This window comes from Rutidosis leptorrhynchoides, chromosome 8 (assembly GCF_046630445.1).
Source record: "Rutidosis leptorrhynchoides isolate AG116_Rl617_1_P2 chromosome 8, CSIRO_AGI_Rlap_v1, whole genome shotgun sequence".
NCBI classification, from domain to species: Eukaryota; Viridiplantae; Streptophyta; class Magnoliopsida; order Asterales; family Asteraceae; genus Rutidosis; species Rutidosis leptorrhynchoides.
In genome coordinates this window covers 99,218,833-99,279,464 of record NC_092340.1, presented here as the reverse complement: position 1 = coordinate 99,279,464, position 60,632 = coordinate 99,218,833, and the positions used below count along the sequence as shown (strand labels likewise).

The following is a 60,632-nucleotide window of genomic DNA, read 5'->3' as shown; positions in this document are numbered from 1 at the left end:
CTCCGTTCGTACAATTACTGATTTTAAAAACGGACTCCATCTTTTCAAACCATCGGGTTAGACCGACTGGTCCCTCGGTTCCACTAAACGTCTGTGGTTTGCATCCTTAAAAAGTTTTGTATGAGCATCCGTTTCGTGAGTTTGTGTTTACGGCTGCTGCTTTGGCTGCTGCTTCGGTTGTTGCTTTTGCTGCCTCAGCTGCAGCAATTCTTTCATTCACACGTTTCTCGACTAGTTCCTCAAACTAAGCATCCGACATTTGAGACATATTTCTTCAATAAATACAACAGAGATAATTTAATCATATAGAATATTATAGGTAAAATGAGTTGTCAATAGTTAATCGTAGCATATTAATAATATGAAACAATTATTATAAAAGCCTTTTCTTCTTATTAGCATTTTATAATTATTTCTAGGGTATTACCTACCCGTTAAGTTCATACATAATAGCTAGTACAAGGAATTAACTACTAAAATCCTAATAATATTCCACTATGAAAAAATATAACGAGTTACTACGTTATTATGTAATAATAATAATAAGAAGTAGTAATAATACAAATAATCATTCCATGCATTTATTATTAATAAACCAAAATAATACAATACTATACAATACCGATATTTTACATATGCTTATTTTACATAACAAGATAGAGTAGCACACATAAACAATAGAATAGCGCATGGAAGATTTATGGTTGCGAGGTCGTTTATTCAGAACTATCAGAAACTTCTTTCCATTTGGTTCTCTCTGCCAATTGTTTGTGTGCACATGGTCCGACAGACATTCTAGCAGTGTATTTTATTTTTGGTTGGGGTTTTGAGGTGCCCGATGCCTCAGTGGGTTTACTATGGTAAGGGTGCTGACGAACCGAATGGTCCTGTTCCTTTTTAATAATTAAGGACTTTTTATTTTTGTGGCTGTTTTTATTATCTATAGCAAGTTGGAATTTCTCCTTAGTGACTTCTTTTATTTCATTAGCGAAATCCTCCTCCTCAATGATCTCGTCTGATGACGAGCTATCTGAGTCATGTGTAGGAGAATATGATGACGAACTGTCTGCATCATGTGTATGAGAATATGTACCGGTGGTCATGAACCGAAATCTGCCAGGCAATATATTCACAACCCGCCCGTCGGCGGTATATCTGGCCCAATGTCCATGTTCGTTTAGAAATGGACGATCCTCTTTTACTCCAGGGATCATGGATCCATGCCAACGATACTGTGGCTCCGGAAAACTAGAGCTGGCTGGAGCTGGAACCTCCTCTGGGTTTACCGGGAGTTGAGATTCTCCGGCTAACACAATTTCTTCTTTAATAGGTATTGGAACGCTGATGTTAAAGCTAAGGGGTATAAAGTACTATTAAATTTTACAAGGAAATACTATTAAATATGCTACAATTTTACACAAGTTTTAATTATTTATTTACAAATGGGATATACCTAAACCTTGCTACAACACTATAGGCAGTGTACCTAATCGTAGAGTAGTATAGTTTTTAGGAAGTCCGGTTCATTCTACAGGGAGCGGGCTTATTGCACACTATATTTTTAAACAACTATATTTGTACAAAATATATATAATTATATATAATAATATATAAAAGGGAGTTTACCGTTTAATGACCGGTTTGTCGATTTATATTTTAAGCGAAGCGTATAGTAAATGACGATATTTAAATAACAATATAAAATAAATAACAATAATTAAAATGACAATAAATAAAAGTACGAGGAAATATGAAATAAAATATATTATGCTTATTTAAACTTTCGTAACCATGATGGTTGACGTGTTGATTTTAGTTTTATGCCCATGGGTTAATTGTCATTTGTCCTGGATGTATTTGAAACCTATCTGGTTTTTGTCCATAATAGTTCATCGGTCATAATTATAAACTGCTCGGCAAATTTAACCTTATACCCGAAGTCAAATATTCCAACTAACCGGGGATTCGAACTGTAACAAGGTCTTAATACTTTGCTTAATGAATACACCAGGTTATCGACTGTGTGTAAACCAAGGTTTTAATACTTTGTTAACAATTACACCAATTACCCTTGAATGTAATCCACCCCTGTTTTAATGAGTCCATTGACTATTAATCCATCCCCGTGTCCGGTCAAATGAACAATAATTCGTACTTATAAATATCCCGCCCATCGTGTCCGATTAAGCGTATGTGGTTATATATAGATACATCAAATCATAACCTTTATATTAAATTAACGAGGTATCGTTAATTTAATATAAAGCCCATTAATAGCCCATAGTCTAATTTCCACAAGTGTCGTTCTTTTGTCCAAACCCCAATTATGGTACAAAACTCAATTACCCCGTCTTTAATATTTAGCTCAACATCATGATTACTTCGGCTCAAATAAGCATAATAATAACTTAAGTACGAGACATTAATTTAAAAAGGAGAACATAGCTTACATTGATTATTTATCGCGTAGTAGTACACGGACAGAGCTCCGACTTTAAAACCCGTAAAAATAACTTTTACATAACCCAAACTAATCTAATATAACACTAATCTATATATATATATATATATATATATTATACTACGGAGTATTATTATTATTATGTATATATATATTTTTTTTAAACTGCAGAAGCTCGTGGCCTTTTATAGTCATTTTGGAATCTGGCTGCTCCGCGAGTCGTGGAGTTTTTGGCCTTCAAACTCCGCGAGTCGTGGAGTTTAATTTTTCAGCTCACAATTTTTTGGATCTTAGCTTGTCGACGTAATTAAATAATAATATAATATATAAATAATTTTAAGAATTATTTAAATATTATATTATATTTATGTGCATAGTTGACTTGTAATTTTTGCACCGTTGCGTCGCGCGTTGAGAGTTGACTCATGTCCCGGTTCCGGATTTTCGAACGTCCTTTCGTATAATTTAATATCTTGTACTTTGCGTTCCGAAACTTGTACTTTTGTCATTTTTAGACGTTTCTTATCAATAAATTGAACCACTTGGATTGTATCTTGTACATTTGAGCTTTTTGGTCATTTGCGTCTTCAAATCGTCGTTTTCGCCTTTTGTCTTCGCACTTATTTAATATAAACGATTACAACTTAAAATAGGACAATTACAACTAAATAATTTACATATTGGGAGGATATTGCTACTAAATATATGTTCATTTGGAGCACTATCAAACGCCCTTTTCAGTTGTGGATATAATATATTCAGTGTCCGATTCCGAGTCGTACAAAATGATAGGATTAGAAGAAGTCATCTATCACATAATTGAAACAACAATTACGTTAGCATATAAATATATCACATATAATGTTTTTGACCAAATGATAAGCAAAAATCAGTAAAAACAGATATGGTCATAGTCTAGACTCACTAATGCATCCTAACAATTACCAGTTAAGCACACTAATGTAATTTCTGGTTCCCTATGACCTCAAGCTCTGATACCAACTGTAACGACCCGTCAAAATCGCTATTGATGCGGCACATTAATCATTGATTCCACAGTGAGGTTTTGACCTCTATATGATACGTTTTGATAAAATATTGCATTCATTAAAATAAGTGACTTTCTAAACATAGAAAGTTATAAACATGTGGGCGAGTGCTTAGGTATAAGCAAAACCCCAAAATACATAAGTCTATAATTTACAGGTTGACATCACAGTCCAATTATTTATTACACAACGCAGTTTTATTTTGAATGCAATAAACTTTGTACAAAGCATGAGAGACTCCATGCAGGCAACAAGCACATCACAGCGGAAGCAGTCTAAGGACCTGAGAATAAAACATGCTAAAAAGTCAACACGAATGTTGGTGAGTTATAGGTTTAATTGCTCGAGTCATAAACATATATAAAGATAGACCACAAGATTTCATCAAAAGTTTATCAATAGATTCTACGTAACAGAGCACCCTGGTAACTAAACTTAACGCTATAGTGATAATTACCCCATTCGTTTTAATACACGCAAACCAATGTGTCTTAAACTCAAATAACATACGTCCGTTAAAAGGCTAGCGCTCTAGCTCAGACGGGGATGTCAAGCCCTATGGATCCATATACAATTATTCGCGCCCACCAGTCCATATCCTATGTACTGGCAGCTACTAGTTACCAAAGCTAAGGGATTTTCGGTTTAACTCAGTGTAGAATTTAGCATGTACTTGTGTCTTATTGTGTTTAAAATAAATTGCATGTATTCTCAGCCCAAAAATATTTAAAGTATTTAAAAAGGGATCTATAAACTCACAGTTCAATATTGAGACTCAATATTGTAGGCAAATTGCGTAGACGTAATGATGGTAGATGACTGTATGGTTGGCCTTGGATTCAAGAACAATACCCCGAACAATACCCAATACTTCCTTAGCTTAAAGCGGTTTGAAACCCGAATTAAAAACACCCTTGTATATACCTTATTATTATTAAACTTAAATTTAAAATTATAATTATAATATAAATATAAATATTGATTAAAGAAAAAAAATGTAAATAATACGTCGAGTAAACTGGCCTTTTATAGGCATGTTTCCTGATTTTGGTCCCCATGCGATCGCATGGGTTTTCAGTGCTTTTGCCATGCGATCGCATGGCGTTTTGTTTGCTAGTTCGTGGACATAATATTTACTGTAGCAAATAGTGTTTTTGGTCCCCATGCAATCGCATGGGTTTTCAGTGCTTTTGCCATGCGATCGCATGGCTAGGCTGGACAGCTCATTTCTGCTTGTTTTCTAGTTCGTCGACATCAAACAGTGCTACCGTAGCAAATAGTGTTTACTGTAGCAAATAGTGTTACTGTAGCAAATAGTGTTTACTGTAGCAAAGTCATTTTTACTGTAGCAAATAGTGTTTTACTGTAGGAAAGTCGTTTTTTTACTTGTACACACACACACACACACACACACACACATATATATATATATATATATACACACATACATACATACATACATATAATTGTTCATGAATCGTCGAGAGTAATCAAAGGTAATTGTATATATGAAACAGTTCTAAAATTTTGAGACTCAATCTAACAGACTTTGTTTAACGTGCTAAAATAATAAATCGTATAGAGAATTGGTTTAAATAAGTCGAAATTTTCCGGGTCATCACAGTACCTCCCCGTTAAAGAAAATTTCGTCCCAAAATTTTGAGTAGTACCTGTTTCATGAGCGATATCAGTGAACAAATGTGGATACTTTTGCTTCATTTGATCTTCTCGTTCCCAAGTAAACTCGGGTCCTCGTCTAGCGTTCCAACGAACCCTAACTATCGGTATTTTGCTTTGCTTTAATTGTTTGACCTCACGGTCCATGATTTCATCAGGTTCTTCGACAAAATGGAGTTTATCATTGATTCGTATTTAATCCAGAGGAATTACGACATCCTCTTCAGCTAAACATTTCTTCAAATTTGACACGTGAAATGTGTCGTGAACACTACTAAGTTCTTGCGGTAGCTTTAATCGATAAGCAACTGCTCCAATTCTTTCGGTGATTTCAAAGGGTCCTACGTACCTAGGACTTAGCTTTCCTCGTTTATCGAATCGTACAACACCTTTTCAGGGTGACACTTTCAACATGACTTTGTCGCCCACTTGAAATTCTAGCGGTTTTCTTCTTACATCAGCATAACTCTTTTGGCGACTCATGGCCGTTTTCAATCGCTGTTGTATTTGAATGATCTTTTCGGTGGTTTCATGAATAATTTCTGGTCCAGTAAGTTGTCTTTCTCCTACTTCACTCCAACAGATAGGAGATCTGCACTTTCTACCGTAAAGTGCTTCAAATGGCGCTGCGTTGATGCTCGTATGATAGCTGTTATTGTATGAAAATTCTGCCAACGGTAAGTGTCGATCCCAACTGGTTCCAAAGTCAATCACGCATGCCCGTAACATGTCTTCCAATGTTTGTATTGTTCTTTCACTTTGACCATCTGTCTGTGGGTGATAAGCGGTGCTCATATCTAATCGAGTTCCCAATACTTTTTGTAATGACTGCCAGAAACGTGATGTGAATCGGGTGTCGCGATCAGACCATTGTTCTTTCACTTTCACTTTTCACTGTAGCGCTGTAGCAAAATACGATTTCACTGTAGCAAATAGTGTTTTACTGTAGCAAATAGTGTTTTAATGTAGCAAAGTCATTTTTACTGTAGCAAATAGTGTTTTACTGTAGCAAAGTCATTTTTACTGTAGCAAATAGTGTTTTACTGTAGGAAAGTCGTTTTTTTACTTATATATATATATATATATATATATATATATATATATATATATATATATATATATATATATATATATATACATATAATTGTTCATGAATCGTCGAGAGTAATCAAAGGTAATTGTATATATGAAACAGTTCTAAAATTTTGAGACTCAATCTAACAGACTTTGTTTAACGTGTCAAAATAATAAATCGTATAGAGAATTGGTTTAAATAAGTTGAAATTTTCTGGGTCATCACAGTACACCGTAATTTGCGGTGGGCTGCTTTTTTCAAACAGAACCAGATGGGCCGCCTTTTTGCGGTGGTTTTTTGCGGCTAAACTAAAGGAGACCGCAATTTGCGGCCCCACAACCGCCAATTGCGGTGTTGTCGGGATGATGTAGCTACGAATGACAGACCATTTATCTCAGTTTTTAGAGCCCTAAACACTCTAAAAAACATCACTAATCATCATCAATCAAGGATTCAAGTCAAGATAAAGGAGGTGTTCTTCATGCAATTTCAAGAATTCATCATGTTCATCATCTTCAACATGAGTGGCTAGTCTCCTTTACTTTATTCCTTTCATGAACGATTAGTATATGTACATTTCATTCAAGTTTTGTGTAATTTGCAATATTGTGATACTTACGTCTTTGTATTATGAGAATTGTGAATTGATCAACTTTTATTTAATGCAATATCCATGGATAAGAAATTTTCATCCATACTCGATCTACTACTTTTTTACATCATTGACGGAGCTAGGAAATTTTTCACCGGGGGCGAGATTTTTTTAAAAAAGTAGGGAATTTTCTTGGCAAAATATGGAGGTTTTAGGGTAAAATATATAGTTTTTGAGCAAAATTTGAAGGTTTTTGGGTAAAATACGAAGACTTTGGAGCAAAATATGAAGATTTTGGGGCAAAATGTGAAGGGTTTGGTCAAAAAAATTCCACCGGGGGTTAAATCGAAATACTGAAAAAATTTGCACTCATAATTGCAAATCCACTGAAGATGGGCACCCCACCCTGCCCCTTCATAGGTCCGCCCATATTTTACACTATATCCATATCCACTTATCATCCATTTAGATCATCTATATCCGATGGATTGGTCATACATTAACATCTCTAATAGAGTTGAAATTACTTTTAACTTAAACATTATCATTTTGCTTCGTTTAATACCCTACTTATTATATCAAGATTAAGAAGAATAATTATTAAACAATTATATTTATTTATTTATTAATATATAAAGTTAATTCAATAATTTTACAAAATGATTATAAGTATAATAATAATAATAACTAGTCCGGATTCGGCCCGCGCGATGCGGCGGGGGCTTTCGGCCTGCATATTCATATTTAGCGTAGCTTTATGTATTTACAGAAGGGAAAACGGCCCATGTGTTAAGCGCCGTGTAGTGTTTTTTAAAAACTGTCTGGTTCAAACGTAGTTAGTTTCTTTTTGTTGATAAAATTATTTCGAGTCTAACGGTGTTGTCGAAAAAATTTAACTCGCGGCGAGCAGGAAGATATGGGCTGTCAATGTGTTTAGCGTTTTTTTAAAAAGTGTCCGTTTCGAATGTACCTATTTTCGTTTTGTTCATAAAATTATTTCGAGTATGACGCTGCTGTCGAAATAATTTAACTCGTGGCGAACGGGAAGATACGGGCTGTCGTTGTCTTTAGCGTTTTTTAAAAAGTGTCCGTTTCGAATGTAGTTAGTTTCGTTTTGTTCATAAATTTTTTCCGAGTTTAACGGTGTTGTCGGTGAAATTTAACTAGGGGTGAGGATGAAGATACAGGCCGTCGAAGTGTTTTGGGTGGAGTTTTTATTTTAATTGAGAGAATTTATGTTTTACTCCCTTGGAGTTCGGGTAGTATTTGTAAGTTAATTATAATTGAGGGGGTATTTTGTATTTTTTTGGGTTGAGTTTTGGGTTATTGTCGTTTTGACCCGCTTTTTAGGTGTGGTGAGTGTCAAACGACACCCTTCCCCACCACAATTAGTAATATAGGGATTAACTAGTTGTGGAGCCCTCGCTTCGCGCCGGGGGCTTCGTTTTGAATGCGAGTTAAAAAAAAGTCATGATCTATTTTGTAAAAAAGAATTTTTTTCGACATCTTTTGGTAACATTGAAGGGTTGGTTCTTTTATGAGAGTTGCTTCTTTTATCGTTGGAGACAAAAAAAAGAAAAAAAAAAGTGAAATGACGAAAATACTCCTGGTTACTATTGATGAATAGTGCGGTTTTGTGTATTAGATATATAGTATAGACAATAATAATAATAATAATAATAATAATAATAATAATAATTATTATTATTATTATTATTATTATATTATTATTATTGTTATTGTTGTTATAAAAGTAATAATTGGATGATAATTTTATTATTATTATAGATATTGCATAGTATATTTTTTTGAGTATAAATAGGTGTGTTGAGTTAGAGTTTATTGTATGTATTTTTTGGTTAACAAAAACACTCTCTCTCTAGATTCCAAATGCCACCAAACTCTCATTGTACATTTTTCTATAAATAAAAAACCAATTACTCATACCTTTTGTTCAACCTTTGTTTTCTCCGTTTTACAGTATCTCTATCTCTATATACCTTCTACAGTCAAGAACCACTAAAGGTAGTTATAAGCCTACTGAATTATAACACGTTATCAGCACGATTATCTCAACATTTATACTAAATATGGTTGGCTCTACCACCTAACTAATATATGGTCAGTTATACCACCTAAATGATATATGGTCGACACTGTCGCCTAATTTACATTTATGTTATCTAACATTTATTTATGTATACTAACATTTACATTTATGTTATCTAACATTTATTTATGTATACTAACATTTACAGTTATGTTCACTAACATTTATATTTATGTTATTTAAGTTATATATGGTCGGTTATACCACCTGAATTATATTTTCTGTAATCTAACTCTTATTAACTTCACTAACATTTATATTTATGTTATTTAAGTTATATATGGTCGGTTATACCACCTGAATTATATTTTCTGTAATCTAACTCTTATTAACTTCACTAACATTTATATTTATGTTAATAAGACCTCATGATTGTACGCAACACGTCATTTGACAACACGGTACTTTATGTACGCAACACGTCATTTGACAACACGGTACCATGGGTCGAGATTAATTCCGATCAATACGAATACGATGGGGTCTTTATATGTTATCTAACATTTATGATTACTTATGCAATTAATCATTATTTATTTCATGCATACTAATGTTTATTCTTAAATTTATAATCTTAAAAGTTAAAATAAAAAAAAGTAGTTTGTATTTTTATTAAAAGTAAATCTTAAAAGTTAAAATAAAAAAGTAGTTTGTATTTTTATTAAAAGTAAATCTTAAAAGTTAAAATAGAAAAAGTAGTTTGTATTTTTATTAAAAGTAAATCTTAAAAGTTAAAATAAAAAAAGTAGTTTGTATTTTTATTAAAAGTAAATCTTAAAAGTTAAAATAGAAAAAATAGTTTGTATTAAAAGTAAATCTTAAAAGTTAAAATAAAAAAAGTAGTTTGTATTTTTATTAAAAGTAAATCTTAAAAGTTAAAATAAGAAAAGTAGTTTGTATTTTTATTAAAAGTAAATCTTAAAGGTTAAAATAAGAAAAATATATTATAATAATATATATTATAACTTAATATATATTATAATAATATCATTAATAATATAATATAATATGAACCTATATTCCCTTATGATTTTATTATTTGTAATCATACCATTATTCCTTTGTTTACTACTTATGAATCTAAACTAATTCTAATTGCATGTTGTTATTTATCTACGAAAAAAAAAATATTATGATTATGATTATGATTTATGTTGTTCATCTTTCTGAAAATAGAAAATGTCAAACTTATCAAAGCTTGAGTTTGATGCCTTAGACGTATCGGGAACAAACTACACATCATGGGTTATGGACGTAGAAATAAATCTTGGATCATTAGGTATTCTAGAAACTTTAAAAGAAAATAATACTTGTTCCGATCAAGATAAATTAAAATCAATTGCTTTTATTCGCAAACATATTGATACCACCTTAAAACATATGTTTCTCACTATCAAAGATCCACATGTTTTATGGGAAAGTATCAAGAGTAGATTCGATAATCAAAAGGAAATATTACTTCCAGCTGCGAGGGAAGAATGGAGAAATCTAAGGTTCCAAGATTTCAAAAAGGTAAGTGAATACAGCTCGGCCATGTTCAAGATCCGTTCAAAGCTTCAATTCTGTGGTCAAGAAATAAGTGATGCTGATATGATGGAGAAAACTTTCTCCACAATGCATTCTGCAAATATAACTGTGCAAGAAAATTTAAGATTGCAGAATTATAAAACTTTTTCCAAACTTCAAACTTATCTCTTGGTTGCAGAAGTTAATAAAGAATTACTGATGAAAAATCAAGAATCTCGTCCTACCGGTGCGCTAGCATTTCCTGAAGCTAATGCTATTAACAATAATAATAATAATAATAAAAGAAGAAATGCACATGGACGAGGGCGTGGAAGAGGTCGTAGCCATATTGGCCAAAACCATCATCATGGAAATTACCATAACAATAATAAAAATCATAACTATGTTCGAAATCACCCTTATGGTAATGGTCGTGGTGGTGGTCGTGGTCGTGGTGGTCGTGGTGGTCGTGGTCGTGGACAAAGAAATAATAATCCACAAAATTATAAAATCCAAACACCATACAATCCCACAAATCACAATGTTGAAGAAGGCTCTTCAAAGAATGTTGAAGATTCTTGTTACCGATGTGGTAAAATTGGCCACTGGTCTAAAAACTGCCGAACAAATCAGCATTCTGTTAATCGGTATCAAGAATCCCTAAAGGAAAAAGGAAAAGAAGCAAATCTTGTGGATGACCTTGATACAAAAATCACTGAGCCAACTTGTGACTACTTTAATGAATAAATTTCTAATATCTATATATATATATATATATAGATATCCTATTATATGTTCTCGTTAAATAAATGGTTGTAGATTTTCAATCTACACCATATCTAGTTTACTACATATTTCCTTATTATATGCTATCATTTGTAACATGGTTTGAATGTAATATATTGATGAATTATATACTCATTATTTGTTTCTCATATTTTTTTTGAAGTTCATGATGTATACTGCTGGAGTAAAAAAATCAGTCAAATGGTGGAGATATTTGTATTGCAGACAGTGGTGCCACTCACACCATACTCAAATCTAAAAAATATTTCACAGACTTGAAAGCAACGGAAGGAACTATACATACTATATCAGGTCCTGTGGACTTAATAAAAGGAATGGGAAAGGCAAAATTCATGTTACCAAATGGTACGAATTTTCTGATAAATAATGCCTTATTTTCTCCCATGTCAAAGAGAAATTTGTTAAGTTTCTCTGACATATACCAAAATGGATATGATTATCAGTCAGTGACAACAGAAAATGAAAAATATTTAAGTATCACTGATAAGAATCGTGTAATTGAAAAACTACCAAGACTTCATTCTGGTTTACATTATACACATATAAATGTACCTGAAGTAAATGTGGTAGTTAAAGAAAAATTATGTGATCCTGTAATGATCAGTTTGTGGCATGAGAGATTAGGTCACCCAGGATCAACAATGATGAAAAGAATAATACAAAATACACATGGACATCCATTGGCGGATCAAAGGATCCCTCATGATGCACTTATCCCATGTACATCATGCTCACTTGGAAAGTTGATAATAAGACCATCACCTCTTAAGGTTGAAAAAGAATCACCAATGTTTCTTGAAAGAATTCAAGGTGATATATGTGGACCAATTCATCCACCATGTGGACCATTTAGATATTTTATGGTTCTAATAGACGCATCTAGTAGATGGTCTCATGTTTGTCTATTATCAAGTCGAAATATGGCATTTGCAAAATTTCTTGCTCAAATTATTAAATTGAGAGCACATTTCCCTGATTATACTATTAAAAGGGTGAGACTAGATAATGCCGGTGAATTTACGTCTCAAGCATTTAATAACTTTTGCATGTCTATTGGGATTATTGTTGAACATCCCGTTGCCCATGTGCATACCCAAAATGGTTTAGCTGAATCATTAATTAAACGATTGCAGCTAATAGCTAGACCATTGATAATGCGAACAAAACTCCCAGTATCTGTATGGGGCCATGCAATTTTGCATGCTGCATCATTGATTCGCATTAGACCAAGCGCAAGTCATACATATTCTCCTTTGCAACTTGCTTTTGGTCATCAGCCAAATATTTCCCACCTTAGAACATTTGGTTGTGCGGTTTATGTCCCTATCGCACCACCACAACGCACTAAAATGGGTCCTCAAAGAAGGATGGGAATATATGTTGGATATGAAACATCTTCAATAATAAGATATATTGAACCCATGACGGGTGATGTTTTTACAGCACGTTTTGCTGATTGTCACTTTAATGAAACATTATTCCCTAGATTAGGGGGAGAAATAAAAAATAAAGAAAATGATGTTTCATGGTGTGAACCTCAATTAATGTATCTTGATCCTCGCACAAAAGAATGCGAGATCGAAGTTCAAAAAATAATGCATATGCAAGAACTTGCAAATAAATTGCCTGATGCATTTACAGATACAAAAAGAGTGACTAAATCATATATACCAGCAGCAAATGCTCCAGCTCGAATTGAAATTCCAAAAACTGGCAATAATGTTATTCTTGAGTCTTTGCCACGCCAGAAACGTGGGAGACCAATTGGTTCCAAAGATAAAAATCCTCGGAAAAGAAAATCAGCTGATAATGAGGTAAAATAAAGTGTTCAAGAAGAACTACAAATCAATACTCCTTCTGCAGAGGAGATTGATGATGTCAATACGGAATTTTCAATCAATTACGCACATTCAAAAATATTATGGAACCGAAATGAAATGAAAAATCTTGATGAGATATTTTCATATAATGTTGCATATGACATCATGAATGATGATGATGATCCAAAACCAAAATCTGTCATGGAATGTCAAAATAGACATGATTGGGATCATTGGAAAGGAGCAATACGAGCTGAATTTGAATCACTCAATAAAAGAAAAGTTTTCGGATCTATCATTCTCACACCTAAAGATGTGAAACCTGTGGGATATAGATGAGTTTTTGTGCGAAAAAGAAATGAGAAAAATGAAGTTACAAGGTATAAAGCTAGACTTGTAGCTCAAGGTTTTTCTCAAAGACCGGGAATTGATTATGAGGAAACTTATTCTCCTGTTATGGATGCAATTACTTTTAGATACTTAATCAGCCTGGCAGTTTCTGAAAATTTAGAAATGCATCTCATGGATGTTGTGACTGCTTATCTTTATGGATCACTTGATAGTGATATATATATGAAGATACCTGAAGGATTTAAGGTATCAGAAGCAACCAATGCAAAACCTAAAGAAATGTACTCAATCAAGTTACAAAGGTCTTTATATGGGTTGAAACAATCGGGTCGCATGTGGTATAAACGATTAAGTGATTACTTGATAAGCAAAGGGTATACCAATAATCTTATTTGCCCATGTGTTTTCATTAAGAAAACAACATCCGGATATGTGATCATAGCTGTTTATGTTGATGATCTTAATATCATAGGTACAAATAAAGAGATCCATGAAGCCATTCAACTTCTAAAGAAAGAATTTGAAATGAAAGATCTCGGAAAAACCAAGTATTGCCTTGGTTTACAAATTGAACATATGCCTAATGGTTTACTTGTACATCAAACAACATATACTGAAAAGATTTTAAAACGTTTTAATATGGACAAGGCAAAACCATTAAGTACTCCTATGGTTGTTAGATCACTTAATGTTGACACTGATCCATTTCGTCCCTGTGAAGATCATGAAGATATCCTGGGACCAGAAGTACCATATCTTAGTGCAATTGGAGCTCTTATGTATCTTACAAATTGTACAAGACCTGACATTTCTTTTGCAGTTAATTTGTTGGCAAGGTTCAGCTCAGCTCCTACCAAAAGACACTGGAATGGGATCAAACACATATTTCGATACCTTCGAGGAACTACTGATTTAGGATTATTTTATTCTAACGAATCAAAACAAGATTTGGTTGGTTATGCAGATGCAGGTTATTTATCTGATCCACATAAAGCTAAATCTCAAAATGGATATGTATTCCTAAATGGAGGTACCGCAATATCATGGCGTTCTCAAAAACAAACACTTGTTGCAACATCATCAAATCATGCCGAAGTAATTGCATTACATGAAGCCAGTCGGGAATGTTTTTGGTTGAGATCAATGACACAACTCATTACTGATTCTTGTGGACTAGAACGCAATAAAAGTTCAACAACTATCTATGAAGATAATGTAGCTTGCATAGCACAGATGAAAGAAGGGTATATCAAAAGTGACCGAACAAAACACATACCCCCTAGATTCTTCTCATACACTCAAAATCTCATTAAGGACAACCAGATTGAAATGAGATATGTTCAGTCCAGCAAAAACTCTGCTGACCTTTTCACCAAAGCACTTCCAACTGCTATTTTCAGAACACACGTTCATAATATTGGCATGAGGCATGTTCAGAAGATGTAACAACTCAGGCGTTGCCTACTTGAGGGGGAGTCAACTCTATGCTGCACTCTTTTTCCCTTAGCTAAAGTTTTATCCCAAAGGGTTTTCTTTAGCAAGGTTTTTAACGAGGCAGTACTAGTTATTCACTAATAAAATTATCATCCAAGGGGGAGTGTTATAAAAGTAATAATTGGATGATAATTTTATTATTATTATAGATATTGCATAGTATATTTTTTTGAGTATAAATAGGTGTGTTGAGTTAGAGTTTATTGTATGTATTTTTTGGTTAACAAAAACACTTTCTCTCTAGATTCCAAATGCCACCAAACTCTCATTGTACATTTTTCTATAAATAAAAAACCAATTACTCATACCTTTTGTTCAACCTTTGTTTTCTCCGTTTTACAGTATCTCTATCTCTATATACCTTCTACAGTAAAGAACCACTAAAGGTAGTTATAAGCCTACTGAATTATAACAATTGTTATGTTATTCATAAACTTTTTTAAAAACCTTTTTTAAGCAACTATTATGTGGGGTTGACATGAAATTATGTGGGGGTAAATTATAAAATTGAGGCAAACCCAGAGGGTCTAGAAGATTTTTTATAGTCGAACGGCACGCAATTTTTCCGATCAGCAACAACACCACCACCACCGAATCCATCATCCCACACGGTCCTCCGAGTTTCAACGATAACCCAATTATATAAATATCTCTTTATTTCTTCCAAATATCAAATCTTATCCACATTTATTTCTATTTTCTCCGGTCAAAGGTAATTTCATTTCTTTCTTTCTTTAATTATATAGCCTGCATTTTACGCATTTAAATTGCTTCTTTTTTTCAAATTCATTCTGGGTCAACAACAATTTGAGAAACCCAAGGTAAATTGATTCCAAGCTCTTTAATTTCTCATTATGAATTACCATCAACATGCAATTAATTTCCAAAATTAGTTTAATTGCTATTGAAGGAAACATTAAATTTTCCATCTTTTGCATTTCTAAAAACAAAATTCGATTTTTTTGTGGATGATTGATCCTTTTCAAGTACTAATTTCTGGGTTTAGATTTTTATCATTTATATGGTTTTGGGTCTGTTGAAATTGAAAAGAAAATGGTAAAACATGGTTATTCAGGGTGTAATTAGTGAAAATTTGGTTAATTCTTGATTTTACAATGAAAGTGGATACTTAATACTTATTTGTGTTTATGATTAGGTTAATTGGGGTTGGGGTTAAATGGCCATTGATGAAATATTTGGAGAAACTCGCCCAGTGCTTGCCCCAACCAAAAGTGCACTTTATGTTTGGGGTTATAATCAGTCTGGTCAAACGGGTCGAAAATGCCAGGAACAGAACTTGAGGATCCCAAAACAGCTTCCACCAGACCTTTTCGGCTGTCCAGCTGGCGCTAATGCACGGTGGTTAGATATGGCTTGTGGGCGTGAGCATACCGCAGCCGTGGCCTCTGATGGGTCCCTCTTTACTTGGGGTTAGATTCCTCCTTCCTTATTTATAGTATTATAAAGTAACGGATTATCGTTAAGGTACAAACAATAAACTCGAAATGTCCCAAAATATCAGAATTTATAACCAATACATTAATATTAATACATACATGTAAAAGGTAACTATTAGATTGAATTAATGCGTATTAAATGATAACGTTAATATTTTAGAAAATTTCGAGTTTATTAAATTCATCTTAACGTATGCCACAGTGGCATAGAACAATCCTTTTTCTAATGACAACACTAAGGGCTGTCATTAAGAATTAAATTTATGCATAAACTAGTGGTAAATTGGGTTGGTTGAGGGTAGTTATTTTCAGAATGTGGTAGTTATTTTCAATGTACAAACCATTGATGCATGTCCGCATTCCTTAAAGACAACCCTCAGGGCTGTCATTAGAAAAGTCCAAAAATATATTGTCTCGTGATAATCATCGTTGTAAATAAAGAAATTATAGGTTAGATATTGAATTGTCGTTACTTTGTTTTGGTAGCATGTTTATGTATCTTTAACGTTAAGTTGTCATAACTAGCGTCACGTGATTGGTCAGGAGCAAATGAGTTTGGTCAGTTGGGGGATGGAACCGAAACGAGTAGAAAACTTCCTAAGAAAGTGAAACTATTGCAAAATGACCGTGTGATATCCGTGTCTTGCGGAGCATATTGTACCGCCGCTATTGCAGAGCCACGTGAAAACGATGAAACTGTTTCCACTAGAAGACTTTGGGTTTGGGGACAAAATCAGGTCTATGTTAAACCATGTTCATGACATTTCATTAAAGTAAAATTGCATATCGGGTCTTTTCAGTTTATGTATAAGAAATTAATAACTGTTGCATATCAGCAATGATAATGATCAATATGAAACAAAAAATAAGTAAATAAATACAATAGTTTGAAAACTCAATCAATCTCTATACATTATATTTTGTATGCCCGTAATCTGTTTCAGGGATCTAACCATCCTCGTGTATTCTGGGGAGCGTTTTCTCCTGATACGGTAAGAATATTCGTAATTATTACAAATTTTTAAAAACACAAAATCTTAAAGAACACAAATGCCATATTATAATACTCCATAATTTTGCATGTAAACGTTTTAGGTTATTCGTCAAGTATCATGTGGCGCTGTGCATGCTGTGGCACTATCCGAGGATGGTCTACTGCAAGCTTGGGGTATAAATGCATCGTACTTTTAAACTGCTACTAGCATTTTACGTAATACTTGTAATGGTTATATATGTGAACGTAATTACACTATGATAAACTAGGCTACAATGAATACGGCCAGCTCGGGAGAGGTGTTACTTGTCAAGGGCTTCAAAAGGCTCGTGTTATAAGTGCATATGCTAAGTTTCTTGATGAAGCCCCCGAGCTTGTAAAGATTACTCAAGTCTCGTGTGGCGAGTACCACTCGGCAGCCGTATCGGAAAATGGAGAGGTGTAAGTGTTTAAAAATTGGACCTTTTGTTGACGAAGATAGGTTCTAGACACAAGCGGTAATTGCTTGACGATCATCAAGGCAACCTCGCATCTAGTCATGATTTGATCAAAACCTACCAATTTTTCGTTAACTATTGCTACTTTTTCTTACGGGCTGTTAGGCATTTGTTATGAAAGTGACTGTTAGATATAGAGTAATCAGGTTGAACACAGAATATTAATATAATCACTCTCAAAACAAAATGTCTAACACCCACTGTTGTAAAAGTCGGTTTGGGGACTAGCCCGTAACGACTTGCTTAAAAGTCGGTCAACGCTAAAAAGTCGGGTGAAAGTCGTTTAACGCTAAAAAGTCGGATGAATGTCGGGTCTGGGTCGGTCAAACAAAGTTATTTTGTATCATATGTCTATGTTTGAGATATTTATGCTTTAGTGTTTGATATATATATGTGTAATATACATATACTGAATTTATTTATCACGTTGGTCAACGCTCGACTCGTCCCCGACTCGTCCCTTTAAGATCCCGACCGACTCGTCCCCGACTCGAGACTTTTACAACCTTGCAAACACCAATTATCGTTACTCTGCATCTTATTTATTGCAGCTACACATGGGGGTTGGGAAGCATGGGCCAATTAGGACACTATTCTGTTCAATCGGAGGACAAAGAGCTGATACCTCGACGTGTGGTTTCACTCGACGGGATATTTGTGAAAGATGTGGCATCAGGTGGTGTGCATACGTGTGCCGTGACTACAAAAGGAGCTCTATACGCATGGGGTGGCGGTCATTATGGTCAACTCGGACTCGGGCCACAGACAGGTGTCTTTTCATGTGTGGCTAGTGACTCCGGAACCATGTTCCGTAACATGCCGGTATTGGTCCTTCCGTATGGCGTGAAACACGTTGCGTGTGGTCATTCTCACACACTGATCTCAACACAAGATGGTAGGATCCATGGATGGGGTTATAATAGCTACGGGCAAGCGGCTAATCAGAAGTGCACTTACGCTTGGTATCCATCTCCAGTTGACTGGTATTTAACGTTCCTCTCTCCTTTGACTTGAATGTTTGACCTTGAAACTGCATTCTGATAGAAGCGTATTTGAAAACAGGTGTGTCGGTGAAGTAAGGAAGCTGGCTGCCGGTGGAGGTCATTCTGCCGTACTGACTGACGCATGTTCGTTAAAGGAGTTGTGTGAGTTTAGGCTTGCAGACTGTGTGACACCACGAAATGCTGCTTTGATTGAAGATGTTGCTTATCGAACTGGTTCTGATGCATTGGCGCGCCTTTGTGAGAGGTTAAGGTATATATATGTTATGCTCTTATTTACTAATTATCAAAGTTAACCTAAGACCGCACGTTACCTTGAAGCTTTTTGACCGTGGAGTAAAAAATTGCACTTTTTGAAAGGAAAAAAAATCTGTGACGTGTTAGTTTCAAATTTTGAAGTTGTGTTATGGTGAATGTCAAATTTGGGTGTTAAATTTGAGTCAAAAGGGTTATGGGTGATCTGGTAAAATATGATTGGATGTTGATTTGAAAAAATAAATAAGTAGGGTGGAAATGAGGTGTCACAATTTGATTGGGTGTTAAAATTCGACATTGTGCGCTACGTATGTAACTAATGCCTCGAAAATGTCAAATTTAACGCCCCATAGCAGGCGTTATGGGCATTAAATTTTGTCAACTCACATGCACATTGAAATTTAACGCTGCGTAAGTTGTGGTCTAAGAATAAACGTCTTTTCCTGAACCATTTTTCTGACCATTGCAGGGAACGTCCCCTTGATTGTGGAATTTGCGACTATTAGATTCGCCCAGAAAAAGACGCTTATATTATATGCCGTAAACTCATTGGCATGATCCAACATATTGTGAATTTAGATGATATATAAAATGTGATGTCTTTATGTTATTTGTTAGTCCTTAATGTTGTATTGTAACATTGTGCAGCATTTGCGTCTCTAAGAATTATGCAGAACCATCTGCTATATTCATTTAGGGTGATGATATATGTAGATTATGTAATAGACATAGACATCTAATATTATAACATCAGATTTGTAAATACTTGCAAAATCTGATTAGTAATAATATGCATCCAAATCTAATGAGCATTTGCTTTGTTATTTGTATTCATACAAGCCAGGCTTGAAATGTATATTAACTTACATATTCCATATAAAAAAGTCTTCAACTGACAATTTGACATTATTATCATCGTTTATGCCGTCGTGGGTGCGTTTCCTGAAATGCGGAGGTACGGATTGGAACATCTAGAATGATAGAATTGCATGATAAGGTCTTATGGTAACAGCAATCAAACATATAATAGTTGCAGAAGTTCAAACTTGACAACACTATAAACACACCCGATGGCTAGCGATCAAGTTCTTATTGGTTAATGTGACGGATCATCCACAACGGCAACATCGTGGCTGATACTTGATGAGCTTGACCTAACTCTTCTTCTCTCATTGCTGCTCCGATGAATGGTCCACTACAATAAGTCAAAAGTAGTCAAAGTCAAATTTTTTTTAACAGCGGTTTAGGAGTCATTAACGGACCACCAGGTGTGAAGTCAATCACCCAATCATATATGTGCCACGTGTCGAGAAGAAACCAAAGGACCTGCACCCATAAGGTAACGCGGCAAACTGGTAAAACCCTCATAATGTTTGAATGCAGGACGTGTCGCAACCTCTGAAACCCAGATATCCGGGACACCACTGAGCATAGCGCACAAGCGTTTTATTTTACATGAATAATGTCTTAAGCAGGACACGAACCCATGACCTCAAGGTCAGTGGCCGTTGGGCCAATGGCCCTTTTGGTCAAAGTCAATTACTGACTCGATATGGACTAAAAGAAACAAAGAGATGGTACCTGCTGGTTGCATAAGAAGGAACTGAATGGGGCTGATTATGTTGTAATGGTGTAGGCTGAGGTAACTGTAACCTTGTATCTTGTTGTTCAATGTTCTTCTCATTCTCTTTTAACTGTGTCCAGTTCAAACAGTTAGCAAACACATTATTATCTTAACATACATTGCACATCTGCTACTAAAAGATTGTTACTTTATACATCTGCTACTAAAAGATTGTTACTTTATCGAAATCTATCTTTGTGATGATACAAATCACCTATTCGGTAACTTTATTAAACATAATTACCTTTTTGGAAAGTGAGTTGTTTCGTTCTTGCAATGCCTTCTCCTGTAATCAAACACAGTGCATCAACGCATATTCGTGTAGTTAGGGTCTTATTCTACATGCACTTTTTCGTAGATAACTTCCATTTTTTGATTCCGTTAAAGATGTTTGAGAGCATTAGATATTATAGGTTTACCTTTTTATGGAGCTCAGAGATGGACTCATGCATGACCTGGTTCTGTATAAATAAATAGTATAAAGATTAATAAGTTATCTACTTAATCATACATACTAGAAAACAAATATTTTTTATTAGTTACTTTTTTTGTGCGTATTCGCTTAAGAGCTGTATCGAGTTGGTGCTCCACATTTTGAAGCTCTCTAAGGTTTAATTGGTCCAGATCTTCCCCAACGTAGTGCCTACATTTTGTGAAAGTAATTAATACATAATCTGTACTATAAACGATATATCTAAATTTACTACATTTACCATAATTATTCATTAACATATTCTACGGTACAACATGTTAATGCATAATATATGGTAGATATAGTAAAAATGTTGATGGATATATCACCACCATAAACAGTAACGCATACTTAACAACTTATACACTATCATTATAAGATTTTACAAAAGCAAATGTACCTTATGTTCTTTTCAAGAACTTCAATCTTTGTTTTAAGCTTTGAAGATTCAAGAGTCCAGCTTGCCTGTAAACAATTTGTTGGATAAAGCTTGTATATGATGATCAAGTAATTATAATGGCAGTTTGTAATAGTATTATTCGTTAATATACCTGTGTCTCGATTTCAGGAGCAGTAAGCAATTTATCAGCATAAGAATACCTTTCGTACCTCTCCAAAATTGTCTCCATACTGCATGTTTCATGTTACAAGTAAACAAATGTAAGAATCTGTGTACAATCTCCTTGAACACTATTGCTGTTGCTAAGATACAAATTGTAAACGATGATTGTTGGTGCATGATGTTAGTCCCAAGTTTATTATAAGCGTTACGTTGTGGTAATATGCGGTGTGTAATAGTATACGAGTTAATATACGTTTAATGTTAATTTACGCACTGTTTGTGCAACCGCACGGATACATAATGCATCCGTACGGGTTCAGTGTGCAACCGCACGGTTGCAAATGCTGGTAGTATTTAATGTTTATCTCGGGTTCATCGTTAGGGTTACGAACTCTAAACCCTTCCAACCTTTGTATCCGACATCCAGACGTTCTAGCACTTGTGTGGTTCGATCTAATACATTCTAAAGTCTACATAACACGCTTAGATCATTGTTTGATTGATTGTTTTGATATAAAACCCAATATCGAGTTATTCAGCACTCGATATTGAAGTCTTGATCGTTTAATCCTGTTTACACGATCCTACAATGATGATCAGTTTTTATATTTATATCTTAAAAGAAAGAAAATGTAATTTCTAAAGATAATTCCGAACGAAAATATACAATGAACTATCTGTGGCAATTAAACAATTCATTACTCCGATATTATTAGTTTATTATTACTGCATCAGTAAATTAGAACCATGTAGCTTATTAATTACGGAGTATGTGTTATTGATAATACTTGTAGACTACGTAGAAAACTTAGAAAACTCTAAACCTACAGATGAGTCAGGGATATACTAAACTAATAACTTAACCCTAAAGTTTAATACTTTTACAACGACGAAATCGTGATAGTTCGAGACTAGAAGAAAACGATAAATATTTAATAAATAGATAAAGAAAACCTTTTTTATCTACATATTTTGCTTAATGACGTCCTTTTGTACAACGTTTTTTTTTTCTTTTACGTCATCGCTTACTTTACCCAGGAATGGAGCAATACTTTGTTACAAAAGGTGTTAAAAATTTATATTTAGTTGGTGAGATTTGTGTCCCTTGAATAAGGCATAAAATGCGTACTTCGTTTTCCAGGACAGGTGCCCATCTTTCAGATTTTTGTAAGTGATCAGTGAACCTTTCTACTAAGTAGTTCTTGACAGACTCGTGAAAAATCTAAAAACGACAAAGGTATCTAACCCGACTGTAGACGAGATACCGTTGACAGACAAAAAATCTAAGAAGAACACCCGGTGCCTCCGCATGATGACGTCCAACTTTGAATTGTTTATTTAAAGAACCATCATCTCGAGTCACCTTATTTTTCTTACACAAGCATGCTTCACTCCATTCTTTCATGCCATCCCCTTATTCAAATCCAACCACCCTCCGCAACCTATGTTTCCGGTTTTGATATTACTACATAAACTGAATCACAAAAGTGTGTGTGCTTGAAATTAACACTAAGAACCTCACCAACTCTCTAACTCAAAAGCAACACCAAATCTTTGTCCCTTACACCACCACACCACCAACCACCGTCATCCACCATCATTATATTTATTTTATTGTTTGTTTCCATTTCCTAGTTTAGCTAAGGTTCAAGAGAGCTACTTGTTGAGTAGTGAAGACTTTGCTCAAAATCTTTAAGTGAGAGATTGTTGAAGGTGTGAAGAATTTTATTAAAGGAACAAGGGTTGACTTGGTGAACAAGGCTTGACTTGGTGGATAAATCGTATGAATTCTGTTGCCTTATTTGGTTCTTCTAGTAGGAATGAAGTATGGAGAAAGTAATTGATGTTTATGGAATGCCTTTTGCTTGAAGGACAAGTTTGCTTATGGAACAAGTAAACTAATTTAGTAAACCTAAATGTTTTTGTTTTAATGCTTCCTCTATAAATTGTAACCCATAGCCTCATTGTAATGTGTGCACAATAATAAAGAAAAAGTACTAGTTTGCGCCCGTAGACTAAACCCTTATACGCGTGGAGTAGAAATATAACCAAGTTAAATCTTTTTGTCGCTTATGCTTTACGTTTTATCGTTTATGCTCGTGATTATCCGTTTGTTGTTCATGGGTGTTGTGATTGACCCAATCACATGTTCTTGTTTGGGGTCCTACAAATTTTCTAACAAGTTGTATCAGAGCTTCAAGGTTAGAAGATCGGGAAACAATGACAGATTGAAAGCATATTTCGATGAGTTGATGATTCGGTTATCATCAAGAAAATAAACGACGGGTATAGGGTTTCTTTTTGCCACAAGGATCGAGATCATGAGATCAGTCAACAGGGTCAATGATCGAATCGAAGGGTTTTGTTGCGGAAATATTTTCGTGGGAGATCCGGGTGTCGAATCTAAGTTACTATTCTTCGCGATCCCGTTCGAGGGAATGATGAACTATCAAAAATTGGATATTATTGTGCAGCCGGAGGAGAAAAATTGTAACAACTTCATTAACAGTTAGATCTGTTTTAAATTTTTACTAGAGGTGCCAGACACGTATTTCTAAAGGCGAGAGTTCCATTTGGAAGCGGTGAATGTTCGGTCTGAACTATCGTTGGAGGGAAGGCACATACAGACTGGGTTTGAGGGTAGGTTTGTTATGGTGCAAACCAAAGTCATACATCGAATATGGGGAAGAAATGTACAAATGTGTGCTTAGGAGGTGGTTTCTCTTAGGTTTGGGCGATAAGGTAACAAACATTGGGACATTCGTTTGGAAATCGATAGTGGAAGTTATCGTGGAAGTTTGGATACTCGCGGTTGTAGTCTGGATGTGTAGATAACGCTACGTGACATTTACATAATCTTGACGTTTAGCGCAACCGCTTGTTCAGCGCACACGGTTGTGCACCCTTAGTAGATGATTCGATCTTGGAGCCTTGTATCGTAAGTCTACTTGATGTGGTCCCAGTCAGGTTGTGACTACTGAGGTTGTGGAAGTACTAAAGAAGGTTGGATCTAGACTATCTTTGGAGGGAAGGCCCAGTTGGACTTGAGTTTGAGGGGAGATTTGTTAGATTGCAAACCAAAGTCCAACATCGAATTATTGAACGGGTCGACCAATGTATTTGGCCGAATATTCCAGGGTATTTGGAATATATGGGCAGGGTGAGCTTTTCTCACTGAAGAAATTGTTCTGAAGTTTTTGGATAAGACGCGTTCAACTGGTGCTTTATGTTTAGTTGACAATGGTATAACAAAGTAAACGAGTTTTCTTCAGGGTAACCGATTAAGAATCTTTAGGTGATGAAGAAAGTGGATAATCTCGTAATTCCTGAAACTTGAGCTTTCTAGAGGGTGTTGGGAACTCAGTGTAAGTTTGGCAACTGACGGAAGTATCAAGCTAGTAGGAGTTTGATGACTAGCGGGAGTTATGGATACGCTTATGCAACATGGGTCTCCAGTAACCACCAGATTAGTGCGTAGATTCCGAATAACACTGGGTACTCGGATGCTGAAAAAATACCCTAGAATGGCAAAGAGATTTGCAACTGACCGGTGCTATGAATCAAGTTTTTTCTAAGTTAGTCGCCATTTATTTCTTACTCGTACAGTGGGAGCGTGCTTGAGAATGAGAAGATGTGTTCGCAAAATTCATAGCTATTAGGTGGGTGAGTGTACCAGCGTGAAAGCGGTAGAGTTCACAAGTGTAGATTTCAAGGTTCTGAACTGCGTTCTCACTGGAGCCTTGATGAATAGTTTACAAGGTGTCGTCTATTGGGGTTTTTCGATTGTTGGGAAGAAAAATTATAGATAGACGGGAATTATGTAAGAGTGATCATTGGCATTGGTTTGGCAGCGTATCTAGAGTGACTGGTGAGACGGTGTTGTCTCATGATAAAGTTAGGGATGGTATCAGTACCAATACCGTACCGAACCGGTACCGTACCGTATAGTACCGATACCGAAAAATGATTAAACTCCTTCCTGATACCGTACCGAATTAACGGTATTGGTACCGGTTTGGTACCGGTATCGGTACCAGTTTTTCGGTACCAATACCGGTTTGTACCTTATTCTTTTGTTTATATTAAAATAAGCTCCGTATAGAAATATAGTTTTGTTCACGCAGTTATTAGTGAGTCATTATTCAATCGGCCCAATCAAATTAGATAACACATGCTTGAATTCTTCATTGTGATGTGAATATATTGAGCTGCTGCCTTTGAATGCATTGTACGCATTATTTCAGTAAATCTTGACACACTATGTTTGTCGATAGTCATAAATGAAAAGTTTAGTCATCCTTTTATAACAAACTATGTTCGTTCTGTATTTGAATTCATATATGAATTATATGGATATAATCACATAAATATTGAGATAGACTACTCATGTTCCCATGTATCCAGTTATATAAACTACACATGAATTTTATTTTGTTTATATTAGAGGCACCATAAAAAAATCTTAGTGGAATCAAGGTCTCATTAGATGTCCGGACATTAGGTAGTTAAACGTGTAAGAAACTAAAAAATATGTGTTTCGGTTTTCATATTGGGAATACCGGTACCGAACGGGTACCGAACCGTATGGTACCGAAACCAATTTTTGCGTAAACTAAGAACCGATACCGATACCGAATACCATCGGTACGGTATTTCGGTACCGGTACAGTTTCGGTTCGATTTCGGTTTTTTGGTACATTTGCTCATCCCTACTCATGAAAGAATCTTGTAATTGAAGTTTTGCATACTTCAATTGATCTTCTTGTGTAAGAAGATTGTGGTGCAAGAAACCGAGATGACTAAATTTAGTAACTTAAGATCGGGTTGAAGCTTAGCGGTTTTGGTGTCAAAAGACTTCCTTCTGTAAGTGGAAGTGCAAGGTAATTCAGTTGTTTGATTTCGACGGTATCAAAAGTCCTAGCGGAGAGGAGATCGGGGGTTGCTATGGGTGTTTGAAAAACGTTGATGGTTCAGGCGGTTAATGTTTCAAGTTCCAACAAGTAGTATTGAAGACTTTGTATCGAAAGTCTGATCTTCCAGCGATGTTGAGTTTGCACGTCCCATATTTGATTGGTGGTATAATGGTTGTTTGACGTTCTTGGTTAGAATGGAGATTGATGTTCGAGTTTGTTTAAAATCTTCAATTGGGAGATTGTTAAGTAGTGAAGAGTTTACTCAAGTCTTTAAGTGGGAGATTGTTGAAGGTGTGAAAAATTTGATCAAAGGAACAATGGTTGACTTGGTGAACAATGCTTCACTTGGTGAACAAGTCGTAGGGATTCTTTTGCCTTATTTAGTTCTTCAATAGGAATGAAGTATGGAGCAAGGCATGGCAATCGGTAAAATGGGTTAGCCGGTACTTAATTTGGAAAACTCGAAATCAAAAAGTCTTTAGCAATAGCTGCAAAATTACAAGTGTGGACATCTTCAATGAAGTTCAAATAGAAAGTTTCGAGTGGTTATCGAAGAGAGCTAAAAAAGTTGGCGATTGAATGGCACCAATGGCTTCTTAATTTGAGTTTCTATTGCGACTTAAATTTAACTAGGACCGGAATTGGTTAACTACAATTGATTTTATTCAAATTTGCTCATATATAGTTGACGGGCTTAATGTCTCTCTTGCTAATAGTTGAGTAGTATGATGTACGGTAAAAAATAATTGTAAATGTAACCATGCCACTGATGTATCCTTCGAGTTTTAAATATATACTATCTTGCTTTTCAAAAAAATAAAATGCCTTTTGCTTTAAGGACAAGTTTTCTTATGAATAAGTAAACTAATTTAGGATACCTAAATGTTTTAGGTTTAATGCTTCCTCGATAAATTGTAACCATAGCCCCATTGTAATGTGTGCACGATATTAAAAAAGAATCTCTGGTATGCGACCGTGGACTAAACCATTCTCCGTGTGGAGTGGGATATAACGAAATTAAATTTTTGTGTCGTTTAAGCTTTATGTTTATCGTTTATGCTTGTGATTATCCTTTTTTGTTCGTGGTGTTATGATTGACGATACCACAATCACATGTTCTAGTTTAGGGTCGTGTAAATTTCATAACACTACTTAGAATGATGTAATGATGTAGCGAACACTTGGTTAAAGAACTTGTTCGGCTCTTGCTTGTTCATCTTTATTTTTTATCCCTTGTTTTCCAATTTCATTTCGGTTAAACGTTAAAAACGATCTAGCACGACTATTATTTGTTTACAAAACTTTTATTGACGATAACAAAGTTCTCCAACTCTATCGAAAGGAGTTTGAAAGGAAATTTTTTTATTGGATTGCAACTATAGTTTGGTAACCAATTTAGCAATATCTCAGTGGTAGATGGTACCTTTGACGCCGAGACCCATCATGTAGAAACTTGAACTTAAAATTGGCATAGGTTCGATCCCCACTTGCGACAAGAATTTACAACTCTCGAGGGAGTGAGATGATAGTTACTCTTTAGGGGACCCGATGAAGGTAATTTTTCGGCATCCGACTTTACCGGGGTGAGTCTGATGGATATTTAAAGGAAACAAAGGTTCGGGGAGTCCCTTCTAAACGTACACCTTTTGAACATATCTGTATTTTAGTATGATTGGCTCATACAAACAACTGTGAATGAACAATGATAACTTTATATCATTCTTGCTAGATCACTACATGTTGTGGAAATAGAAGGTAAAATGAAAACACAGGATAAAAGTTAGAAGAACAAATAACTATTTCTTTTCATAACTTATTGCCACATTGTATTTGATCTTCATACAACTTTCTTAAACTAAAATGGCAAGAAAAAAGAAATAGTTAACCAACTAAACATAACAAGGTTGAAGGTAGTGGTTCACGGTGGTGAAGTGGTGGTTTACGATGGTGATAGTGGCGGTTTTGTGGTAAAATAAGGTGAATGCATTGTTTTGGTAATGAAATGTTGGGGAGTGATGTGGATTCAAGGTTGTAAGATGCTCTTGTGTGTTCACTTGATTCTAGAACATCATATGATGTTAAACAACCCTTTAACAGAATCAAAACAACATCGAATCTTATGATCCATGTTCGATCAACAAAAGTGAAACTCACTAAAATTCTATTATAAGAACTTAAACACATTTCAAAGCACGAATCAAGCTAATGGATCCCAAGGAATTGATCCTTTATGCTCTGATACCAAATGTAATCGGATATTTCGTGCTTAGATCTAAATTAAATATGAAAATTGATATCAAATTAGTATTGTGAACCCGCATTTCGCTGCGCAAATCAAATTCACATGATTTAATTTGTATTAATGACATCTCTTAGGGTTTTGCGGTTGGAAAAACTTAAAATATTATGTAAATTAAATGTTGAAAAAATTCAAACGTTATACATATTTTAAATAATTACAAATTAAAAAAAAGAATTACTTTTAATATGTTGCATATTAATTACTTTGTATTATAATTATAATACAAATATAGCAATAAATTACTTTTAGTATGTTGCATACTATAACTTTGCATTATAATTAATTGATGTTTATGTTTATTGATATATTTATATTTATATCATACTGTATTTATTTAATATTTTTTTTTGAACGGCAAGATTGCATCAGTCCGGACCGAAGCCTAGTCATCATTTGCACACACACACACACACGTTCGGGCAGGAAACCCGAACCACGATCACAGGGATCCGAACCCTTAAACCATCCCGAGGGGCAGACGGGCCGGACCTTAGTCCCGGATCGGGTCGGTAAAACCTTCCCTTTGGGCTGACCTCAATGGAGCCTATTTCAGTCCATGTTTAATTTGGTCATTCAGAAGCCAGGTTCGAACCCTGAACCTCTTACCCGGCGAGGGTGTTAAACACCACCGCGATACCACTCAGGCAAATGCCTCGGTGTATTTATTTAATATTTACTCATAACATCTAATGTTTAATATGTATATCATATAATATATGTAATAAAGACAAATAAGTCACCATGTTTGATTTTAACAATGCAAATGTGAATGTATGACGGGGAAACGTGTTGGGTGAAAAGCATAATACGGTTTCTACAGTGTAACCCGATATATCTACCAATCAAATCACTCTATCAAGGGGGTTCGATTTACTTAAATTAGTATATGTATAAATAGTTAGATTAGGGGAGTAAATGTTAAGAAATACAACAAACAGAACCAAATGGTTATTTTTTATTTTTCTATGGCTAAAAAGACGAAAACTTATATAAAACAAACGACCCTTTCATCAAAAAAAAAAAAAAAAAAAAACAAATGAAAGAGTCAAGCGAAATAATACAAGGAAAAAACCAACGAGCCTCAGAGCGAGAAAACCTATAAACAAAAAACCACACTATTTAACACCGAACCTTACCCTAACCAAAGAAACAACCAAATGAAAATGAAACGTACAACGAAAAACACAACTAATCAAAAGCTACCACACAAAGTAAAGCAAAATAAGCACCACAACAACTAAACCACAAAGCGAAAAATATGAAGCACCATAACCAAACACAACATATCGAGAATGAACGACCACCGTCCTTTGCCGCATCGGAAGAGACATCCTTACCCTTATCCTTGATGATGGGCCACGGATACTTACCCTCAAGTTACTTGTATGTAACCTTTTTTTTTCCCTCTGGATTTGTAAGTGAATCTAGTAGGAGAACCTAGGTTGGACTCATCCGATGGACCCTTAACCCCACTGACACCGAACGAGGAACCATCTTCCACTACAACGGGATCAATGATGAACTTTTTCTGTAAACCTGCAGCAACATCATCATCATCATCATCCCTCAGTTGTAAAGAGGTACTACTTACCACATTTTTTTTCTTAGACTTCATCTTCGAAACTTTGGGCCTACCGACTTTAGACCCATTAATATGATCATCTTTGACAATACTCGACCCATTAACCAGATTAGATTGGGTGTGTTATCGGTCATGATCTTCACGAAAACCTCATGTTGGGCTGTAAGACCATTAGCACCAGAACAACAACTTCGTGAATCGTAGTCGATAACTCGAAGCGAAACACTTTACCACATTTTAACGAATGTGAGCTAATATCAATAGGGGCACAAAAGCTTCCGAAATGCACTCAGACTCAACATTAACAATACCAGATCCATCCTTCAACTCACCTTCAATATCACTAATGACAACAGACGATGTCTCACCCTTATTCCAATTGTCACGAGAAAAAAGGCACATGAATCACCCTTGCATAAGCACTCCGAACCATGAGAAAAGGCTCGAGCAACTATGTGACTTGTGAATTAACCAGTACAGAAGGATCCAACGAAGCCCTTTTGTCAACATGAATTTGAATGGAAAACGAAGCCCTCTTCTGCACACTACCAATCTCATCAACTTGAACCACGAACACATCAAGCAAATTAGCATCCACATTTTCTGACCGACGTTGAACCAAACTCTTAGCGTAAAGACCATCTTTATAAGTTCCATAATGATTAGAGTAAACCACAGGAGAACCTAAAATACCACATGAGAATGTACAATACCTACAATACCACATTTGTTTTCTTTGACTTAATCTTTGAACCTTTAGGCTTACCGATTTTAGACCCATTAATAGGACCACCTTTGACAATACCCTGCTCGTTAACCAAATTAGATTGGCCATATTCATCGTTCATGATCTTCACAGACGCCTAATATTGGGATGTAAGACCATTACCACCCGAACAAGTAACAACTTCGTTAATCGTAGTATATAACTCGCAGCGAAACACTTTACCACATTTCAACGAAGGGGAGCTAATATCAATAGGGGCACAAAAGCTTTCGAAATGAAACTCAGAATCAACATTAACAATACCAGATCCATCCTTCAAATCACCTTTAATATCACTAACAACAAAAGACGAAGTCTCACCCTTATTCCAATTATCATGAGAAAAAGGGCACATGAATCACCCTTGCATAAGCACTCCGAACCATGACAAAAAGTCTCGAGAAACTCTGTGACTTGTGAATTAACCAATACAGAAGGATCCAACAAATCCCTTTCATCGACATGAATTTGAAAGGAAGACGAAGCCCTCTTCTTTACACCACCAATCCGATCAACTTGAACCATGGACACATCAAGCGAATTTGCATTCACGTTATCTGCCTGATGTTGAACCAACCTCTTAGCGTAAAGACCATATTTATAAGTTCCATATTGATGTAAACAACATGAGAACCTACAATACCATCATGAGCAACTTTTTTATCAAACCCAACAGCCTCCTAACCATCTTTCATTAACGCACGGTTCAACGAACCAGTTCAATTCACGGTAACACCATCTCTGATCACTCGTTCCATGACAAAAGCATCATTAACTTCGTTAACCTAAATCAGAGTGTTACTACACTCATCCGAATTCTCCAACACAATTGTCAATTAGCTAGTGAATATGCTTCACGACAGTTGAATCAATGAACGCGACAGTTATTGTTGAAGGAGATGGACGGATTTGCCACCGAGACAACCTCTCCGCACAAACGAGCAATCTCCCTTGTATTATCCTACGAAGCATGTCGAATCAGGACACCAGTAATCTCGATCCAAACGAACCTAAAGAACCGGTTTTCCTTAGACAATAAAAGAGAAATCACAGGAAACCGTTCAATTCCCGCACCTGGATTAAGTAACTTATTGACATCATCGTCATTTCCACAAACCAACAAACAATCATAAGTCCCTAAAAAACTTGTGTGAGCCACAAAGATATGAAAACTCAACAAAAAGGATCTCAGCTTACTCATATCCATCGGAGCCATATCAGCCACTATAACTGACCGATTTAAACAAGTATCCACAGAATCAACATGAATAAGATTTGGATACTTATGTTTAGGAAGAAACGTATGACGCTGACCGATTATAGAACCGTTATCTTTTCTCTTGGGCCATCCAACATAGATTGAACGACCAAAATTTTTAGAGCCGTTCAGATTGGTTACAACAGCCTGGGTAGACTTCGAAGACACATAAGTCACAAAAGAGTATCGACGGGTATAACCAGAACATAATCTCGAAAATTACACCTACTTTCCCGAAAGCACTGTAAAGCATTTAACGCGTACATTTCTCGATCCTTCTCATAACGTGCCTTTTATGCACATTTTATCCACGTTATCAGTTCCTACTTTGGTTCATTTGTCAAGGAATTTGAAGACATATGATGGTTAATTGATTAGAATGATGTTCGTGAGTGAAGAACATTAAAGGAGAGCAACATGGTTGATATAAGTGAAGGATTCAGCTACAAATGTGTTAAATGAGGGAAAAGTAAAAACAACAGCAGATGTGACGCATGCTCCTCATAAGCGGCACATCATTACACTACAAACATCCTATTTAGTAACAGAAAAAATGAGATGCGGCGCATCAAGAGGGATGCGGCGCATGGGTTCATTACACGGAAGGGGATGCGGCGCATCCTTACAGATGCAGCACATCCTTACAGATGCGACGCAACACCCTATTTCTTTGGCTCAAAGTCAGGAAAAATCTATAAATAGGAGGAGGTTTTGGCCATTTAAGGAGACACATTCTGGAGAGAAATTGGGCAAATTTTAGGGTTTCAACATCATTCTTTCCAAATCCAGAGGTACGTTAATTTTTATTAGTTTTTGTGATATCACTATGAACTTTATTGTTTACAATTGTTTGTTTGATCTACCTTTAATTATGCAAGGCTAAAACCCTTGTGTGTTCAGACATTTGAATTGGGATTGTTCTATATTTTGATTATTGAGGTTATTATGCTTAATTAATTGTGTTCTTTCGAAAGGATTCAGTATTGTGACTATCTATTTACTTAATTCAATTATATAAGTTTATAAATTGGTTTATGCGAATTTATCAATGTGCATAGCTTATACTTCAACACTTAGTGATCTAGACACTTGCATGTGAGTGTAGGTGATAGTTGAATGGGTAGTCTAATATCACAATTGTGTAGGCTATTTTGAGTGATCTTAATAAATCGAGATTTATGATAGTTTGACCAAGAAAGAGTCTCATTAATTAAATATGATAAAAATCTATGAATAAGATTAGTGCGAGTTACTTGAATCATTAGATCTTAATTTATTGATTTTGTGAGATGTAGATAAACTGTTTACTTATACCTTTAATAACGGGTTTAATTATAAAAGAGCAGTCCTTGTTATTTATTGAACATTAAAATGGACACTATTTCTCCTCATCTGGTTATTTCGTTAATTACTTTTCGCACTTAATTTAGTTTACTTAAAGTTCAAATCAAAACCCACATTTACTTAGGATAATTATTAGTTTTTAAAGTCTTAATTAACTACTTTCTGTGGAACAAAGTGGTCTTTTACTTACTAATTTCTATGCGAACTGGTTTAGTCGCCCGATTTTGTGTAATAATTGTTAAGTATTTTGATAGTTATTTTATAAGTAGATTTCAGTCATCACCTTCCAACATAGATCTTGCAACTAAAAGAGCCCGAAGAGTCAGAAGTACCTCTTCTAGGAGACGACATGCCTCGGCAATCAATGGCCGTGGATCGAACCGGAAACAGAACATGAGAGGACAAACGTCTCAATCCACCCAACTTAGAGAAGGAAATATCGTTGTTATGAAGGTTAGTCGCAACCGAAAAACAATCAATGGCAGCCATTGATAGGTTGTTAGGTGGGAAGATGGTGGAGTCTGAATTCGAATTTTGAAAAAGATTGGGTATTGAGATGGGAACATAGATTTGAGAGAAATTACACACTTACGATAATCGTTAGATTTCAATCATTCTCACGACTCTCTTGAACTTTAACTAAACTAGGAAATGCAAATAAAACACACAAATAAGAGAGGTTGTAGATGGTGATCAAAAATGGTGGTTATGATAAGGTGTTTGGGGAAAGGAATTATTGTAAAATGGAGAATATTGTGTGTGTGTGTGTGTGTGTCTAGTGTGTAAAGATTGATTTCTTACAAGTGTGTAGTATCGTTTTCTGTTATGGGTAGTGAATCAGAAAAATGGATTGGTTGAATGTTAAGAGTATTTGTATGTGTTCTTCCTTGGTGTTTTATCTCAACTAGCAGCTCTCTATTACACACAAACTTAATGAAATGGCTTGTGCTTTAATATATCAAACAGAATGGAGTGGTGAAGGGTGGTTAGAAGCATGTTTCAATTTATAGTGACACACCGCTTTTTGTAAGAGAACAAGGTGGCTAGTAAAGGATGACTTTTTGATAAAACAACTCACATTAAATTGAGTTCTAACTATTAGTTAGTGTATAAAATTGAGTTAATATGCTGGTTCTTGAACATAATGGTTCTAGACCCGGCCTTCATGATAATGCTTTCGCGCTAAATCTTTTTACTACCAACTCATTATTCCAGATACAAACAGATCGATCTTCTCAAAAAAGTATTCACAAAAAGACTTGTATAGACGTTAAAAAAAATGACCTATATACACTTAGGTATACAACTCGGACTTTAAAGATGGCTTGTGTACAATTCAGTATACAACCCGATCTTCTAAAGATGTTTCCCAAATGAAAAGTCACCCTTAACATATTACAAATATATGCATATATATATATATATATATATATATATATATATATATATATATATATATATATATATATATATATATATATATATATATATATATATATATATATTAATAGGGAGTATGTTTTTCAAATGCAAAACTTTTAGGTGTTCAAATGTTTACAGACACTCTGTATATTTTTCACATCTTTTCAAACCCCGAGGACATGGATATAGATGAGTAATTTATTCTTGACCAATCCTCACCAATAAATGATATGCATTGTAAAAGAAATATATATGCATCCTCAACGACCAACCATATTGACTAACCCGTCAATACGGAAAAATACCATATTTTAATCCACAAATCAAAGAAAACACAAATGAACACTTTATTCATGGATATGAGTGTCTATAAGACACCATCATGTGATGTTGTTCATTTTACCGAGCCGGTTAGATATATCAAAGCACAAACCATTTCATTAAGTGTGTGTGTGAGTTGAAAGTTGAGAAAAAACACCAAGGAAACACATACAAACACTCACAACATTCAACCAAACCCTTTACCAATTTCACCAGCCATAATCGAGAATCATATTACACACTTGCAAGAAACCAATCCTTACACCTTAGACATACACACACACATACACACAATACTCTCCTTTCTACAATAATCTGTTTCTACAATAATCTGTTTGCCCAAATACCCCATCATAACCATCTAAACATTATTGCCAATTGCCATCTTCAACCTCTATTATTTGTTTGTTTTATTTACATTTTTAGTTTAGTGAAAGTTCAAGATAGTCAAGAGTAGGGATGACAATGGCCACCCGATCCACTGGATATTCATCTGATTCACCCGATTTATAATGGATATGGATGATATAAATGGATATGGATGAAACTAAATGGATACGGATATGGATATGGATGAAAAAGTTTCACTCATGGATATATTCATTTACACCCGAAATACATATATAAATACATAAATATAGATATATGCAAACACATTTACTATTACAAATACATTTACGATTACACATATATTTTTCTTGAAATCATATAATGAACTAACCATGCTATATTACACTAAAACATGCAAATCTAATTAAATAAACATACAAACTACATATTTTAATTTGTCATAGTCTGTTTTTAGTAGTAAGTTTAACAAATTATGTTATATCTTCGACAAAGATTACACGTTCTTATGGATAGATTTTAATTATGCCACATTATATGAGTTTTTGTTATATTACGTTTTTATTTTAATCAAATATTTGGAAATATTATAACAGTTTTCAATATCCAATGGATATTCATTAACTCGCTTAATCCATTGGATGTGGATATGGGTGGATGAATTAAAATTAAACGGATATAGATATGGATATGGACGAACAAAAACTAAACGGATATGAATATGGATACGGCCTCACCCGATCCATATTCGATCCATTGCCATCCCTAGTCAAGAGAAAGTGTTGCTCTTGAGAGAAGGTGTCGCCTTCCTATGAAAAGCTTCGCCTTCTCTTTTAGTCAAGGAGAGATTCTTTAGGTTGGTCGAAAGCGCGGCTTTCGATTAAGAAAGTGCCGCTTTCAGTGTCAATTTTTTTGGAATTTTAAGTTGGTATCAGAGCTAAGTTATTGATTTTTACCTTAAACTTTCTTATAATAAAAGCTATTATTCCATCAAATGTAATGCCGCCATGATGTTGTACACAAGAAATTGTGACTCCAGTGTGTATGGCAAAGTAGACCAGCAAGAAAAACAGAGTGCAGATGTGGTGCTCCAAACGACAGAAAAGATAGATCAAATTCATGAAAGAATGGCCTAAGATAGAAAGAAGTCATATGCGGATAAACAGAGGAGACAAATAGAGTTTCAAACGGGAGTTAAGGTAATGCTTAATGTCTCACCCTGGAAGGGGATTATAGACTTTCGTAAGCGGGGAAAGTTAAGTTCAACGTATATAGGGTGATCTGAAATTGTGGTTTGAGTGGGAAAAAGTGATGTACAGATTGGTTGTACCTGAGGAGCTAAATATAATCCATGACACGTTTCACATGTCATAACTAAAGAAATTATTAGTCGATGAAGCGACGTACATGTCGCTACCCGAGATTGAAGTTGATGACAAATTAAGATATGTTGATAAAAAGGATCATGGATCAAAATACGAAGTCGTTGAGAAATACGATTGTATCCTTGCTAAAGGTATAGTGTCATAGTGACGATTTAGAAAGGGTTCTTAGTTTACTTGAGAGCTCGAATAATGGTTGATGATGTATTGTCGAATGGTTCATGAGGACACGAACGAAATAACAGGGGTAGAGCTGTAACACCCAATATTTTTAAGTTAAATATTAAGATGTATTAACTTGCCATATTTTGAATTAAGATAAGTTGCTTGCTGAACCGAACTCCATCTTTTAAACAAAAAATGTAGAAATGCAGAAAACTGCTTTAGAATAAGAAGATGCATCACCTTTCTTGAGTACCAGGTTTAAATTAATTTTTGGGATTAATGTGCAATCATGCATGGCTCGATTTAGATCGGGGAAGGGGGCAGGGGAAGATTAATGTCATTTGCTCGAGCAAAATTTATCATAATTTTGTTCCTCTTGTGTATGTATTAAAGATGGCGTAAAGAAAGAAAAGAGCTTTTTGTGAAGAAGAACAACAAAAGGAAGCCCTAACTCAATCTCCTTCATGTGAATAGGTTTGATGACTTCATGTGAATAGGTTTCTCTTGCTAGAACTGCGTGGGTGTGTTAGAATATAAGTATAGTTGTGAAAAGATTTGTACATGTCTATTACTATCTTATGTGTATGTTTAGCATCATATATTTTTTATATCATTATGTTTAGTTTCCTTATGTGAATTAAATTTGTAAATTATATTAATCTTTTGAGGTCAAATGAAAAAGTATTTTAGATACATAATTTTATGTATTTTGGTGAAAAAACTCCACATGTGATCTACCAAACACTTTTTAAACTCCCTCTCTGTAAATGAATATGATATAAATAGTTCCAAATATATCCAAGTTTAATTCAACTAAAATAGAAAATAGAATGTACTTCATATAACTTATAAATTTGTGTTTTGCCCAAACTTGATAGCCGGTGAATTTGTAATCACTTAAACCATCTCTAATGGGTGTCGAAAAGGAGCGCCGTATTTTACGTGGCACAAAAAGAACGCCTACGAGGCTACGGCGTTCCCAATGGGGCGTCGTTTCCATTTAAGGACGAGATGTCGTAATTCTTTTTAGCAAATCACTGTAATTCTTTTTGTAACTCTCCACATAACCTTTACCACTACGCTTTAAAAAAAATAATATTGTCATGTCACAGTCACCTAAACTCTTTTTGCAATTCTCCTGATAACCTTTATCACTACGCTCTTTAAAGATAACGACATTGTCATACGTCAGAGTCATCTCACTAAACGGAAAACCCAAAACAACTTCACGTCATAATCACTATTGCGAATGATCTTATCAACATGCAGCGAATACCTCTGAAGAAAATAATATGATTCCATGAGGGCCTCATCTACATCAACGATGATATAAAATAAAATATAACTACAAGGGAAAGTTTTGAATTAAATGTATGCATGCATGGTATTAGTAATTCTATTTTTAGTATTGAATTTCAGCTCACTCAGTCACTTGGGATTCATGTTTGATTAAGAACAACTTAAGTTAAATTTCTGGTTCTGTAAGGCCGGGATTTTTTATTTATTTATTTAGGTACTGTTAGATCAGATGATTCATAAAGTCACTTGAAAATTTAATACTAAAAATAGTTTTTGAACACATAATTTGTGGCCTTAATTAATTAGTTTTTGAGCACATGAAATAAACAAATGCTGAAGTCACTTTAAAACTTGCACCAACGTCTATAGGCCACAATATTGTTGAGGCACCTGATTTTCTATAACTTCATGTGAGTGTACAATGAAGAGACTTTTCAGTCTCTTCGAATTGTAATTAACCGAACAACTATGGTCTATGCACCTTTATGACCTTCAAGTTCAAGCAACAAGGTCATTGTTTTATTGAAACCAACCAATGGAACTTAATAAGGTGTCATGGTTCTAAGGGGAAGCAGAAGAAAAGAAAGATGTAGTAACAGAATCGTATATCGATTTTGAGAGGAGAATCGTTGGTTTGATCGACAAACTGCGTGAGAAATACGATATCTAATCCTTCTACATCAGCTTGATTAGAGTAATGGCTTAGGTGTCTTCATCATCAAATCCTTGAAGCGGCCAACTCCGGTGGCGTAACTATGCATTAGGTTATGGGGTCATTTGACCCGGCCCACTCAAAACCCAAGGGTATATACATGAAGATTTGATAATATATTTCATCATAGCTCATATGGTTGGGGTCAATGTGACTGAAGCAATGGTCTTGAGGTTGAGACTTTACCTTATCTATTTTTTCAACTACTTTTTAACTTAATTAGTTGGTATTCATTTATTAAAAATTTGAGTTGAATTCGAGCGCTGACACTAGATTCAATATTTAAATAGGCATATTAATTAAATTATTACTGTACTATATATGTATCAATTTTGAGAACATGAATTTACCGTGCACTTTGGGCACTATAGTAATTTTAGTAATTGATAGCGTATATACTTTATTTTTTTAATTCATTTATACTTGTATGTTGGAAGCATTAAAATTTACACCAATTTTTGTTATAATACGTTTATTTATTAATAATCATTCATATTCATCAAAAGTTAATGTAAGGAACTAAATGTAATTAGATTTTTATCATTACGAAAATTAAATTCTTAAACAAATTCTTCTTTTTATCTATAAATTACTGTAGTTGTTTATCGGGGCATTTATATTAAAAGATAACTTAATATATTCTTTTATGTTAGTACTCAATCATACTTTTATAAAATTAAATTTTTATCACACAATATATTTCATTACTACTTCGTACACCAACCACGTACAATCCTAGCTCCGTCTCTGACCAGTTCTATTATTTTATCCTCATGTACAAATTGCTATTACTTTTAATTTGTTATAGCTAGATATGGATACTTCAAAGAAATATATATATATATATATATATATATATATATATATATATATATATATATATATATATATATATATATATATATATATATATATATATAACAGACTGCACAAAATGTGCAGTGTATCCCTTTCTGAAATCTAATATTAAAATAGGCAAGTTATATATTATGTAAATCTAAGAGTGTGCAATTAATTGACTGTTGGTAGCTTGAGCCACTCCTGGCAAAAAGACCTCATGGCTCATACAAGAAGGATCCTAGGACAAAAACCAGTTTTTAATGTCCTCTGCTGATTGAGTCAATATCATTGTGTTTATTTTTTATGTCACTTCACTTAATATTCAATTAATCTCAACTAATTTCCTATGTAAATTCAAGTTTTTTTTTATAACCTAACATTAATAAGTTATTATTTTGAAAAATGTACTCTACAAATTACTTTCCAAAAATTTTCCTAGAAACCCTAATATAAAAAGGTATATTAACCTTAATTGAATTTTAGAATTCAGTCTTAAAAGAAAGCACATCAATGATTTAGTACCTAAATTAAGCAAATTCACTCATATATTGTTTTTGTGTGTCTTGCTCTTAATTTGAAAATGAAACTGACAAAAATGGCATGTGTACTTTTTTAAGGACATCTGCAAGTGAAATAATTAGTTCCAATCTGGGAAAGCATACTTTAGAGCAAATATTGACCATCTGCTTATTTGATTTTGATACTTACCTTTATTAACTTAACATTCGATTAATTCTTTTTTTGATGAAAATTAAAGTTCTCCACACAAAATTTCATCTTCATTTAGTCTGTCAATTTCGATAAAAGGGCGTGGTTTTGCCTATCTGCACAATCACATCTTAATTGCGCAAGATAGTTAACTCTTGTTATCGAGCCTATATGGACCGAAGTCCACCCAATGAACAGACGAAAATAAGCCAATAAGGGTAAGTAATTAATCGCCCAAAATAACACAATGAGTCATGGACCAAGCTAGCCACACTGCACCCAACATCCACATATGCACTAACTTATTGGCCGATTTAAGTAAAAGATATTCAACTTCTCGAGTAGTCTAAACAGGAAAAATTCTATTTGAAATTATCCGTTTAGACATCACCATAACACAAGTTCTATTTTTTCAATTCGAGTAAAAATTAGTACTCCGTAGTATATGGGTGTATTACAATACTTTTATTTTTTATTAATTAATTGATTGTTAGTAAGTATTTGAGTGTAAATTTGAAAACTTGTGAGTACTAGGTTGTCTTTAATCGTGTCGCTTATGTACGAACAATTAAAGCTGATGTTTCCTGAATTTATCTTGATCATCAGTTTAAAGAAACTTAGTACGTACGATAATGTTAAGGCTGTAACAATTACTGTAGTTAATTTAAGCAGTGTCACACAGCTCAATAAAACTCTCAAGTTCCAACATGTATACATAAGACATGCTTTCCTTTGGTCTTCAACTAGTTTATTACAGTATTTATTAATTAACTTTTCCAGATATTAATTAATTTTTTAATAATCTCCATCAAATCAAATAAAACAGTGCTACACTACTTCACCCAGAAAAAGAACATATATTATACAGTATATATTTAATTACTTAATAATCTTCAGGCTACATATTTAGTAAAATATTAATGTATGTTTAACCTATATAAAAATGGATGCATGAAGAAACCAGGGGGAATTTTGATAAATTAAAATAAATTTTGTCAGGAAAACAAATTAATTTATTAATTTAATTAATTAATTAGATATAAAAATAAAACCCCAAAACACACAAGATCAGATGGTACGAACTTTGACCCACAAAAAAAAGGTAATCTTGGATTTAGGGTTTGCAAGATTTACAAGATTCTGTTAAAGAATAAAGTAAAATCCAAAAAAGGGAGCTTAAAATCTTGAACATATTCATATTCATAATTATTATATAGTTCTGATAAATTAAGTAAAGTTTGATTTGAATAATTTGTAAGAATTAAAGTTAATGAAGAAGAAGAAGAACCTGGAGTGAGTAGAGTACTCAAAGAGTTTGCCTTTAGTAGAGAAGACAATAAGTGCCACGTCAGCATCACACAAGACAGAGATCTCATGAGCTTTCTTAAGTAAACCTGTTCTTCTTTTTGAGAATGTTACTTGTCTGCTAATCTTGTTTTCGATCCTCTTCAACTGAACTCTTCCTCTACCCATTTTTTTTTAATTTTGATTTTCTTTATTGAAAGAAAACCCTAAAAGGAACCAGCTTTTAATTTAAAACTAAAATAAAATAAAAAAAGAAGAAGTAGATTTAGATTTTATAGGTAGAAGAAGAAGATATATGACGAGGACACACAGGAGGATGTTTTTCTGTAGCTTGTTTCTATATTGGTGTATGCTTAATATTATATCGAACCATATAATTCTGATTTCTTACTATTTTTATTAAACGTATTATAATATTATTTTAGATTTAGATTATTTTTAATTTTTGATTGATTGTCTGCCTCTTAAATGAGGTAAAGTTTAGGTTCATTTAAGGTTGTTATGTTAGTCATGTGGTGGAACCGTGGAAGTTTCTCTCTTTTATAGACCACACATAGGCAGTTACAATATACAAGGACTTGTATAATAAAAAAACTGATCATACGAGTTCAAATTTTTTTTTTTTTTTTTTAATTAAGTTTAACTAACCATGTAGGAGGGCTAGAATATCACTATTATGTATGAATGTATGTAAGAGAAAACTTTAAAATCGATAAATGAATAAGTTTTTCTGTTTTCATGCTACACAAGATAAGAAATCAGATCACCTTCCCAAGCATGTCTAACATAATTATGTATGAGCAATCAATTGTGACAAGTTGGCTAATTTTTACGTATGCAGTTTAATCAGGTTATCAAGTGACCATTTTCGACCTTTTTAGTGGTCACCTCAAAACACCTTATTAGTGAGATCTAAACATGAACTAGCATATTACAACACTAACCGGAGTACTATGCTATTTTGAGATGGTTAACTAACAAATGTGAAATGCTATTTTGAGATGATTAACTGATAAATGTGACATGTATAATGTTACAGAGTAATTAAGTTGCCTAAATCAACAATTTAAACAATCTTTTGTCATGTGAAAATTAATTAATTAATTCACCAAGGGATTCGTGAAATTTTTGTGAATTGCGTTATATTCAATCTTAAGTGCATACTTCATATGTTCCATATTTATAGCCTACAAAAAAATACAATTAAAAAAATCTCATCATTACAGTATACTTTTTCTTTATTTACTGTTTTACCTTTTACTTTTTACTTATTTTTTTGTCTTATATGCAAAAGTTGGGGTTTGAAAAAATTTACCTTATTATTCTTATCTATTTATGAAAGTTGATTACGTATTAATTTAGGCCACTTACAAATAGAATACTACATCCGTCCTATATTAACAGTTCAGTCTTCTATTTTGATTTGTTTCAAATTAATAGTTTACTTTTATAAATAGATAAGAATAATAAAGTATAGTTCTTTTATGCCTTTAGATTTTATATAAAAGACAAAATGATATGTAAAAAGTAAGGCAAAACTGTAAAGTAATGAAAAACTACAGTGTAATGATGAGATCGTTTAAACAAAGTATTTTTTGTCTGTGAATTACTCCGTATTAATATGAGACGAAGTAATTAGTATAATATGAATATGAAAGAGGAAATATATTTTTGATTTTTGATATGTGCTAAAAAGGGAGGATATATAACTCGAGCAAATGAATAGAATAAAGAAGTGGATGGAGAGCGGGAATAGTAATATTGGGATCTAAAACCAAGGTAGTTTTACTGTTTAAGAGATATGTGTTGTCGAGTTCTCATTGGCTATCTCATCCTTGTCTTGTTTTGGGGGCACATATTTTTGGATCATTCAACTGGGTCAAAATGTCAAATTTTGTAAATAAATCGATTTACATTGGTGTGACGGCTAGATACAAAACACTCATGGATTACATGTGAAGGTATAAAGAACATTGGGGGGGGGGGGGGGGGGGGGGGGGGGGGATGATGATTAGGATTTGTGACTTGTAGTGTACAGATATATTTGGTATGAAACTTGATATTCATCCATTAAACTATTGTGTCAGGTGGTGGTTCGTGATCGTGTTTTCGAGTTATTTTGGATAGTTATTCAGGTAGTACTTATAGATCGTGGTGTAACGAGTGGTCGAGATCAAGTTGTAAGATTATTATAGTTGTAATGTTGGTGCAAAATCATTTTATTTAGAAAGCTATGTTTGTAAAATTAGATTGGTGATATCGGGTTATTATGACGGATGATTTATTGATTTGTAGTGCGGATTATATGATTGTGGTTTGTTGTTTCGTTTTTTTTTTATCAAAGATACTATTTTTTTTTATTAAAGATGCCGAAAAAATTAGAAAGGATTACAAAGTCATTTATTTTAACTAAGAGCGAATTAATTAGATCTGGACTTTATACAATAGATTGTAGTAAGTCTAAGACTAACAAATAATTCAGAAATTGTAACATTAAAAGAGCCATGCAAGATGTTATTAGGAAGGCGTTACAATTAGAAATGACAATAGATTAAATATGGATCAAATTATGTTTTATTCACATTCATATATATTAATCAAAGATTCATCCATATCGGCATTATGTTAATTTAATTTTAATACATCCATCCATGTTCATATCAGATGGATTATTTGAATTAATAGATATCCATTGAATAATTATTTCGTTAGATATTTCTTTTAGCTTAATACTATTAAAATTCATAGCTTTTTATAAGATTATATAAATTGTTAAAATGGTCATAACGTATATAACATGCATGCTTTGAATCACCTAAGTGACTAGCCCCTCATAACTTGTATGTATATATATAAATATATAATTCGATGACAACAGATAAACCATACAATAAATATGAAGGTCTCTAAAGGAGATGCGTTGATCGAGCTATCATTAAATATGAATGGAAATATACTACCATTAATAATAAGGAATACTAAAAACTTAATGGAATAAAAAAGTGAAAGAAATATTGTAACGACCCGGATTTTTTCCGATCGTTTTATACATAAGAGATTAATATTTACATAAATTAAACATTACTAACATGATAAGCAATCCAAATTGTTGAGTCTTGTGTTTTTGAAAAGAGTTTTACACAACGTTTGACCGTCCAATTTGACCGATGATATCACGAACTATATAACATACGATAATTATACGATTGTGTACATATACGTATTTATACATATTTAACATGATCTAAGGATGGTTTAACATATCATTGTGTACTAATAACAATGAGTTATAAGTATACTTTGAGACTACTAACTTAAGTTTTCAAAACGGTAACTATATGTAACGTTCTTGGACATATATACCTATAACCTATAATGCTTATACAAGTATCGTATGGATACGTATTTAATCACTTTTAAAGGGCTTAAATACATAAAACAATATAAGTATATTCACAAAAGATAGTTATATTTGAATTCTCGTTTCGTTTCCTCAAGATTTCTACACGTATACTTAGGGTATATGTACCCGTATTATATGCAGATTCTAGATGTATTTACTATTGGTATATACCAATAGAAAATACCAATGATCAGCCATGAATGATTAAAAGACATGATAGCAACTTGTGGGAACCATCCTTTGTCATTAATCAAGACTTATGGACTAAAAATCAAAACATAAAATCTATATATATACATGCATATATCACGCCATATATACACATACATACACTTTCATATCAATTTTCTTCAAGCTAGATTATCTTCTAAACTCTCTTATCTTCAACCTTCAAGAGTTCTTCAAAGTCTTCATAAGTTTCTAGCTCCATAATCAAGGTAAAACTATGTTTAAACTTTGATTCAATTCATGTAAGTTAATTATCTTAAATCAAGATATAAACTTACTTACAACCTTTGTTTCTTTCATGATTTCACTTCTTAATCTTCCAAGTCATCAAGAACAAGTTCATATATTGTTTATTCAGTAACTTTCTTCATCATACTTGAGGTATAACCTTTGTTCATCATCTTGTTCAATTATAACTATCTTATTAAGAATATACAAATCATAACAACAAGAACATAGTTTGAATGATTTCAAACTTGTTTGCAAACTAAATAGATCCTTCTAACTTGACTTTTAAAACACTTCAAGACCTGTAATATATCATAATGATATGCTAACCTAACAAGATACAACTTGATTTTACAAAGAACACCTTAAAACTGAATCTACATCGTTGGAGTGCAACCGGGGGCTGTTTTGGGTTGGATAATTAAAAATCATCTTAAACTTTGAATTGGAAGTTTATATTCTGGAAAAATGATATTTCTTATGAATATGTTAATATATAAAAATCTCATGGTGTAACTTAAAGTGTAAGTTTTTTTGTAAAAATGATCATCTAGGTGTTGTTTTTACAACGGAAATGATCACTTTCATAAGATTCACCAAAGTTTGACCTATAACCTGTGATTTCGAATGCAAACTAAGGTATTTATAGTTCATATTCATAAATAATGACTCGATCCAAGGAAGTGGCAAGTTGAACCAACAAAAACGGAGTTGTATTGAAGAAAGTACGGCTAAAACAAAATTGGGTATCCGAAGCTAGTTTAGCTATGAAATTAATTGGAGTAAAACTAAACTAATCATGTCTTTGCTAATTAATATAATATTTTATATATATTTACTTATGATGTGATTTTATATATTTCAGGACCACCCGTAAACAACACGAGAAGATTAATCATAAGACCTCATGATTGTACGCAACACGTCATTTGACAACACGGTACTTTATGTACGCAACACGTCATTTGACAACACGGTACCATGGGTCGAGATTAATTCCGATCAATACGAATACGATGGGGTCTTTATTTATTTTATTGAACAACTAATTGTGGACCACCAATATCGGACTGCTAACTACGGACAATTAGATATTAAAAGTATTATAAGTATACATGTAACGATTATTTGAAAAGAAAACATGTTGATATATTATATATGGTTAGGTTCATGATATCTATCGGAGACCAAGTCGTATTAAATATCTTCAAGGCAAAAGTGAGTATATAGTCCCACTTTTAAACTCTAAATATTTCGGGATGAGAATACATGCATTTTATGATTTACGTTATGGACACAAGTGATTAAAAATATATATTCTACGTTGAGTTGTACCACTGGCATACTTCCCTGTAACTTGGTAACTACTATTTACATGCGGTATTGTAAACGCGAATCCTGTTGATAGATCTATCGGGCCTGACAACCCCAACCGGACTGGACGACCAGTATTCAACGGTTGCACAGTACTTCGTTTCGGTAACTATACTTGGTACGGTGTAGTGAGATTTCATAATAAAGGGAATATGCGACGTTGATTAAATGTTAAGTATGGTTATCAAGTGCTCAAAAACTTAGAATATTTTTATTAAAACGTTTATGTATATGAAATCTTGTGGTCTATATTTATAACGCTGCTAGCATTAAACCTATATCTCACCAACTTTATGTTGACGTTTTAAGCATGTTTATTCTCAGGTGATGTAACAACCCAAACCAAACCACGACAATTCCCGTTAAATTTCACAACACAAAAAAAAATTTCTGGTGCTGTTCATTTGCGCGGCGCGCCAGGTGGGTGCGCGGCGCGCCAAACCACCTGGACAGCCCGCTGTCCCCGGAAGTCAATTTAACGAAAATGTTTGACTAGTTCCCGACATTTTTAGCCAAAACGCTTTTAACCATAAATTCATATATATAAAACTAGCACGTTTAATTAATAAAATTGAGTTTACGAAGCGGGTCCCACAACGACCCATTTTACCACCTTAAGTACCGAAATACAATATTTGACCAAAAGACTTTTAATACAACAAAGCCGAGCATGGCGATTGGGAATACGCTACCCAATCCTAAATGATCCAAAAGTAAGTCACTAAAGCAACTATGCACGTCTTCTAGTCCTCGCGCTTACCCGAGCCACCAAATCCGCATGCAATCTATAAAAAGAGTCAACAACGAGAGGGTAAGCTAACGCTTAGTGAATGATAATATACTACATACATATATATGCATAAAATGGACACGCCACATAAATAAACAAATGCCGCATACCGGAGCGTCCAAGCCTAAAGGCAAGCTAATCTAAGTATACCATACGATCACTAAGCAACAAGCTAATAATACCATCAATAAGGTAAGTTCACCAACGCCAATGTGAACAACGCCAATAACTACCCCCGGAGGGTTAACTACATCACGACAACACAACATTAATCACGAATTAGCAATTCGACAATCATGCAACATATCGTGCATATACCAATAACCGCAAGTCCACAATAGCTAGCAATACCAAAAGCATATAGTTCATAATTAAATATGCCAATACATAACTCATACAACCATGGTTAACCAAGTACACAAGAGAACGGTACATGAAAGTCCGTTGGAGTTCATAACATCCACTAGTGTTACTTACACACCGCGTAATCACTAGTCCCCCGGGTGATGTCTTAAACACCACGACTAACTCACCCTTACAACAATGTGGCGTCTTAAACACCGCGACGAATCCACACTTCATTCAATACAATGAGTGGTGTCTTGAACACCGCGACACTTCCACTCCCATGACATTGTGGTGTCTTAAACACCGCGACAATACCACAAGTCAATTACACAATGAGTAGTGTCTTAAACACCGCGACAATACTACTCGTCAATTCCACAATGAGTAGTGTCTTAAACACCGCGACAATACTACTCGTTTCATAGAACGTGGTGTCTTAAACAACGCGACAATACCACATTCGTACAACACAATTAAATACATTACATACATACACGCATAATTATTCCACTCACAACCACGTGTGATAACGTACACCCAAAATGTGTACTTTGCCAAAGGTAGTCAACCAAAACGCACAACCGTGCCAATTGGACCTATGCACAAGTCCATCAAATCCACCTATATGTGAAGTGAGCTCTATAGCCGAGAATAACTTCACCCGACCCGCACCCATCCTACACATACATATGCATATAGGATATTAACACTCACCTTGAAGTCTTGATGAAAGCTTCCAAATAATCTGCAACTCGCCAATGGAAAATACCTATTCCATTATCATAATTACAACAATACACTTAGAATGGATTCACAAATCAACCCAAATTGACACTTAGTGCAAATTTGACCCAAATGCACTTCCAAGTACAAAACGCGCCCAAAATTAACCAATAATCACTAACACAAGTGAGAATGGTCTTAATACGCCAATTAAACTCGATCATAGGTGTTAAACACCTATCTTGCTCAAAATGACACTTAAACCCTAGTTTGACCCATAAGAAGTCAATATCACGCTATTAGCAAGTTTTGACACCAAAACATATTTAACTCGGTTTAACACTTCAACTTAATCCATTTTAAGTTTATAAACTTTGTTAAATCGCCAATTGGGTCATAATCACCACCAAACCCTAATTTGACCCAAAGTCAAAGTTAGTCAACCAAATAACCCTAAATAGGTTTCAATACTTCCACAATCACTAAACCTAGTGATTAAACCCAATTTCAAGTTCTAAACATAACCAATTTGTTCACCAAACCGAAATCCACCAACAATAACAATAAACCCGATTACTAGCATCACTAAAGTCACTTCATGAGTCTAAATGGGTTTATCAACAAATCAAGTTCAAACCCTAACTTTGAATAGCAAAATCAACAATGAAATTCGGAGTTAGAACTTACCAATACCGCCAAAATGATGCCGTTGACGAGTGGAACAACTTTGATACCCGAGCTTTGGTGAGAATCCAACTCCTTCTTCTCCAAATCAAGCTCTCTCTCACTAAAAGTGGGTTTCTCTCACTAGGGTTTGAAGAGAGTGTTTGTGGTGGGTGAGAATGTGATCCAAACTGATCAAAGGATCAGTTTTGATGACCCCAAACCGTCCCCAAGTGAAAAGACCAAAGTACCCTTCATTTAAAGCCTTTAAAAAGGCTGAAAATTGCTTCTGACCCATTCGGCGCGCCGCGCCACATTGTGGAGCGCCGCTCCACTCTGCAGGTCAGATTTCAGAAACTTGTTTTGGCCATAACTTTTTGACCGTAGCTCCATTTTCGATGAATCAAATATCGTTGGAAACGTAATAAGATTTTCTTTCCAATGGTAAGGCTTTGAAACATCAACACAAACTTTATTTGGGGTTGAAAAGGTACGTACACACCTTGTACCTCAAACAACGTCCAGTTTTCCTTCGACGGTCGAGCAAGCAACACCTACATGTTGTGCACACTCCATACACACATAGTACACCTTAAATACATTATGTACAATAAATATTTGGGTCTTACAACTCTCCCCCACTTAGAATCGATCACGTCCTCGTGATCCTCGTCACTTAACCAAACGGACCACACTCCACGGTCCTCAACATAAGTCCCAATCCGACTTTCCTAAGCAATTCTTCCCGACGAATCGCCTTCCACAACTAAATCGTCATCCACGATTTTTCTCAAATCTACAATCCGAGCACTAAAACCATACTCATTCCCTCGCATCGGGAAACTCATCCCATCTCTAACCGAGATATCACTCCTCTAGCGTACCATTACCAAGTACCGTGCTAAAGCAACCAAGTCTCAACCTAAGGTCAACAACCCGAAACGATGAAGACCGAACCAAACGAATCCTTACGGATAACACCAATCACTAAACATCCCTTGTAGCGCATAATACAACCAATACACAACTACCGTAACATCATAAGCGAACGACTAGAACCGCTAGCGTCCAATCGACTATAACAACTTAAAACCCTAGGCGTACAAAATCGACCATTGTCACGCCCGTAACGACATGTGAGCGAAATACGGCTATCGCATCAGTAATCACACAATACGGTCCTCACGATCCCACCATAGGAGTATAAAACAACTGATAGATCACTCAACACCGGATGAAGTCAGCGGACCCGAAAGTCATGCTTCACCGATATAACAATACCTCATGATGAAGTCAGCGGACCCCGAAAGTCATGCTTCACCACTATAACAATACCTCACACAACGAGTAGTGCAACATCGCGCTCCGCTACACTATAGTGAACCCTAACGGATACCGCTAACCGTCTACACTATCGAGCAAGAACCACCTATATCAAACATAGGAACCAAACAATAATTCTCTAAAAGAGAATCCGACACACACACATCCCTTAACCGAGGGATTTCACCTTGCTCGTCAAACACATCCATTATCTCACAATGAGATTTACCACATTACCACCTCGGTGGTAATTTAAATCCAAACCAATAGTACAACTTGAACCAAAATTGTACTCCACCACAAATCGACCAAAAACTAGGTCCCAACACAAGTTTCGGATCTACCATAAGCACTATCCGAAATCTCACCCTAAAACTTCCTCGTGCGGGAGTGTAACTCCCCCACTTGGAACTACGTTCCATATCCATAACTCGTACTACCGTACAGTGCTACCAAATGTAGACTTTACCAACGATTGGGTACACACGACCCATCACCACATCTCGCTCTAACCTCGAGTTCACGAAGGATTTTAACCAATCCTTATACACTTTGAACGAAAGCGTACCGCAACACAATCGGAGTCGAACACCACGCTAGTAGGTATAAAAGAGGCACCTAATGTTGCATCATGTAGACTCCATTACCAACACACATCGAGATTAAAAACACTCGATCTCAAGGGTTCCAACCACCCGACGAACCTCATGGTTCATCACTTCAACATAAAAGCGAACACGCGCTTAACAATCGAACACCAAAACCATTTCCGTGGCTTGGTAGAAACATTTCTCAAATATCAAGGAATGCTTGGTTGCACCAAGTCTTACGCCCTTCGCCCGACAATCAAACGTCACCATAGGGTACTTCCATTAGGAACGTCACCCATAACAACAATATGCACAACACAAGGCATTAACAACTCAAACTCAAACGGCATCGAACATTCCCAAGACTTGTGACTCCTCATGCCACCATTGTAACATCTAGACGCGCTAGAATTCGATATACTCGTCCGTGTACCACCCGTGCTCACGCTCGGACCCTTAGTCCTCTTACTCGGAGCACCATAAGAAACAACCCTTATCTCCCTTGAAGGTTCACCCTTCTTCGATCGTGTATGCGACTCGAAACCCCTAGCCAAGTCGAATAATTCCGAAAACGATTTCGCTTGACCACGACTAATTTTTACTTTTCAAGTCGTCATTCAAAGTCCAATAGAAATCCCCCATTAACAAACGATCACTTCCCAAATACTCCGGACAAAAACGAGCCTTCGCCATAAAGGTCGTCTTGAGAGTACTCAAATCCATAGATCCTTGTCGCAAGTTTCGCAACTCATTACGCAATTCCCACAAATCGGCCGAAGTCCGGAACTCCTCGAAGAATTCCTCCTTAAACTCGTCCCACGATAAGACCATAAACGTTTCACCACCAACAAGATCAATCTTACCATCCAACCAATCCCTTGCCCTACCCCGCAACAAACTAGTTGCGAGCCTCGTCTTCTTCTCGGGAGGGCAATCAATCGTGCGAAAACGCCCTTCGACATCCGAAATCCAAGTTGTGCTTACCAATGGATCCGGTTTCCCGTCGTACATCGGTGGTTTAGTCCTCATGAAGCTCTTAAGATAACGCTTCATTTCGCCACTACTTTGAAGTTTGGAATACTTCCTATCCATTTCTTCTCGAAACGCTCTCATTTGCTCCGCAACGGCGGCCGCAACTCTAGCGTTAAACTCCACGTTATTCGCCTCGATCTCGTTTCGCGTCGTCAATCTCAAAATGCAAAACGATTAGATCACGAACGTATAAAATCGCACGCACAACTCCGTCCCATCTTGCTAAACACTCGTCGTACATCACTCGTTAGACGCGATTTGCACCCGTAATAAGGTTTGCAAGTTCTTATTACGCACGCACGCCGCATCGACTTGTTAGTACAACGACCGTCTCGCTCGATCACATAAACAAACACATCAAGATTCTACGCGATACAAACATACGCGAGAATTATTTTCACAACACAAATAACATATTAATAATATCCGCATTACTAATACAAACGTTAGTCAACCTATAACAAGGCACTAACTAAACCTATTCCTGACCCGTAATCCTACAAGTCCCGCAACAATTTAAGCACACACAAAAGTCTAAGTCTAGGCACCTATCTCAAGTCACCTAAATCCCTTAGACCATGCTCTGATACCACTTGTAACAACCCAAACCAAACCACGACAATTCCCGTTAAATTTCACAACACAAAAAAAAAATTTCTGGTGCAGCTCATTTGCGCGGCGCGCCAGGTGGGTGCGCGGCGCGCCAAACCACCTGGACAGCCCGCTGTCCCCGGAAGTCAATTTAACGAAAATGTTTGACTAGTTCCCGACATTTTTAGCCAAAACGCTTTTAACCATAAATTCATATATATAAAACTAGCACGTTTAATTAATAAAATTGAGTTTACGAAGCAGGTCCCACAACGACCCATTTTACCACCTTAAGTACCGAAATACAATATTTGACCAAAAGACTTTTAATACAACAAAGCCGAGCATGGCGATTGGGAATACGCTACCCAATCCTAAATGATCCAAAAGTAAGTCACTAAAGCAACTATGCACGTCTTCTAGTCCTCGCGCTTACCCGAGCCACCAAATCCGCATGCAATCTATAAAAAGAGTCAACAACGAGAGGGTAAGCTAACGCTTAGTGAATGATAATATACTACATACATATATATGCATAAAATGGACACGCCACATAAATAAACAAATGCCGCATACCGGAGCGTCCAAGCCTAAAGGCAAGCTAATCTAAGTATACCATACGATCACTAAGCAACAAGCTAATAATACCATCAATAAGGTAAGTTCACCAACGCCAATGTGAACAACGCCAATAACTACCCCCGGAGGGTTAACTACATCACGACAACACAACATTAATCACGAATTAGCAATTCGACAATCATGCAACATATCGTGCATATACCAATAACCGCAAGTCCACAATAGCTAGCAATACCAAAAGCATATAGTTCATAATTAAATATGCCAATACATAACTCATACAACCATGGTTAACCAAGTACACAAGAGAACGGTACATGAAAGTCCGTTGGAGTTCATAACATCCACTAGTGTTACTTACACACCGCGTAATCACTAGTCCCCCGGGTGATGTCTTAAACACCGCGACTAACTCACCCTTACAAAAATGTGGCGTCTTAAACACCGCGACGAATCCACACTTCATTCAATACAATGAGTGGTGTCTTGAACACCGCGACACTTCCACTCCCATGACATTGTGGTGTCTTAAACACCGCGACAATACCACAAGTCAATTACACAATGAGTAGTGTCTTAAACACCGCGACAATACTACTCGTCAATTCCACAATGAGTAGTGTCTTAAACACCGCGACAATACTACTCGTTTCATAGAACGTGGTGTCTTAAACAACGCGACAATACCACATTCGTACAACACAATTAAATACATTACATACATACACGCATAATTATTCCACTCACAACCACGTGTGATAACGTACACCCAAAATGTGTACTTTGCCAAAGGTAGTCAACCAAAACGCACAACCGTGCCAATTGGACCTATGCACAAGTCCATCAAATCCACCTATATGTGAAGTGAGCTCTATAGCCGAGAATAACTTCACCCGACCCGCACCCATCCTACACATACATATGCATATAGGATATTAACACTCACCTTGAAGTCTTGATGAAAGCTTCCAAATAATCTGCAACTCGCCAATGGAAAATACCTATTCCATTATCATAATTACAACAATACACTTAGAATGGATTCACAAATCAACCCAAATTGACACTTAGTGCAAATTTGACCCAAATGCACTTCTGTGATGACCCGAAAAATTTCGACTAATTTAAACCAATTCTCTTTATGATTTAATATTATGTAAATATACATATATGTATGTATATATATATATATATATATATATATATATATATATATATTATAAGATGTACAAGTAAAAACGACTTTCCTACAGTAAAACATTAATTGCTACAGTAAAAATGAATTTGCTACAGTAAAACACTATTTGCTACAGTGAAACCGTATTTTGCTACAGTGCTACAGTAAAACACTATTTGCTACAGTAAAACACTATTTGCTACAGTAAAATACTATTTGATGTCGACGAACTAGCAAACAAAAACAGAAAAGGCGGCCATGCGATCGCATGGCAAAAACACTGAAAACTCATGCGATCGCATGAGCTACAGTAAATCGAAAAGTAATATAAATACGCAGTTTGTTCGACGAAATTTATTCATATTTATCTCTCAATATTTAAATTTATATTATAATTTTAATTTTAAATTTAAGTTTAATAATAATAAGGTATATACGAGGGTGTTTTTAATTCGGGTTTCAAACCGCTTTAATCTAAGGAAATATTGGGTATTATTCGGGGTATTGTTCTTGAATCCAAGGCCAACCATACAGTCGTCTACCGTCATTACGTCTACGCAATTTGCCTACAATATTGAGTCTCAATATTGAACTGTGAGTTATAGTCTCCCTTTTTAAATGCTTTAAATATTTTTGGGCTGAGAATACATGCAATTTATTTTAAACGCAATAAGACACAAGTACATACAAAATTCTACACTGAGTTAAACCGAAAATCCCTTAGCTTTGGTAACTAGTAGCTGCCAGTACATAGGATATGGACTGGTGGGCGCGAATAATTGTATATGGATCCATAGGGCTTGACATCCCCGTCCGAGCTAGAGCGCTAGCCTTTTAACGGACGTATGTTATTTGAGTTTAAGACACGTTGGTTTGCGCGTATTAAAACGAATGGGGTAATTATCACTATAGCGTTAAGTTTAGTTACCAGGGTGCTCTGTTACGTAGAATCTATTGATAAAATTTTGATGAAATCTTGTGGTCTATCTTTATATATGTTTATGACTCGAGCAATTAAACCTATAACTCACCAACATTCGTGTTGACTTTTTAGCATGTTTTATTCTCAGGTCCTTAGAATGCTTCCGCTGTGATGTGCTTGTTGCCTGCATGGAGTCTCTCATGCTTTGTACAAAGTTTATTGCATTCAAAATAAAACTGCGTTGTGTAATAAATAATTGGACTGTGATGTCAACCTGTAAATTAAAGACTTATGTATTTTAGGGTTTTGCTTATACCTAAGCACTCGCCCACATGTTTATTGTAGCGACCCGACCAAATCGTCATTGACGGCGCCGTCTACTTAGGTCCCGTTACGTGGTCATAAGTCTTTAAAACAACGTTGACCAAAAGATATGTCGCATTCATTTCAAATGTAAAGGTTGTTCAAGTTTTACAAGAATAGTTCCACCACAAGTTACGATACCAAGTTTAAGTACAAATGAAACTTATGCGACACAATTTAAAAGTATCCAAAAGACGCTCCATGTATGCATGTATACTCGACATCCAATGCAAGTATCAAAATAATGAGCGGAAGCATGTATCAGGTATCGTTCAAGGACCTGAGAAAAACATAGAAATCTGTCAACGAAAACGTTGGTGAAATCATAGGTTTAAGTAAATAAGTACAAGTGAACCACAAGATTTGCATCAATGAAATAATAGTAATACATTCCAAAAGTTTGTTTCACGAGCACCCAATTATCAATGCTTAACATTTCCTTCCATTGAACCCCATCACTTAGTGCTAGAACATACACTGTTTCTCGAAAATATATTTCATTCGTAAACGGTAGCGAACCGTTTGAATGAGGGTTTGTCAAACCCATATGGATCCATACAACATAAGTTCTCGCTTACACCCGGCAAGTGTAATTAATGATAATCGAATTGAGGATTTTGTTCTAAACTCGTATGTAGAATGTTTGTTTTCCTGTACTTGTGTTCACTTAGTAAAAGAAATGTTTATGTTTTCTCATCCCAAATGTAAGTTCAAAAAGAGTAAAAGTGGGACTATGATCTCACCTTGAGTGCACGAGTAGTAAAGTACTTCAACAAGTAAACGTGTGCAAAGAACAATGCTAGTCTTGACCTAAACAATAGGTTGTATCAATAACGGTAAACACGATAGGTCAAAGATGTTCAATTAGTCCTATGGCTCGTTACGACTCGATTATTTAGCATGTGAAATCAAATTGCCAAGTTTCATGCAAGATACAAGTATATAAATAAGTTAGGAAGGTTGCATAATCATTTGGTTAAGTTTGACAAAAAGTCAAACTTTGGTCGGTCAAAGTCAACGAAAGTCAACACGTTCGGGTCGGGTTCCGAACTATTTTTCTAATCTTAGAAATCATATATGAGCATGTTGGCCAAGTTACATGTTAATCGGAGGTGCGTAGCATGCCAAACATTATTCGAAAATTGACCAAATTGGACAGACCCAATCGGCGCGCCGCGCGGGGGGTATGGCGCGCCGCGCCACCCTGCTGCTTCAGCTATTTTTCTGCTTTTTAAATGTGCACGAACCAAAACCAATTCTAACACAATTCTTGACCCGCAAACGCTTATAACGCCTATCATACATCGTTGGAAAGGTATTTTGACAAGGAATGCAACTAAACACATATCATCAATCAAGCTTGCACTTATGACAAACAAAACCGCATTTAATGTTCCATAATCAATGCATTCAAGTCAATATTGCAATTTAATGATTTGGCAACCAAATTACATGTACAATATGCCGTTTCGAAGGTAATTAAGCATACAACACAACCTAACACTTACAATTAACATCTCATGTCATTTAATGCATCAAAAGTTCATGTAAAGCTCATCAAACCCTAATCCAAAATCACAAATTCAACAATCTTGCATATGAAACTAATCCATGTCAACCTACATACCAATTTGAAGCTAGTGATGTTAGGAACACAATTAAAACATGAACTTTCATCATTCAACAACATATGAACACCTAAAACTCAAGATTAAGCAAGCATTCTTTCAATATGAACTAGTTACATCAAAATATCAAAAACGAGCATACAAATCACATAAACAAACTAGACTCGAGCCATAGACACTAATTAACAACCTTATAACTCAAAAATCTCAAGAACACATAAAATTAGTGATTTTAGAAAGTTACCCAAATGTAATGAGGTTGGTATGGAATCGAAGAGGAGATCACGAGGAGTTCAAATACGTAATTTGTTTGGCAAGATAATCACTAGCTCGATTTAAGATGATGATTCTTTGATGGAGCAATTTAAGGAAAATGTGAAAGTAGGAGAAATAAAGGAAAATGAAATGAAAATGTGAATGAGTGGATAGAAAGGGTGTTGACCACCACTTTGACCTAGTGGTTTCTTTGACACTTTGACAAGTTTAGTCCCTCATGTTTTAATCGGGTGCGTTAAATTACCTAAACAAGATAATTTGAAACGCGTATCAACGAGACGTGTTATAAACATATAACGGAACATAAATAGTTAAACGGAAAAGTAAACGGAAAAAGGCGGGATGTTACATTACCTACTCCTTAAAAGAAATTTCGTCCCGAAATTTAAGTAGGCGTAGTAGTCGTTGTTTCTTCCTCGAGATCTTGCGTTTCCGAATTCACGAATAAATGAGGATACTTCCTTTGCATTTGATCTTGTCTTTCCCAAGTAAACTCGGGTCCTCTTTTGGCATTCCAACGAACCTTGACAATCGGGATTCGGCTTTGTTTCAATGTCTTGACGGAGGTGTCCACAATTTCAACCGGTTCCTCCACAAAATGAAGTTTGTCATCAATGGTAAGCTCCTCGAGAGGAATGACGATATCGGGTTCGGCAAGACACTTTTTCAAGTTGGATACATGGAAAGTAGGATGAACGGAGCTCAATTGAGGCGGAAGATCCAAACGATAAGCAACGGTTCCAATACGCTCCAAGATTTCGAAAGGACCAATATACCGCGGATTTAGCTTCCCGCGTTTCCCAAAACGGATTACACCCTTCCAAGGTGCGACTTTTAACATTACTCGGTCACCGACTTGAAATTCAAGATCGTTGCGTCGTTTGTCGGTATAGCTCTTTTGACGACTTCGGGCCGTCCTAAGCCTATCTCGGATTTGAACGATTTTCTCGGTGGTTTCGTGAATGAGTTCGGGTCCGGTGATTTGCACGTCGCCTACCTCGGCCCAACAAAGAGGTGAACGACATTTGCGGCCATATAGCGCTTCAAAAGGTGCGGCTTTAATACTCGCGTGATAACTATTGTTGTAAGAGAACTCGGCGAGAGGTAAGTGCTTGTCCCAAGCTTTTCCGAAGTCAACCACGCAAGCTCGTAACATGTCCTCTAAGGTTTGAATTGTACGTTCGCTTTGTCCATCGGTTTGAGGATGATATGCGGTGCTCATGTCTAAACGCGTTCCCAACGCTTCTTGCAATGTACGCCAAAATCTAGAAACGAAACGGCCATCTCGGTCGGAGATAATCGATAAAGGTACACCGTGTCGGGCTACGATCTCCTTAATGTAAAGTTGTGCAAGTTTCTCCATTTTGTCCGTTTCTTTCATGGCAAGGAAGTGTGCGGATTTGGTGAGACGGTCAACAATAACCCAAATGGTATCATAACCGCCCGTCGTTTTTGGTAGTTTTGTGATAAAATCCATCGTTATCCTTTCCCACTTCCATTGCGGGATTTCGGGTTGTTGAAGTAGTCCGGACGGTCTTTGGTGTTCGGCTTTGACCTTGGAACATGTCAAACACTTGGAAACATAAGTAGCTACGTCCCTTTTGATGTTCGGCCACCAATATAGTTGTTTAAGGTCGTGGTACATCTTATTGGCACCGGGGTGAATCGAGTATCGTGACTTATGGGCTTCGTCTAAAATAAGGCTTCGTAGGTCCCCATAACTAGGCACCCAAATTCTTCCGGCGAAATATCGGAGTCCGGTTTCTTTAACTTCGAATCGAGAGGTGAGGACGTTCAAGTGTTCGAGAGAGATGTTTTCATCCTTAAGAGCCTCATCTTGGGCTACCCGAATTTGGCTATTAAGGTTGGTGTGAATGGTGATGTTTAAAGCTCGGACACGGAGAGGCACCGCTCTTTCTT

The 60,632-nt window shown here is 35.3% G+C and overlaps 2 protein-coding genes across 2 annotated transcripts; one reads left to right on the top strand and one right to left on the bottom strand.

Moving 5' to 3' along the window:
- Window positions 1-15,472: 15,472 nt before the first annotated feature.
- Window positions 15,473-19,960, top strand: LOC139862228 (ultraviolet-B receptor UVR8). The gene is made up of 9 exons (XM_071850795.1): window positions 15,473-15,654; window positions 16,099-16,372; window positions 16,943-17,136; window positions 17,344-17,391; window positions 17,495-17,567; window positions 17,663-17,834; window positions 18,442-18,873; window positions 18,953-19,144; window positions 19,616-19,960. Exons 2-9 carry the CDS (start codon window positions 16,120-16,122, stop codon window positions 19,650-19,652), a joined length of 1,401 nt encoding a protein of 466 aa, XP_071706896.1. The 5' UTR covers window positions 15,473-15,654; window positions 16,099-16,119; the 3' UTR covers window positions 19,653-19,960.
- Window positions 19,906-42,823, bottom strand: LOC139862227 (agamous-like MADS-box protein FUL-L). The gene is made up of 8 exons (XM_071850794.1): window positions 42,455-42,823; window positions 21,794-21,872; window positions 21,643-21,707; window positions 21,314-21,413; window positions 21,190-21,231; window positions 21,015-21,056; window positions 20,728-20,840; window positions 19,906-20,341 (listed from the first exon to the last, which is right to left on the bottom strand). The coding sequence occupies exons 1-8, from the start codon at window positions 42,637-42,639 to the stop codon at window positions 20,236-20,238; spliced, it is 732 nt and encodes a 243-aa protein (XP_071706895.1). The 5' UTR covers window positions 42,640-42,823; the 3' UTR covers window positions 19,906-20,235.
- Between the last annotated feature and the right edge of the window lie 17,809 nt (window positions 42,824-60,632).

What these genes read in the sequence shown, in the direction of transcription:
- LOC139862228 (XM_071850795.1), top strand. Translation starts at nt 16,120, where the DNA reads ATGGCCATTGATGAAATATTTGGAGAAACTCGCCCAGTGCTTGCCCCA. An exon ending in GGGTTTGGGGACAAAATCAG is followed by an intron (nt 17,137 to 17,343) that starts GTCTATGTTAAA and finishes AATCTGTTTCAG; the next exon opens with GGATCTAACCATCCTCGTGT. An exon ending in GTATCGGAAAATGGAGAGGT is followed by an intron (nt 17,835 to 18,441) that starts GTAAGTGTTTAA and finishes TATTTATTGCAG; the next exon opens with CTACACATGGGGGTTGGGAA.
- LOC139862227 (XM_071850794.1), bottom strand. Translation starts at nt 42,639, where the DNA reads ATGGGTAGAGGAAGAGTTCAGTTGAAGAGGATCGAAAACAAGATTAGC. An exon ending in TCTCTGAGCTCCATAAAAAG is followed by an intron (nt 21,057 to 21,189) that starts GTAAACCTATAA and finishes GTTTGATTACAG; the next exon opens with GAGAAGGCATTGCAAGAACG. An exon ending in CCTTCTTATGCAACCAGCAG is followed by an intron (nt 20,342 to 20,727) that starts GTACCATCTCTT and finishes GACTTATTGTAG; the next exon opens with TGGACCATTCATCGGAGCAG.